At 40.6% G+C, this 62,278-nt stretch overlaps 1 protein-coding gene across 2 annotated transcripts; it reads left to right on the forward strand.

Annotated features, from left to right (window-relative positions):
• Positions 1-22,149: 22,149 nt before the first annotated feature.
• Positions 22,150-49,634, forward strand: LOC109913370 (ETS variant transcription factor 5). Of its 2 annotated transcripts, none has more exons than XM_020512868.2 (13): positions 22,150-22,339; positions 22,792-22,959; positions 23,147-23,234; positions 23,341-23,388; positions 23,530-23,583; positions 34,329-34,455; positions 36,115-36,387; positions 38,264-38,514; positions 41,037-41,105; positions 42,773-42,841; positions 44,206-44,375; positions 47,320-47,421; positions 47,849-49,634. In XM_020512868.2, exons 2-13 carry the CDS (start codon positions 22,912-22,914, stop codon positions 48,068-48,070), a joined length of 1,521 nt encoding a protein of 506 aa, XP_020368457.1. In that variant the 5' UTR covers positions 22,150-22,339; positions 22,792-22,911; the 3' UTR covers positions 48,071-49,634. The 2 variants fall into 2 exon arrangements, with proteins under 2 accessions (XP_020368457.1, XP_048455455.1); XM_048599498.1 differs by lacking the exon at positions 22,150-22,339 and adding an exon at positions 22,487-22,566.
• Positions 49,635-62,278: the final 12,644 nt, after the last annotated feature.

A 62,278-nucleotide genomic window follows, 5' to 3' on the forward strand; every position in this document is an offset into this window, starting at 1 on the left:
TTAGATTCCCCAACAACGGGAAATGCAGTCTCAAAATTGAATCTGCCAAGGCCCCTCAGAATATTATTTCTTTATTTCAGCAAGGTCACCTCTTACTCTTCTAAACTTCACTGAATGTAGATCTGTTTAGGAATGAAACCGAACAGACTACCTGACATTGACCTAGACATTGGAAATGACAACAGGAAACCCAGCCCTATCAACACTGCAAAGTCTTCTTTACCAGCATTTAAGGGTTAGCACCAAAATTGGGAGCACCGATTCATAGACTAGTCAAGCAACAGCCTGACATAGTCATAATCGTAGAATCATACCTTGCACACAACATCCCATAAGGATCATCTCATCCCTGAGCATACCGTCCCACTGGCAGGACAGACGCAGAAGTGGATACAATCAGGAGTGAGTGCAACTGAGAGTCCTCAACATTGGCTCCAGGCATCACATCAAATGTGGGTAAGGAAACCACTGAACTCCATCTCGGCTGAAGAATCAATGGTCCTCCTGTTGAGCAGAACTTGGAGGAAACATTGAGGGTGAAAAGGGTGCAGATGTACTCTGGGTGGGGGACTTCAATTTCCATCCTCAAGAGCGTCAGGCAGCTCCACTACTTTCTGAGCTGGTCAAGTCCTAAAGGATATAGCTGCCAGACAAGGTTGGATTTTCCTTAATGTGACCTGCCATTAATTTTTCATGTCCCCTCTTTGCTCTATTTCTTTTAAAGCAACCCCCTGAACAGACCACTCTATAACTCCTCTAGGGCATCCATTATTCCTTATCTATGTCTTATCCAATCATGTACTTCCACGCTTCTCTGCACTAGTTGATCCCATCCTTCACCTTTACAAGAACATGCATTCCCAATATTATCCTTTTTGAACGTCTCTTACTGCTCTGATATGGATTTTCCTGCAAGTAGCTGCTCAGTCCATTTTGGCCAAATCCTGTCTTCTCTTATTACAATTGCCTGTATATCAATTCAGAACCTTTCTCAGTCCGTCTTTGTACTTATCCATAATTACCTTAAAAAAACTTACTGAATCATGATCATTATCATCAAAATGCTCTATCACTGCTGCTTCTACCACTTGCCTGGCTTTGTTCCCTAAAAATTAGATCCAACACTGCCCCTTTCTTGTATAACGTTTTATAAGCAGCTTAAAAAGCTCTCCTGGACACATTTTAAGAATCCTGCCCCTGCTAAGTCTTTCACACTTGGTCTATTCCAATTATTATTGAGTTAGTTGATATCCTCTACTATTATTACTCTATGTTTACACTTCTGAGATTTGCCAACATATCTGTCTTTATGTCTCTTGCTGACTGGAAGTCTACAGTGTACTCACAGCAAAGTGATTGCCCTTTTTTTAAAAAAAAAGGTAACGTCAGCCTTCCTGCTCCTCTGATGCTGCTTGGCCTGCTGTGTTCATCCAGCTCTACACCTTGTTATCTCTACCCCATAAGGCCTTATTTGAGGAACCTTCAAAGATAATATCTCTCCTTACTGCAATAATTGATTCTTTGATCAATACTGCAATACCATCTCTGATTTTACACCTCACCCCTCCCAAGAAATCAACTAAAGATTTTGTACCGTGGAATATTTGCTGCTAGTCCTGTCCCTTGCTAAACCATTTTTTTTCATGATAACAACATTATCACATCCCACTGCATTAATCAACATGCTGATATGTCTCTCTACATTAGGAAATACTTGAAGCCTGAAGAAATCCAGTTTAGTTTTTCTCATCATTTGCTGTAAGCTGTTGCTTTTAACCAATAGCCAGGCATTACATAATTTGTGAATTAGTGGCTCTGTGCTTCCTGCAAGCAAGTGAAAAAGTACCTGGAGTACAGAGGTTGAAGAACAACAAGAATGGAAAGCAATGGGATCATCTCAGCAAACCTTGTAGATGGGGCAATTGAACTGTCAGTTTTCCCCTCCATCCATACCACCAATGTTTTTGTTGGCTGTCTGTGTTTGCATGTGTTCTAACAGGAGTTTTATAAGGGGGCTCGGGCTTTAATTAGTAAAGTTACATGTTGATAGTTCATACTTGTTTACCTACAGAGAAATCTGGGTGTTCAGGTCCATTGTACCCTGAAGGTGGCAAGGCAGGTCGATAGAGTGGTCAAGAAGGCATACGGCATGCCTTCATTCATCGGACGGGGTATTGAGTACAAGAGTTGGCAGGTCATGTTACAGTTGTATAGGACTTTGGTTCGACCACATTTGGAATATTGCTTACAGTTCTGGTCGCCACATTACCAAAAGGATGTGGATGCTTTGGAGAGGGTGCAGAGGAGGTTCACCAGGATGTTGCCTGGTATGGAGGGCGCTAGCTATGAAGAGAGGTTGAGTAGATTAGGATTATTTACATTAGAAAGACGGAGGTTGAGGGGGAACCTGATTGAGGTCTACAAAATCATGAGAGTATAGACAGGGTGGATAGCAAGAAGCTTTTTCCCAGAGTGGGGGACTCAATTACTAGGGGTCATGATTTCAAGGTGAGAGGAGAAAAGTTTAAGGGAGATATGTGTGGAAAGTTCTTTACACAGAGGGTGGTGGGTGCCTGGAACGCGTTGCCAGCGGAGATGGTAGGGGCAGGCACAATATCATCATTTAAGATGTATCTAGACAGTTACATGAATGGGCAGGGAGCAGAGGGATACAGATCCTTAGATAATAGGCGACAGGTTTAGATAGAGTATCTGGATCGGTGCAGGCTTGGAGGGCCAAAGGGCCTGTTCCTGTGCTGTAATTTTCTTTGTTCTATGTTCTTATAGCTAGAATCTATTTGTCATAAGTAGTAATTCTTGTGGGTACAGAAACCTGCTCTGTGCTTTCTGTTAACCTGATCTAAACAGGCAGGTAAATTCAGGAATTTTTCTGTACTTTGATAAAATCTTAAACTTTTGTGACAACTCCAGGAATAGTGGAGCTGGATTTCCAGTATGCTGCTCCATTGAGGTGTAACAATAGGACCTGAATTAGTTTATTTGATTTATAATTGGACAATAATATTGTAATTCTGCAGCAGACTAATTAACATCAATGTGTGAAGAAGCTGATGTGAAGCACATTCATTGAAATTAGTATTAATTGTATAAATTATGACATGGCCAGTTTTAAATAGATCAATGCACCACGTTTCCACGACACTAAGAGGTATCTCCATTAATAATTTCCAGACGGCATCTTTTCTTCTATTGCTCACATACCTGTGTCTCTCGGAAACTAAAACTGAATTTAGCTTTGTGTTTCATAGCAACATATGGATACAGCCTGCTTACCTCATGCAAGATCACTAAACTGCAAATCGCACAAAAATGCCCCAAAAATTGGAAACAAGGATTCTGTGATTTTCCTACAGATGCCACATTTGCACATATTATTAAAAAGGTAGATGAAGCAGGCAAATGATGGCATATGTAAAAATAAAGCAGCACAAAGCTTGGTTTTACACCCAGAATTAGAGGGCTGAATATTCTGGTAAAGTGTCAATTTTGGGAGGTTTCATGGAGAGTTTCTCTCCATCAGGCCTAATGAGTTATCTCACACAATTCACCTCATTATGTATGCTTTATCTCTAATAGCGCAACTCCCACACCATCTTTCACTTAGCAGCGATGGAAATGTTAATCACCACCAGAACCTACGGGCACTCCTGCCACCTTAAACTCCAGCTGTACAGCAGGCCAGTTGATGCAAGCCAGGAACTGCCATTCACACAGGTGCAGTCGGGCAGGAATCGCCCCAGAGATGCCTGACAGAGACAGGTTGGCAGTCCATTTGCTGACTGGGACCTGAAAGTCCTGCTGGAGGCATCCTCATTCCTCAGGATTGCCAGACGAGACCACAGCACCAGATTCTGCCAGCTTGGACCACAATTGGCACTTGGGTCAGCACAGTGTCTGAGGCCTGGAGGAATGCCCAGCAATGCATGGGGATAAACTCAATATACCACCTTGCTCCCCTATTAATATACCTATCCTTGGTCACCTACAGTGTTCCAACTCAGCACCTGATCCCAGTTTCTCCCCCATCAGCTTTAAAATCCACACAATGCTCAAAAAATTATCATGAATTGGCACTACCCAGTTGCCCTCTGCTGTACAGGAGAATAGCAAGCTACATTTAAATAAGGCAAGTATAGATATTAATAAGCTGCAAGTACATGCAAATATGATTATTGTCACTCACTAGTGGGATTTACATCTCGTCATTAAAACATTAGGTGCAAATCAGATAATTTTCCTCAACAATGAGAATTTTGCTTTTCCAATCCCATCAAATTCTCCCACCTGACTCACCACTTGGAGAATTCCACCTATGGAAGGGCGAATGCTAAACAGGCTCTAGGTGGACTACAGTTTTAGCATCCAAATTATAAAAATGTTATGAAGACAGTTGAAAACACTCAGCTTTGATTCAGTAGAATAATTTTAGAAACGAGAGTCATACAGTCATAGAAACATACAGCATGGAAACTGACCCTTTAGTCTAATTTGTCCATGATAACCAGATATCCTATATAAATCTACTCCCATTTGCCAGCATCTGGCCCATGATCCCTCTAAACCCTTCCTATTCATACATCCATCCAGATGCCTTTTACAATGTTGTAATCATACCAGCATCCACCACTTCTTCTGCCAGCTCGTTCTACATACGCAGCACCTCCTGCGTGAAAAAGTTACCTCTTAGGTCCCTTTTAAATCCTTCCCCTCCCACCTCAAACCTGCTCCCTCTAGTTTTGGACTCCCTCAACCACGGGAAAAGACTTTGCCTATTTACCTTATCCATGGTCCTCATGATTTTATGAACCTCTATAAGGTCACTCCCTCAGCCTCTGACGCTCTAGGGAAAATGGCCCCAGCCTATTCAGCGACTCCCTATACCTCAAACCCTCCAACCCTGGCAATATCCTCGTAAATCTTTTCTGAACCCTTTCTAGTTTCACAACATCCTTCCTATAGGAGGAAGACTAGAATTGCAGGCAACACTCCACAAGTGGCCAAACCAATGTCTTGCACAGACGCAATGTGACCTCCCAACTCTTATACTCACTAACCAATAAAGGCAAGCATACCAAACGCTGCCTTCACTACCCTAGCATGACGGTAATTTTGAGCAGTGTGGATTTAATGCAACTGAAGTTAACTGGTGTCCTAATGCAGATGTTAAAAAAAATGAAGTGTTAAAACAAAGATAAATATCGACAGATTGCTTCCCTTAGCCTGTGCGACAATAACAAAAAGGCAACCTTTTAAGGTAACAATGAAAGGAGCAAAATGGGAGTTGAGTTTAGGATAAATGTCTTTATGCAGCAAATGGTAAGAATATAGAACGTTCTGCCTCAAACTACTGATGAGGGAGCGTTATTTTTCTTTCCAAATGGGTAGCTGCTGGAAAAAGAACAAAATTAGTATATGTATGGAGAATAGGGTCGGATTAGACTATTTGGCTCATTTGGTAAAAGTCACTGGCAATAGATCAGGTAAACAAATGGCTTGTTTATGCGCAAAAAAAAGCTATGATTTTATAAATGAGCTAAGTGTTCTTGATAAGTCAGTCTGAAATCCAACTACATTTTGAGGTCGACACAAAGCTCTGCCAGAAATAAGAGGCAAATTGTAGCAATATTATCTTTGTTTTAGCAGGCCTGAGGGAAAGAGCTGTGAGATTGCATTTTAGAGACAGGATATGAAAACTAATAAAGCCTGTGCTTTGCAGCAATCAAACAGAAAAAAAAACACAGATAGATTCAAGAAATCACTGGGTTGGTGAACCCTAAAGAGTGAGTAGAGGGGAAAAAGTGTATGAGAGGGTCTTGAATTGCCATTTCCAAATCTCAGCTGTGCATTGGAGGAAGAGAGAACAAGAAAAAGAGACATTCAATCCACAGGGGTTTCACCTTGTGTGGCTAGCCTGCTAGGAACAACACAGCTTGTTTGTCTAAGTTATGTGGTCAATATATAAAACAAGCTAGGGGCTAACATATTGCTACAAGAAAATCATAATCATCAGTTATGGAGAAAAGTAATTGTGAACAATTGTGAAGGGTAGCCCAATAGAGATGTCAATGTCTTTACACTATCGCCCCTCTTCAGTCCCATACATCGGGCAGAATTTAAATGGGGTCTGCAACAATGGGAAACAAGGTTGCTGGGTTTAAATTAGGAGCCGAAACCTCCGGTTCACGACGTTGGGTTGAGTTTGAGAAATTCAGCGAACAGTGTGTTAGTGGAGGGGCAGCAATCATGTCATCTGGTGCTGAGAACCTATTTGCCATGGCAGTTACATAGCATGGATTTTCATTTAGATGGGAGCTTTGCCAAGTTAAGTTTCATTGTGTTGACATACGTTCATATGTTCATCTTGACATACATTAACACCCCAGTGTGCAGTAACACCTGTAGCATGTGCCAGCTGCCTGTGCAGCAAACCACATATTCAATACAATGGCCATGTCGGAAACAGTGAGGTGGGGGTGGGCTAATCTAAATCCAAATCAGCAGGCTGAGTAGACACTGTTGGTCAGTCACAGTCACAGTCCAGAAGCTTGGCCACACAATCAGTTGTCCGTGTAGGGTGCTCATGGTCAGGGGATCTGCCCAACTAGAGTCTGGGGTGTTGGCAATGGTCAATCCTGTCAAGGGATTCATGGATCCATCAGGGAGCTGCAAACACTGCAATTGGGGTCTGATCAGTCATACCTAGGGGCCACTTGACCAAGTTGGTCAGAAGTCTGCGGCATATACAAGCCTGAAGGTCCCTCTGTCAATCATTCAGGATAAGCAAGGAGTGTCTGTAGGGACTGTGCGGTGACTAGGCAGAGCCCAGTGCTAATGGTGTTCACTGTGAGCTACATTCCCCGACATCATTTGCCATGTTACAGATGGGAAGTGCTACCAGAAAACGGCTGGGTCAATGCCCAGAGTCAGTGTCAGTTTGATGGGTGAAAGTACAGGATCTATATTCACTGGATGACAGAACACTGGAGGAACAAACCCATGAAGCAGCCATTGCAAACCCCTCTACATTTAATTTGTAATCATTTCATCACCCTTTTGCTATTGCATGCCAAGTGAAGGTGCTTAGGGTCAGATACTGGTCAAATATGATTTGCAGCTTGCCACTGATGTTTGCAAACTGAACTTTGACATGTCAATGATGGCGAAGTTAGCAACACTGACATTACAAAAGGCCAAAGCAGAACATTATTCAGGCAACTTTCAAGGATGCTGTGGGAGTTGAACACTGTTACTTCTCTCATCTGTCATCTAAGTCTATACTGAATGCAGTGAGAGGTGACCAAAGGGCAGTGGAGAAAGAGAAGTGATGACTTACCAAGGGTGTTTAGATGGGATGCAGCTAAACTGTGTGACCTGTAATTACCAGGAGAGAATGGGGCTGTATGTGCGAGCGAGTGTCAGTCAGGCTGGCCACATGCTGTGGGCACCATGGTTTTCCAGCTGCTGTGCCATTGCTTGTGAGGGACAACATCGGATTGCCAACATTTGTCAGAGAACACAGTGGCCTTTTCCAGATCACATGAGCAGAAGGAGTATGTCTTTCAGTGGATATCAGCGTGCTAAGTTGTGGGAACAGGACATGATAAGATGGGGATAGAATCAGACAAGTGGGCTGCCTATGGAGTGGGGTTAGGAAGTAATGAAGCAAGTTTGGTAAGATACAGCAAGAGAAATTGCTAGGCCTCATGATGAAAAACTGAGAAACCCAATGCAACTCACTCTTAGACAAAAAGAAAAGGGAAGATATAGCTCTGAATAATTGAATACTACAAGTCCTGGATTCGAAATTTGGACCTTTTGTTTCTCAACTTAGAAGTGGCTTACACGAGGGGAGGTTGCTAAACTTTTAGATCTGAGAAGTTTTATCTGTATTAACTCAATGATGTGGGGGAAGAGGGGAAGGAGAAGTTGCATGGACTAGTATCAGCAATGACAGGACATGGTGGAAAAGTTTGGTGGCCTTCAAATGACACAACAGCTGGGTTAGCAAGAGGCTGGTTGTTGTGTCCTCATTCAGCAGGAGAGGAAAGGGCAGGCATGGAGGAGGTGTCTAGATGGATCCAAGCTCAGATCTATAGAGTGAGGTCTTGAGTCCAAAGGAGACATCTGTACCACACATGGCAGAGATTATAAAATTCCACCCAAAGAAGCAAACAAAAAGCTTAGTCAAAAAAAATTCCATCTGAAGTCAGAAGACAATGAAGGACATATCTGAACTGTACGGCAGGCTTTATTTTATTTTTCCACTTTAGATCCCCACTGAGTGAGAAAGTCATAGATTGATTTGCTCCCTAGTTCCTCGTAATCCCACTATTACATTAGTTGCCAAAGAACCTGATAAAACAGCTTTATACCTTCTTTGGATGTGGGGCTAGCAATAGCAAGGCCAGATCCTGTGCCTCATGTTTTTTTATTCACATTATCCTGCAGCTCTATTTTCCTATAAACATGTTGGATGCTGATTTGGGAATGTGAAAGCAAGCAATATTATACCAGGATCAGTCTGGCTTTTGGATCGGTCTCCAGCTGTCATGATCAGTCACGGACTACAGCTTATCACTTTCAGGTGTGAAATAGAGATAATGGCAAAACACAAAAAGTAGAGATAAATATCAAATAAAGGCTAGGTTTTGAAGTTGGCATATACCAGGGGAGATACATAACACCAGGTAAGTGTTTGAGATTTGCTGAGTCTTTTCTCCTGTCTATGATATCGTCGCCATTGAAACAGCTGACTGAAATTCACCACCCAGGCTCACAGCTGAATACCTGGCATTTGGATGAGGTATCAGAGAGAGATTAATGTTTATGGAACTGTAGCAAAATGTAAAAGGAATCAACACCTTCAGCAGAATAGAGACAAAAGCTAAGAAAACTCAAAAGGGAAGTATCCTGAAGGCTGCTTTATTTTAAGCTGCAAGTCCAACTGGCATTATTTTAAGAGCCACTGGTTGTAAATTGTTGAATGCTGTTAACTTTGTGCTGGCTGTACCAACGAAGGACAATTTGTAGAGAGATTGTGGTACTGTTTGCTGTTGATTTCCGTCTCATTGCCTCTGGCAAATTCAACATTTAATGGCATTATAAATGTGACTCTCCCGAACAATTAACATAATTGGTACAGCTCTTGTGCAATTTTACAATAATACTTTAATATAAACCTCCCCCAAACATCTCACATTGCAGTGTCAGTACGTGGCAAAATTAGGGAATGAGAATCAAATGAGCTGTGCCATGGTAATTGAGTTTATTCCCATGTACAAACAAAATCAAGAATAATAATATATCAGTGCTATTTGTACCATAACCTCTACTGGCATAAACAGTGAGGTCTTGGAATTCCATGAGATGAGATAAGTATAGTCAGATTAGCTCCAATGACCCAGAAATTGCACCCATTAATAATCTACAGAATTGGCCAGAATTCCATGGATCAGCTCGTTTGTACTCATTGGAGCATTGCCAAAGCAAATCCCTTGCAAAATGGGTGTGATATGCTGGCGGGTGTTCAAAAAGGATTGTGCAAGCTTCAAAAGAGCCAAGAATGGTTAAACATTAAAGTATTGTTCTGGGGATAACAAATAAAATTTGGCTCACTTTTTGGGTTTCAAAATGGGATGTGTCTTCAGGTGTCTGTCTCAACTTTCAGATCGAGGACTGTTGTTAAACCCACTGGGCTGTTGATTAGCGGGAGCAGAACTCCAGTGCTCAAGGAAATAGTAACAGCTGCCCAAGACTTCCATCTGTCAAGACAACTTCCAATGGTTTCTCTGCCTTCCCACCTCAGAGCATCTTGAGAGGCAAGCAAGAGCCCCACACTGTTGCCCAGGCACCAGGTCCAAAATTGCACTCAGGAGTGTCTTACTCCCAGGCTTAACCACTGTGTAAGGAGGGCCTCCATTGTCTGCTTTAAAAATCAAAAGGACCAGCCAGATCTCTCTCATGACACCGACCCTCAGTTTAGGAAGAGAGGCATATCGAGATACCATGGGAACGTGATGTCAAAAGATTGTCTTCTCTCATTTTAGAGTTCATAGTTACAGAACTGGATGCCTTTATTTCATGCCGACTTATTCAACCAACAACAACAGTTTGTATTTATTGCATTAGCGACTCTCATGGCATTTCTCAGAGGCAGGTTCTGATAAAAATAAATGGATGTTTTTGCACAATGTTGGTAAATATTCAGAATGAATACTTCCTCAAAAAGTATTTAAAAGGGAAAACATGAACAATGCACTCTCCCCGACCCAAAAAAAAAGTATTATGGTGTAATTCAAGACATATATAAGCAGACAGAAGTCCTAGATAAACAGAATGATTTTGAACCAAATAAGCTCTGAAGGTAAGGTGGTAATGGTTGCATCGACCGACAATACAATTGGACATTCAGAGAACACGGAGAGCTGAGTCTCTGACGGTCGAATAGGAAGGGTGTTCAGAATCAGCGAAGATTGAGAGAGACATCAACAGGAGGAGCAGCATGTTACAAATCAATGTGGTAGTGGACCATCAGCAAATGTACCTCAACAAGCACCATAATAGTAGGTGCACAGAATTTTCTGCCTATTAGGCTATGTGCAGCCGAGTTATGGATGAGCTCAAAAGGTCATTGATGGTAGAACAGGGGAGACCTGCCAAGAAAACATTGAAATAAACATTGAAATTCTGGGAATACTCAGCAGATTGGACAGCATCCGAGAGTCAGAAACAGAGTTAATGCTACAGTTTATGACCTTTCATGAGAAATGTTAGAAACTTAAAGGCTATCATGTGGGTGAAATGGAGGAGAGTGGGATAAAGAATAAAAGGGCAGGTCTGTGACAGGACAAAATATGGAAGACATTAATGGCAAAAGAGTCAGTGGGGTGAGCCAAGGGAGTGGAGGTGGGGCAGAGTGCGAGAAAGCGTAATGAGAAGCTGTGGGGTTCAGTGGACATATAATTAATTAGTCGATAGCCTTTCTCTAGAAATGTAGACAAGGAAGTCGAGAAGGAGAAATCTCAGATGAACCAGGTGAATGAGAGAACAGTGTTTGTTCTTAGATTGGAATGAATGAGTCTGCATTTTGCATGTTGGTACATTTCACCCAATTTTAAAACCATGTTTATTCATTTTCTGGATGCTGGCAAGTTCAACATTTATTACCCATGTTTGATTGTCCTTGAATGGACTTCTTCTGCTCAATTTAGAATTAGATTTTATTGTCATGTGTATTCAAGTATAGGAATATATGAGTACAGTGAAAAATGTACAAAGTAATAATAATACTCAGTAATAAGTCTATGATTCAATAGTGGGATTAAAATTGGGATACACAAGGGGACAGAATTAAAGGATCACAGATATCTCAGTGGATCGTGGGGATGGAAGAGATCTCAGGAGGCAGGCAGCAGTGAGAATGAGAATTTGAAAGTTGATGTGTTGCTTTTCTGAGAGCCAGTGTAGTTCAACAGTGATTATGCATGAACTGCACTTGGTCCAGCTAAGAAGTTTTTAATCAGTTCAACATTACAAAAGGTAGGGTTTAGGAATCAACCAGAGGTGCTTTGAAATAGACAAGCCCAGAGTTAAGAAACAAGCAGCAAATGAGCTGAAACAGGAGCAATGTTAAAGAGGAGGAAGTACCCAGTCTCAGTGATGGTATAAATATGATAGTGCAGAAATGTGGTCGGAAGCTCATCTCAGATTCAAAATTAGACCAACTAGATGCAAACAGTGCGATTCATCACCAAATAGTTGCCGACAATAGTTGGGGATAGAGTTTGCGTTGTGTGCTGAAAACGTTAGCTTTGGTCCAGTCTGATCTAATACTTGTGTGGAGGAAATCTCTACCTCATTCGATACTAAAATGTAGGACAAATAATCTGACAATTTAGACAATGGTAACCAGCAGTCATGGATTTCAAATAATTGGAAATAAAGATTATTTTTACAGAGAGTTAAGATGTGAAATACACCATCCGAAAGGGTGGAATCAGTTTCCAGAGATTTTTTTCCAAAATGTGAGCGAATGAGTATCAGAGAGTAATCATACAGGATTATAGGGATAAAGCCGGGTTACGGGTCTTGATATACAATCTCGTCCAGTCCAATGATGTTGCTTGCTGCACATGTGATGGCCTTTCAGAGAGATCAACTCAATAACGTTTATAATCAAGAACATGATCCACCTCCAAAAAGGTGAGGTGCAGGGATTTAGGAGGTAGAGAGACAAAGAGAGCAAGAGCAAGATGGTAATGGAGTATAACCCACCCTTAAAGGGGGAGACGCAGAGTTTAGGGAAAAATGTGATCATGGTCTAATAGAGACAGAACATTATCCATTTTCCCATTGGGGTCACATCCTCCCTTTGTTAGGGCCAGATCCCATTCTCCCTCGGTGATTCTTCTAACTTGATTGTACCTGGTCTTCTTGCCTCTGATTTCCTCAATGAACCCCTCAATCTCTTGCTCCCAACCCACCATTCATGCCCTCTCTTCCCCAAGCTCCCATCCTTGCTCACTGTGGATCTCATTTCTTCTCTCCATCTTCTTTCCCCCCTGCCTTTTGATCGAGCCCGTTGCCACCATTTCCACTCTCCCTTTGATGTCCTCTCTCTCCCCCATGAGCTCCACCTTCCCTCTCTGGTTAGGGGGATCTACAGCTTCAATGTAGGGTGTGCATGATGTGGGATGGGGTTAGCACAGCATGTCAAAGGTGAAAGGCAGATGGGATTCACTTCATCTCAGACCTTCTCTTTTGTTCTTACTTGCCTTTACTTGCTTAAGGTCTAGTTTTGACAAAAAGGTCATCAACCTGAAAGGGTAACTGAGATAACAAGGTGTAGAGCTGGATGAACACAGCAGGCCAAGCAGCATCAGAGGAGCAGGAAGGCTGACGTTTCGGGCCATGAATGAAGCGGGTGATTTGGTCAAAAAATAAACTATTGTATAATCGAAAGGATAAATAGTTTGTGTGCATACTATATAAATGGTGTTGAAAGAGAGATACAAAACATGATTTCGCATTTTGTAACACGGTTTAGTTAACAAGGATCTCTTTGGTTAACTATTTAGATTTGTTCAAATATCTGATTGCTACCCTTTCAATCTAGGAATCAAAAATTAATTACCACAACAATCAATCAAGCACTGAAATTGTTTGTACAAGGTAGTTTTGCCACAACTTACTTTCTTCCTTCCTTCCATCCAGTCAGTCCATACATTTAAAATAGCATTTAAAAGACCATTAACATAAACATTTGCATAATTGTAAGGGGGAAAAAATAAACCAAGTTAGAAATTTAACTTTTAAAACAATTGAAAAAACCTCACCTTCTACAAATACCTTCACCCAAGCCCTCTTGTGCTGACTGCCTTGGGTTGTTTTGCTTCAATCACAGCATGGATCTAGCACTTGAGAGCTCCAGTGTCTCATGACAAACTTACTGTGAGATACATACGCAGGGGATTTGTCATTTTTAAACTGATATAACATCCAGATCTTAAATAAATATTATAAATTGGCTGTAAGTGAAAAAGAAAATGTAAGAAACTGAGAGTGAAACAATATCTCAATTTAAAATTTACCCTTCTATGCTAAGTAGGTTTCGTAAAGTAATCAAATATTATAACTAACATGAGGCCTAAACCTTTGTATATCATTAATCCATGCAATATTTTTACAATCATTGATCCATTTTTTTGAAAATATGCTGTATCACAGTAATGGGAAAACAGCTAATGCAGTCCACCTGCAGTAATCATATGACTCCTGAGTTATTTACCATTAACATTCCTTAATTAATCCTTATTAACCCTGGGCAATCCAATGGGAAAACTTTTAGTCTTCAACGAGGTCAGTTTCATTGCTCCCAATGTCTCTGTAAAAGTTATGTGCAATTAAATAATTTAAAAAAACAAAGATCTCTGATTTACATCTAGGCCCAATCAGAATGGGGTAGCAACAGCAGTAGTGACCTTAGAAACTGGCCTAACCTCCCCCTGGATTTAAAAGAAAATTACTCACTGAAGTGAGGGTTTGTTCCCAATGTACTGTGTTTCTTAGAAAGTGTACATGGAGTAGTGTCTGTGTAGTGAGCACAACATTGGACTCAAAAGAACAGCATAGAGACTGACCCTTGGGCCCAATACATCTACACTGACTGGACATCCCAATCTGACCTAGTCCCATTTGCCAGCAATTGGCCCATATCCCTGTAAGTCTGTCCTATTCATGTACCCATCCAGATGTCTTTTTAAATGTAACTGTACCCACTTCCACCACTTCCTCTGGCATCTCGTTCCATACACGCACCATGCTCTGCATGAAAAAGTTACCACTCAGGTCATTTTTAAATCTTTCCCCTCTCACATTAAACCTATGCTGTTTAGTTTTGATCTTGGCTATTCACCCTATCCATACCCCTCATGATTTTATAAACCTCTATAAGGTCACCCCTCAGCCTCCAACGTTCCTGGGGAAAAAAGAACCATATTTAGCCTCTGCCTATAACTCAAACCCTCCAGTCCCAGCAACATCCTTGTAAATCTTTCCTGCACCCTCTCAAGTTTAATGACATCCTTCATATAGAAGGGTGACCAGAATTGCACACAATATTCTAAAAGTGGTTTCACCAATTTCCTGTACAGCTGTTGCTGGAAATTTGAAATAAAACCCAAGTAAAAAGAGGTAATATTCATCTATTCAGATAGCATCAATGGATAAGGTTAATACATCACATTGACAACCTTTCATAAGGTTACAAGATGTTTACAAAGCTGAAGGAGGCCATTTGACCTGTCATGTGCATACTAGCTCATTGCAATAGCAAATCAGTTGATGCACTTGCTCACATTTCCCCTACAGAATCCCTACAGTGTGGAAACAGGCCATTTGTCCCAACAAATCCACACTAACTCTCCAAAGAGTATCCCACCCAAACTCTCCTCCCCACCCTATCCTTGTCACCCTGCATTTCCCATGGCTAATCTGCCTAACCTAGGTAGGTTAGGTCCCTGGACACTATGGACAATTTAGCATGGTCAATCCACCAAATCTGCACATCTTTGGACTGTAGGAGGAAACCCATGCAGACATATGGAGAATGTGCAAACTCCACACAGACAGTTGACCAAGGCTGGAATTGGACTCAGGTCCCTGGCACTGTGAGGCAGCAGTGCTAACCACTGAGCCCCCTATGCTCGTGGCTTGAACAATTTTTTTCACTTGTCCAACAATAAGCTCAAGTTTGTTAAATATAATTTGCCATTAACATGCCTTAATTAATCTACACTTGTTCAAATGACTATTTAATTTGACCTCGACAATTCTTTTTTAAAGCTTCCCACCAATGAGGGTAAACTGACTGGCCTGTAGTTGCTGGGGTTCACTTTTTTTACCCCCAACAAGGGTGTAACATTTGAAATTCTCCAGTATTATGGTGCCACCCCTGTATCTAAAAAAAATTACAGTCAGTGCACCATAATATTCAGTTTTACATCCTCAGTATCATCCAAAGTATCATATCTGGTCCTGGTGACTTATCAAAAATAGATGTAACCAGTCTTTCTATTACTTTCTCTATGTCAATTTATAGCACAAACCACGTCTCAATAATCTCTTCTTTCAAATGACTTCAGCAGCATCCTTTCTGCTTGATAAAGACAGATACAACGTCAGGCCATCTGACTGCGGTGCAATTTTATTGTCTTGCTCTTAGCCGATTAACACTCCGTCAAGCAATAAACTGAAGATTCCCTTCAATGTTAGCTGCCAATCATTTCCCATACTTCCTTTTTGCCTCTCTTATTTTGTTTTTTTTTTCACTTCCACTCTGAATTTTCTATATTCAGCCTGATTCACATTGTATTATCAACCTGATGTTTGTAACACATTCTCTTTTTTCTGTTTCACCTTACACTCTACCTATTCTATCATTCAGGGGCTCTGGTTGTCCTACATTATCTACTTGTGGGACTGTATCATGACTGTGCTTTATCTCCTCTTTAAAGGCAGCCCATTGTTCCATTATATTTTTCCCTGTTATTCCTTGATTTGAATTTACTTGGGCCAAATCTATTTTCACTCTATTGGAGGTAGTCCTCCCCAATTTAATGATACTTATTTTAGATTGCTCCTTGTCCTTCTATTGGTAATTTAAACCTTTGATACTATGATCACTGCTTGATAATCCCCAAAACTTAATTCATTTAACCCATCATATTCCCCAGAAACAGATCCAGCAGCATCTTCTTCCTCATTGAGCCAGAAGCATACTAATCAAGAATTTTCTCCTGACCACACTGCAGAAGATTGTCTCCCTTGCTGCCCTTTGCAATTGTGCTGTTTGCTCAATATTAAGAGAACTAAAATTTCCTATCATATCTACTTAACAGGACTGCAGCAGTTCAAGAAGGACACATCCCATGAGTGAATAAAAAACAATAGATTTTGCACCTCTGTTGCTCCATACTTGTTGCTCCATATTTTTCCCAGCAGTTGGTGGTCCGTGGACAGCACCCGATCAAATGATGGTCCATGCATTGTTTTACAGCCCTAACCAAATACATTCTGTCCTTGACCTCTCTGGGACATTCATTCATTCCAAAATGGGCAATATTTTTCTTCATGAAGCAGTAACCCCTTTCCCTTTCTTTTCTTCCCTATCTTTCTGAAACACTTTTGTGTTTAAGAATATTGAGTACCCAGTCCTGACCTTTGTGGAGTCAGGACCATATCATTTCCACAACGTCACTTTACCTTATAGCAATCTACACCTGCAGCTCACCAACATTATTTGCAACACTCCATTTTCTTCTAAAAATCATCCACAGTAAACCAAATTTAAATGCATTTAAATGTCTGCTTTCCTTTTAGTCAAGTTCCCATCTGCCTCTACAAATCTTTTGTGCACCTCATGTTACATCCTAGTTCCCACCTGCTGCCAACATCATTAGCAAACCACCCTAACAGGAGATCCATTGGTTCCAGTTCTAATGAGCTATAATGCATCTAGCCTTTCTAAGTCTCACCAACACCCTGACCCCAGAACTCGTTGCTATGTCCAGCAACTGAAGCCTCTCCAGTACCAAAAAAAACCTGAAAAAACTGCAGATGCTGTAAAACAGAAATTGCTAGAAAAGCTCAGCAGGTCTGGAAGCATCTGTGGAGAGAAATCAGAGTTAATGTTTCAGGTGGAGTGACCCTTCCTTGAGGGTGGTGAGCTGCAGGTGTAGATTGCTACAAGGGAAAGTGATGTTTGGCAATAACGTGGCCCTGATTCCACAAAAGGTCAAGACTGGGTACTCAATATTCTTAGAGACCTGAAATGTTAACTCTGATTTCTCTCCACAGATGCTATCAGACCTGCTGAGGTTTTCCAGCAATTTCTGCTTTTGTCCTCTCCAGTACCATGTTTTCTCCCACACATCTGTTGTTATATTCTGTATATCCAAATTTGCTAATGCATAACACAGGCAGTAATCTTGAGATTACTGTCTTTGTGACCATGCTTCATGGGCCAGGATTTAAATGGTACCAGGAGGTAAGGTGGGAGGTGTGGTGTCTGGTACCATCACAGATTTAACAGAGTGGAGCTGGAGGAGCACAGCAGGCCAGGCAGCATCAGAGGAGCAGGAAAGTTGACGTTTCGGGTCGGGACCCTTCTTCACAGGATGCTTTTGGAGTGTTTTAATGGCAGCAGAACTGGATGCAGAATTACGTGTCTAATGAGAATTAAATGTCTAATGAGGGGTCATTTTATAATCCCATGAAGGGGGCTTCCTCACCACAGTCTGCTGGGCAAGGTCCATGGGCCAAAGGTGAGCAAGACCGATGACTGCCGACTGTTAGCATCATGTTTTTCTACAAACTTTTATTTTGTCAAGGTTACATCTTGCAGACTCCGGCTCTCCTGAATGTATCAGCAGTGACCCACTCTCCTGGTGGCACTGCTGAGGATTTAGAGCTACCGGCCATCAGTAGCCTGCCACGGCATAGGCTACACAGATAACAAATTGGGCGGCTGCCGGTGGTAAAATTGCTGAGAGGCACCGCTGCTGGTTAGCAAAGCTCAGGATCCATTCTTACACTTCCACTGGCATCCCTTTGTAAAATCAGCCCTTAGTGTCACTGTCAGCTTCCTAACTTCTGCCTGTAGGAACTTATTCCTCTCTGTACCCATGGTGTTGGAACCAATGTGTACCACATCCTCTGACAGCAGGCAATCAGTGACATGTAGGAACCTGCCAGAAGGGAGGCAACATATGATCTTGGAATCACGTCTGTGGGTGCAGACTAGCCTGTCAGTTCATCAGAAACATTTCCAACATTTTCAAGGCATTTCAGCACTGAGCTCATGTGGATGTCTCCTAAACTAGCGGAATCAGCAGCGAGTGCCTCTGGAGAATTCTTCTCACATTTATTGCTGATAGCTTGGAAGCAAAGGAGTTAAACTCACTTTTGAGTGGGGCATGGGAGGGTAGGGGAATGTCTTTACAAGTGTCAGCCTTTACAATTGATTAACTCCAAGCCATCACAATGATATCCCTTGTAACCTGAAGATACACAAAGAGATCAAAGTATCATCCTTCTCACTGACATTACATTATTAACGGTTTCCATCCTACTACCCAAAACAGTAGTGGCAGGGGTCTGCATTTTGTATTGGGGATAATTTACAATCCAGTGTCATGTGTGGCAGAGTCTCTGGTCAATTCTAATTCAGGATGTAGCCCCTGTTTGTGAGCCCTTGGCTCAGCTGTCTCACTCGTGAGCGAGAAGGTTGTGGATTCAAGTAATACCCCAGAGATCTGAGCTCATGTTCTGGGTTGTTGTTTCAATGCAGCACAGAGGGTTTGCTGTACCACTGGAGAGACTATCTTTCAGATGTGATATTAAGCTGAGAACTCAGTGACCTTCTCAGGTTATGTGGCACTATTTGAAGATATAACAACTACAGCGGCACAGATTTGGTATTAACTGTTGGCAAGTCATTTCTTAATCGCCTCTCGCCAATTGCAAAGGAAGTCCTTCCAAAGTCCCAGCACTATTCGGAACCCACCAGAGGAACAACCAATGTGATCCTCATAGCACGCCAACTTCAGAAAAGGTTCAAAGAGCAGGTAGCTCTTCCATATGTGGTTTCTCAACCTCACAAAAGCCTCCGACACAGTGAATTGTTTCCTTTATCCTTCGAAAGATGTAGTTGGCCAGCTAAGTTCACAAGAATCGTTTGTCTCCGACATGGCAGCACTATGCAGAGACCCCTTCCTTGTCAAAACAGGTGTTATACAGGCTGGCTTCATTCCATCACTACTATTCTCAATTTTTCTTGCAGCAATGTGGCAATTTACTACTAACAGGCTCGCCTTGGCATGAAAATAATTTAGCTGATGTACACACTTCAACCTCAACCAGATGAAGGCTACAACCAAGACAACAACAAATTCTTCAATGGAACTACAGCATGCTGATGATATACAAGCTCATTCTAAAGAAGAACTACAGCAGATCAGTGACATACGGACCACAGCCTGCTTGCCCTGAACACCAGGAAGATCAAAGTCCTCTAACCAACCCAAAATCAAATATATTAAATGCAATTGAGATTGAGATTCACGGTGCAGTGTTGGAAAATGCTCCTTATTTCTCATAGACTGGATGCTTTTGATCGCAAAAAGCTAACATTGGTGAAATGGTACACTGCTGAATTCAATTTGCATGCTCTGTTTATGGTCAATGATATCCTCAAGTTTTTGAGAATTGCGATACCAGACCTAACCCTAAACTCAAGATTTCTCAGGCAGTGGTTCTTTCCACTCTTCCCCGTATCTCTGAAGTTTGAACAACATATGAATGGCATATCAATGCTATAGAACAACAGCATTAATTCATCTTAACTAATCTTGCAAATCAAGTGGGAGAACAAAAGAAAAACATAGTTCTTCCAAGACACAGGTAATCCAAGTATGGAGGCCATGGTAGTCCTACACAAGCTTAGATAAATGAGACATCAGATTGTTCATCTCAAAACTGCCTTTATCAAATCCTCTACTCAGATCTACACCAAGGAGACCACTCACATAGGAGACTAAAGAAACAGTTCAAAAACAATGTCATTATCTCCACGAGTGTCTGCACTAGTAATACCAACACAAGCACAATCTAAATGGTGATGTATCATGAACATTTGTGCCAAGATTGTTCTAATCAATAATTGCAGTCACTGTGTGTAAAGAGAGAGAGGGCAGCTGCTGGAGTCAGCAATCTAGCCCAACCACTACCAGCTGACAAATGCCATTTAGGAACCCATGGTCATCTCACTTCCACCCAGCCATCCACAAGGAAGAATCATTTTTCATACCTGGAACTGCCAGAGATAGAGACTCAATGAAGAAAAGAATTGTCCCTCTTGTCCTGGCCAACATTTATCACTCAATCAGAATTGCTAAAATGCACGGTCATAATCTAATTGTCGCAAATGGTACTTGCCTTTGAGAAATTGGTTATCATGCTTCCTACGTTTACAAACATCTTCACTTCAAAAACAAGAAGCTGCATTTGTTATAACGCACTCTGCGTTGTTCTGACGCCTATACATCACTTTAGATAAATGCATTCTTTTCCCCACATTTGATAACCGTCAAGGACAGAAATTTGAAACGTTCAGCAGATCAGTCAACTTCTGCGAGGTGGCATTGGGGCGGAGGGTGCAAACAAGTTGAGACGATAAATCTATCAAGGGCCGTACCTGATGTTCGCTCTGCAGATGTGTTCTGATCTGCAGATTGTCCCCAGTATTTTCTGTTTATGTTTCAGGTCTGAGGCAATTGCCAGTGTTTCCCCGGACACCTCACCCCCTTTGTTTATTACAGTATGGGATCCAGTTGTTACAATGGAATTAAAACAGCATTAAACCACCATGTTCTGTACAGGAGCCACACAACCGGTTTACAATGGGATTATCCCACTAATTTGGTATTGAATTGTACTGAGAACGATATAATTTTACTAAGAGAGCTGCAACACATTAGACACAGCATGAGAGCGGGCAGATTAGAGCGGGTAGGTGTCTATTATTTTTGCTGATGATCCTTCCACAAGGGACCATACCGACAATGAAACGGGAAGGGAGAGTGGAGAGGAGTAGATGGCATTTTAGGGCGGGAATTAAATACATGGAAAGTGAGAATCCTCTTTCCTTGTGTCGATGACAACACGATAGAGTGTTTCTGAGATTTTGCTATTTCAAGTGTGTTGTTTCGTTCCTCCCAAATCCCTTTCACATCAGCTACAAGTGTGTGCGCCTGGGTACAATCCGAGACTTGACTGATCGTGTGAAATTAAAAACCCCTCCCTTCCCCAGTTCCTCAAAAAATAGGTCGTACACGCAAACTTCGTGGAAAGAATATCGCAGTACTTTCAAAAGGCATATTTGGGGCGTACAATTACTAAACGTAGATCTTTCTGTTTCGTATGTAATGAAAATGCATCTATTAAATCAGTGGACCGAAAAAATAAATACCTCATCTTATTTAAGAATCACAAGGATAGTTTACATTTTAAAGAATCGATTTATTTGTGCTGACATCTCAGCAAGGCAAAATACATTGAATGTTTCTCGATGCCCCCGAGCCCAGTGTAAGATCCCAGCTGCGCATTTTAAAACGTGTCACTCACACATCTTTGCTACTTGAGAAAGTAGATGTGTTGATTGATTCCACAGTGCAACGGGATCGGGCTTTGGCAATGCTTTCGTGTTGTTTCTGCATGCGGTCTTTAAATGCTGTTTGTGACCTTGCACAGGGCTAGGATGCAACGAGAGACTCTATTGTGATCTTTAGTCCTTCAATGGCGCAGTTACTCAGCCCTGACCAGATTTTCGTGAATGAAACCCGTCATCAGGCCAGTTATCAATCAGGGACACGCCCCGCCTTCTGATTGGCGGACACCGACCTATTTTTGTGAATGTCGAACAGACACGTTCGGAGTTTGACCAATAGCAGCCAAGAAATCTCCAATTCCGTTTGTCCATTGGCTGGTCGGCATTTTCAGCGTGGACCAACGGGTGGGGCCCGCAAAATGATTGACGGCTCTCTGGACCAATTGGCAGCAGCGTTGGGTTTGGTGCGCGAGCCCGAGTTGCCTCTGGGGAAAGAAGTCGCGTTCACTTCAACTGAGCGAAAAAAAACCCCATTCAACTTTTTTGTGAGCGGAGATTCAGGAGTGCAACTGTGGTGTTTCTTTAATTTCTAGAAAGTGCATTTTTTTCAAAAAGAAAAAATCATCCACTAACACAATACAAATCATTTCATAGGTAAGCAGATATGATAGCTTGATTAAGATTTTTTTTAAAAAAGGGAAAACGAAAAAAGGAAGGGAAAAGTAAGTGTTGCACCAAAAAAAACTAAACATAAATGCTAACGAGAGCTTGTGTTGCTAATGTTCGCCATTTTCTTCAACACGTCTTAATGTATCTGGAGCAGTGAGTTGTAGCCTGTCGATGTGATTTTGTGCAGATAAACGAACGGTTTTTTCACTGAGGTGTGCTCAGGGCGGTTGCCTTGAGTTTAAAGGCCGCCGAAAAAGCGAGTTGTTGGTTGTGTGGGAGGCTGTGGGTGGGTGGTTGGGTTGAGCTGTGTGTGTGTTTGTGTGTTTGTGTGTTTTTGTGAATGGGGCGCTCGGATCCCGTTACGCTCCTACCTGTGGCCAGCCAGCCAGCCAGCCAGCCAGCTTCTCCCATTCATAATTTTCTCTCCTGTCTCCCAGGAGGAGCTGCAGAGCAAAAGGAAACAAAACAACTACACAAAAAAAACGCCACTCAGTAGCGTTCCGCGAGTCCATGTTAATGGTTTGTAGCAGGACTTTTAAGAAAAGACCAGCTACAAAATGGACGGATTTTACGACCAGCAAGTTCCTTTTATGCACAATGTACCGGTGAGCAAATGAAATCTTCACTTTTTCTTTGTTTTGAAGAAAGATCTTTACAATCAGGATTAATTCCTTAAGTATCAAGAAAGTTGCACGGATTTGTGCTTTAGGAGATGTATACACTTTAATGCATTATTTTTGTGTGTTATTTCTTATACTCAATTTTCTACGTGAATTTAATTCTGTTTCTCAGAAAACACACGTGGAAGAGCTTCGCGGCAGACAAGTGAACGATAGAAAAAGGAAATTTGTGGAGACCGACCTTGCTCATGATTCAGAAGGTGAGTGGCTGCCGTTGAGTGTCTAGGTGTACTTGCAGTCGTCACTTTTCTGATCCCGCCGTTATGACCTGCCTCTTTCATTATTGGTAATGTTTCGTTTTTCCAGAACTTTTTCAAGATCTGAGCTTGTTACAAGAAACGTGGCTAGCAGAAGGTAAGTAAAGTGTGTTTCCAATCATCTTCAGCTGTATCGTCGCATGTTTTGTATTTTTCAGTTATGAATTGTTCATGTATAAATGCTTGACCTTGAGATACCAGTGGGATTTACTATTAAAAGATTTCTTTTCCCCTGCAGCCCAAGTTCCTGAAGAAGATGAACAATTTGTACCAGATTTCCAGTCGGTTAACTGTAAGTATTTTTTTTAATATAGGGAAAGTGTTGGTAATTTCGTTTCATGTGGTGGCCATCCTAATGCATATACTGTGCTGTAATAACCTCTCCCTTGCTAACTAGAAATGTTTTGGATTCAGCCCTTTTGTTGCAGTTTCTGCTAGAATTTCAATAATATTAGTTTTAAATATTCAGAAAGTGTATTAGTGTCTAACTTAGGCCCAGAAAGATTGTAGTACAAAGCAGTATTTGAAATTACAGTATGTAACTTCCTTAAGATCAGTAATTGTTATTTTTAGTTTTTAATTAAAATGTTAATATCTGTTATATCTTTATCCCTGCTGTGTTGATTCTGTTGAGATGCAAATTTTTCGGTGAGCTGGATGTAATCTTGGTTCAGATTTGCGCTGCAATTTAGAATCTTTTGGTCAAATGGTGATTACAGGATAGTGGAGCTTTCTAAAAGCTTTCATTTGATTTGATCACTTCCAAATGCTTTTCGCCACTAAAACCTTACAAATATATTTAAATATGGGGACTCATTAGAACTGCTTAGGTCTTTTTGAGAAAATGGTGTTTTGAATGTCTTCACCTCATGTTGAGGTATTCAGAGGAATATGCTCTCAGTATTTATTTGTTTGGTTATTTCCAGACTATCTAGACCAGTGGGCATTCCATTTTATAGCATGTTCGTGGAAGTAGATTTAAAATAGTGATAAATAAGTGAATCTTTGTGCCACCTGACTCCCTAGCAGATAACGAAAATTCATGGTAGAAGGATTTTGGTGTATATATCATTTGTTAAATTTAAGGAAGAGATAATGGTTTTCGTTTAGCTTTTTCAGAAAATAATCATACGAATATTTTGGTACCGATTCCTGTCTCTCAGTCCTGACATCTATCAATTTAGAAACTTTTAACTTGTCTTCCTTTTAGATTTCAGTTGACTAACACTGAGTGACTACAGATTTCACTGGGATCCACTATCTCAATCCTATGAACTGTTTCAGTGACTAATTTTATATAAATAGATTCAATGGAAAATGTGGATGTGATCTGTAGTTTGCCTTTGCGTCTTTCATTTTTGGCCCCTTGGGAAATTGTAGAGTCCTGTAACAATCATGTGACCACCTTGATATTTTGGGCATTGAGAAGAAGGTTTGGCACAAAGCCAGGACCCTTCAAGTCAGATTTGCCAGACCCAGCAGCATTTGATGTTGACTCTTTGTTGGTTTGCTGAGATGAATTGTCTGCAAAAGTCCAATTTAGTCTATCTTCACTTTTATCTTTTTAACCCTGGAAACACTAAACATTTTTGAACCAGATAGTTCTCTAACATTTCATTATTTATATTAGACACTGATCAAGAACGATGACTGAAACTTGACCATCTGATAGCAGTGTTAAATATTAGTTATTGTGATTTGTCTCTGGCTTTGAATAGCTTCCTATGTATGTTTTTGTTTCCTTTTATTGTGGTGAAGCTTACCACAATAGATCAGTCAAAGTCATTAATGAAAAGATGAAAGACTTGTATTTAACTGGTGCCTTTCATTACCATGGGATATCCCAATTTGACAGCCAGTAAAGTACTTTTAAAAAGTGTAGTCAGTGCCATAATGTGAAACATACAGCTAAGATTTTGTGAAGTAATATTATTTTTTTTCTTTCTACTACTTTTGGTTAACTATGCTTACAGATTGCAAATGCTTCCAAGTAAAATTGTTCTGCAACCATACTGTATCCTTGTTGACTTTGTCTTTTTTTTTATATGTATAACAAAAACTAATGGGCTTTCCCTTTTGTTTTATTTTACTCCAAAATATTAAATGTGAATGTATAAGTCAAGGGCATTTAGTCTTCTTGCTTTTAACCTGCGCCACTGGAGGAATTATGGCAGATGAAACTGCTTTATTTGGAAGTTTATTTTTTCATTTTCTGGTTGAGATATTAGGACCCACCTGTCCAGGTGGGACTTGAACTCAAATCTTCGGGCTCAGAGATGGAGATATTACCACAACACCACAAGAACCACATTTGGAAGATTTTCTTTGTGCAATATTGCAACCACATGGAGAGCTGTTAGTGAGCTGACTTCTCTGAGCATGATAGTTATTGGAACTGCATTGCAGAAGGAATTGTGGATTCAATTCCTATTGGAATTTCTGACCTCAGCCTTACCATTGGATATTGCTGATGATGACTTCTTTATAATTCCCAATGGCCAGTTGCAAAACCACAAGGATAAATATCAACAGGTGGCCTGACTGCTCTGTCAGGGAATACACAGTGGCATGAGGGCAGCTTGAGGTTGTGGGAATGTGACAATGTGGAGAATAAGAAAAGGTAGTGCTGGTGCATGTGGTCAATGCTTTTCTTATCTAAATGTGGATCCTAAAAATGATGTAATAAGCAAGTTCCTTTGCAGAAAATCAGTGCAATTTATAGCCCTTTTTAGTTTTGATTAGTGACTTTCACAGAGAACATTTGTTCCGTCAGTCTATTTTTAATTTGTCAAGTGAAGCTTGAACAGAGAAAATGCATGCCTGTGTGCATTTTTAGAAAATGACACCAATGCAAGCATCTTTTTAATTTTTCCCGACATACATTTCACTTAGTGTATCTTGCCTGTTCGCTTCTCCCCTGCTGAAATGTGCCTAACCAAAAACGTAATACTGTCACCGCAACTTTCTCAAAGTACAAACAACAGCAGATGCTTATTGGAATGAAATGGCATTCTTCAAAAATAAACTGCTGTTGAAGCAATTTATACCACTGAACAATGCTATATTAGAGAACAGTGATTTTTAACTTAATTTATAAAGTTGAAACTTGTGTTGTGCAGAATGCTCTTTGTGGATAAAGAGTGCATTTTGTTTCTCTCACTTCCATTCCCCAACACCTCAACATTTAATTTCCATTCACTAGGGAGTGCTTGCACATGCGATGATCATCAGTTCGGACCAAAGGTGGTAACCTCCAAAGCATGGTTTTGATTCTTCATATGGCAATCCAGTCTAATGGTTCTAATGAGAAATAGAAAGCCAACCTTGATTTCCAATTCTAATAAGAAACAAAGCAATTTTGCATTGTAAACAAATCTCTCTCGTACCAGCATAACAATATGCCTGCCCGCCCGCCCACCCACCCCACTCCCTCCCACACAATCTCCTCCGTATGCCATTCCTGATGTTCCGTGTCTGTGCTCGTATTCTAGATCCTATTCACCAGTGCAGATATGTTGTACATTAAAGATGCAGAATGGGTGATTTTTATGCAAAATGAGAACACACTTGGCATCAATTTCAAGAATACTTAGCCAGCTCCTGCCATTGTAAACAAAATTGCCATTCCGTAATGAAAGCATACAAATGAATTAAAGCAGCTCTTGCTGTATTCTCAAGAGTGCCAGGTTCAAATTCAGAAGGCTTTTTGATCAGGTGCTGCTGATCAACCTAAAGAGATCAAGGTTTTATTTGGTTGACAGATACCATGTTGTTTATTGGGTACAGTAATGAGGTTTGCAGATGTTTGCTGAAAGCTTTGTGATGGAAATCATAGAATCCCCACAGTGTGGGAACAGGCCCTTCGGCCCAACAAGTCCACACCGACCCTTGGAACATCCCACCCAGACCCATCCCCCTATAACCCACCTAAGTTACACATCCCTGAACACTACTGGCAATTTAGCATGGCCAAACCACCTAACCTGCACATCTTTGGACTATGGGAGGAAACCCGTGCAGACACGGAGAGAAAGAATGCAAGATGAGGTTTAAGCTTTAGCTGATTTCTATTCTACAAAATTGTTACTAAAACACACTTCCAAATGCATTTAAGTAGATAGCGCTGAATCTAACTAAAAGTGAGTTTTCTGAAGCTGTGCTCTATTGTAGTGTCCATGTGTCGTGTCAGACTGCAGACTCCAATCACTCCAGCCATGGGATTCACTTGGAGCAACATTTACAGATTCTTTGGTATAACAGTGCCAGGTTCAAACTTGATGCAAGCTGCTATAATTTGCTTTGTTATTCAATACCAACTCCATTTACAATGGCAGAAGCTGGTTAAGTGCTCTTGAAATTGATGCCAAGCACATTCTCATTGTTTACAGAAACTTCTTCATCCCTAATGCCTGTAGTGTAGTAGGATTGTACTGGTAAATGGGTTTGACCGGATGAGCCCAGATGTGGATTAGATATGAGTGATGGTACTGAAGAGTTTGTGGAGTAATGAGATAGGCGGGTATACTTTTATGCTGGCAGGAGAAGGATATTTTTTTCCCCCATGTATCCCAATTCTTATTGAATCCTTTGAGTTCCACACAGCACAAGTTTATCAATATACAAAAGAAGAATCTCCTAATGCTGTTTACACTCTCCACAGCTGCCCTGCATTACTGTTTGGATGGCCACTTGTTGATTGTGCTGATCCTTAATCTTAGTGAAGAGTTAAGGTTATTGCCTTGGAACTGTGTCAATATTTAAGCAGGAGAAGAAAAATGCTGCTCAACTTGTAACTTTCAGCATTGTTGTGGTTTGGGTGATAGCTATCTTTAATTCAGTACTTTATTGATAATTTGATATGGCTGGAGGCATAGCTTGGGAGATATAAATGGTCTTTTTTAGACCAATGTGATAGGATTAGCATGTTCTAATAGCACTTTCCTCAATATAACAAATTTAATATTATATGAGAAAATGACAGTAATAAGGTATGTTAATCTTGGAAATAAACTACTGTCAAACTATCATCAACAAACCCATTCTTCATGCTGTGCAGCAGTAATCCACTGTTAGTATCTTCATGCTCCATTAAGTTTTCAAAAGTAGGAACGATTATTGTTCTTTCCTGCCATCTAGAGAATGGCATTTTATAATTTTCTTTTCCCTTTTTTGGAGTTTCTTTTGGCTTCTTGAGCTCATTATCTACATTTCATTTGCAGCTCCCTGAAGAGTGCTCTACTTCGTCTATTGCCTTGCAAATCAGCAGAAAATAAAAAAGTCTGTTTATAGTGGGAAGAAGTGATAGTGGCAAAAAAAGAAATTGTACCTGGTCAGAACTTCACAAACCTTGCATTTAATGTGGTGTAGAAGTAGGATTTTCGTGAATGAAGTGTCATTTTATAGATTATGCTTTGGTTGCATTTGCTTGCTTTCATAAATCAATAGATTTCAAGTTGCGCACTGAAATTTCAGTTGCATAATTGCATATGAGTTCACTGGTTTCAGAAAAAGGAAAAAATGCTCATGGAGTCTTTTTTAAAAAAGAAGTGTGTATTCAACTAGAAACTGCAGGGAACTGCTGATCTGAGCTGGCATCTAATGTAGGCAATTGGAAGTTATGCTAACTTGTAATCCTGTACACCAGAAAATTAGTCTATTTTGCATAGACAAAGCTGCTGAAATAACTGTAAAATGTTTTTCTTTATCAGTAATTTGAAATTAATCTACTAGGAACTCTGACTTGCCTTTGACCATTTAGTTCTGGTTCCAACAGATTGTTTCTGCCCCTTCCTCAACCCATGTGCCGCTGAAAACCTCACCTGTGCTTTTGTTTTTAGTGTCAACTAATCAAATACACTCCTAACCATTCTCTAGTCTCTCTTCTCATCCCATAAATTTATCCAAAGCAGTATCCAGACTCATACCATTCATCATCCGTGGGTTTGCTGACCTACAATGGCTTGCAGTCCCCAAATGCTTCCATTTTAATACTTTTCATCCTAGTGCTCAACTCTCTCCATGGCCTTCAAGTCCTTATCTTTTGTAATCGCCTCCTTCAACCTACCATGAGCACCACTTCCACTCCTGTTAACCTGATCCTTTCCCTCATGCCATCACCATTGGTTGACTTCAGTCAGTGCCTTAAGGGGTTGGGGATGTACATGTATTCCCTGCATGTACATCCCCGTCTTGTGCGCGCTCTCCTTTTTTTTTGAGTTTGTCATTCCTCCCCCACCGCTAAAACCAAACTTATTCCCCATTTATTTGTCACCTTTCCTAGCACTACTGCCTTATCGTAATGCCCATTGTTTTTTCTTGTTATCTTCCTAAGTGCCTTGGAATGTTTACTATGTCATAACTGCACGTTGGTAAAATTTGCTAGATGTTTAACATTTTAGGGCAACATAAAGAATTGAGACTTTCTAAAGTTGAAGATTAGGGTTTAGGATGAGTGAATTTGAATGTTTCCATTGTTGGTTAAGAATTCATTGGTGCATTGTTTGCTCCTCATTGTAGTCAGTGCTAATTGAATGGTGGGTATTGAACTGAATGTGAAAACCTGCTTTGTGAAGTGTAAGCTAGTGATCTTTAATTTTCTAAAGTGTGATGTTTTAGTAGGTGTTAGAAAAGTACAGAGTACAATAATTGGCAGGCAATCTTTTGACTTTCCTCTGGTGCGATAGAGAAAAGTGCTGTCATCAATGACAGATCATCCTACAAACGTCAAATTCTACCCATGACTGCAAACTAAAGGTCCAAAGTTGACACAGTCTGCCATGACTAAAAGACAGCAAAGCGTAAAGCTACTGAGAAAATGCAGCAGTAGTTTAGCTTTTAAAGGCTACAGCAAGCACATAAAATATCTCGTCTATACGTCCCATTACCTGTACCCTATTTGTAGGTAGAAAACTATGCTCTTGATTAGTAAAATGCTTGGAAACGGGGCTAACTGGAAGCCAGTTCGATTTCAGCTTCAATATGACCTGAGTGAATCTAGTCTACTAACCACACATGTTGTAGTTTACCTCAAGTTACAGACATCAAAAGATTCTATATTTTAACAGCCACAGTTGTATATAGTTACAAGGTGGATTATCAGTTTTTTTTCCTCTGATAATTGTAAGTAGATTTTGTTTGCATAGTTGAATTCCTGCAGTTAGTCACCAGCTGTGTTTGTGAAGCTTATCGGCTTATTCATCTTTTGGGAAGTCGTCCCTTAGTGTCATCTGCTTAGTGAAAAGATAGATGGAAGCAATTAGCCCAGGACCATCACTTATAGGTCCTTCAGTGTAGTTTGTTCTCTGGATCTTGCTCAGAATATCCTTCGCTGTAATTAGTGTTTGGAACTGATCGTGTTTCAATGGTACTGTACCACAATTCAGCTATTGTTCAGGTGCACTGATGTTCACTAACACGTTGGCAGTTGAGCCCATTTTATGTTGTGCCACAAATTTTTTAGAAAAGGATATCTCCGATACCGAGTTCTCAAAGATAATGTGGCTGAGTGATCGACAACAACAGTATTGTTTTTTTTCCCCCTCCCTTCTATTCATGTGATCATGATGGCACAGGGCTGGTCCCAAGCTGCGATTCTTTGTGGATAAATGTAAGCATTGTGACAGTTTTTTTTTTACTGTTTTGTGGAAAGAAAGCCCTACATATAATGATGAAAACACGAACCTCCAATCTGCTTGTGTGAAACACAATATTAGAGTCATAGAGTTGTACAGCATGGAAACAAACCCTTCAGTCCAACTCTTCTACGCCGACCAGATAGCCGAAATTAATCTCGACCCATTTGGCCGATTATTCCTCTAAACCATTCCTATTCATTATACCCATCCAGATGCCTTTTTAAATGTTGTAATTGTACCAGCCGCTACCACTTATTCTTCTGGCAGATCGTTCCATACGCACACTACCCTCTGCATGAAAAAGTTGCCTGTTAGGTCCCTTTTAAATCCTTTCCCTCTCTCCTTGAACCTATGCCCTCTAGTTTTGGACTCCCCTACCTTGGGAAGAAGACCTTGGCTATTCACCCTATCCATGCCCCTCATGACCTTATACACCTTTTATAACACCCTCCAAAGTGCCAGAAAAAATAGGCCCAACCTCTTCAGCCTCTCCCCATAGCTCAAACCCTTCAACCCTGGCAACATCCTTGTAAATCTTTTCTGAACCTTTTCAAGTTTCATTACTTTGTGTAGTAAATCTGTAACTATTGGTATTTTATTCTGGAGTGACAGCTGTGCACAATTCTCATCCAGGAATATTGAGTAGTTGTGTAAAGCTATGGGAGTAATTTACATCCGTTCATTGAGTGGTGGCCTAGCAAAATGATAAGATTTTACATCGAAACAGAAATACAGGGTCCATTTTGGAAAGGTTGTATCAAAACGCCTATAGTGACAATTCTGTCTTCGGGAAGCGTTTTTACACGGGCTTGCATAAAGCACATTTGCTCCATCTCTCTCTCTCAATGTCTGTATTCTTAATCTTGGCGATTATTAAATTTTCTTCTGCATTTTGGTAATTAAATCTAGGGAATAAGTTGTCCGACTTGGTCTTCCGTGACCTGAGTGGTAGTCTTGAAGTTACACGTGATTTTAAAAAAAAAACTAACTTGCATTCCTTGAGGAGAGTTGGAATTTCTTTCCATGGAGTGAAATGCAAACTTGGAAAGATCATTAACCTACCCACAAGGTGCAAGGGTCAATGTCTGGCTTTTTTGAATGGCTGCCTTCTGTAAACCATTCAAACACTCTCTTTGGAAATGTTTCTTCACAGTAAACTTTGAGCTTTGGAGCATGCCGGTTAGATCTGCCTTTTCTAGTAATACTGATATACTACAGTACAATAAGAGAATTCATCCCCGCTGTAAACTGAACTCTAATGTCAAATACATTAAATGACTCAAGTGAAATGGTGACAGTTAATTTCACAACTTGAATTTGAATATTTAAAGATGTGCAATAAATTCATAAACTATCATTGTGGAGTATTATAAATTAAAACACATCATTTGTCTGTGAATCAATGTTGGTTTCCTCCCCCTTCCCAAGTTAAATAAGAGTTTGATTTACAGAAATCCATTTTTAATATTCCCAAGGCATTCTATACATTTTAAAAATAAGAGGACAACTAGGGAGATGGTAGGACCACTCCCGGGATAAGAGGGAACTTGTGCTTGGAGGCAGAGTATGTGGGCGAGACCCTAAATGAGTACTTTGTGTTGGTAATCACCCAGAAGAAGGAAACTAGAAGGAAATGAGATTAGTGTGGAGCATGCTAATATGATATGGCATTTTGAGATCAAGAAAGAAGTGGTGTTGGGTCTCTTGAAGAGCACTTGGGTGGATAAATTTCTGGGGCCTTGATCAAGATCTTTGTATCCTTGTCAGCCACTAGAGAGGTCCTGGAGGGCTGGTGAGTTGTTAATGTTGTTCCTCTGTTCAAGAAGGGAAATGAGGATAATCCTGGAAACTATAGACCAGTGAGTGTCTCATCAGTAGTTGAGAAGCTACTGGAGAGAATTATTAGGGATAGGATTTACACGCATTTTGAAGAGCATGGCCTAATTAGGTACAGTCAGCATTGCTTTCTGTGGGGCATGTCTTACTAATTGATTGAATTTTCTGAGCAGGTGACAAAGGTGATTGAGGGTAGAACAGTAGATGTTGTCTACATGGATTTTAGAAGGGGTTTTAACAAGGTCCCTCCATGTTAGACTCATCCAGAAGATTAAGATGCATGGGATCTATGGTGAGTTGGCTGCATGGATTCAGAATTGGCATGCCCATAGAAGGAAGAGGGTAGGGATGGAAGGGTGATTTGTTTTTTTTTATTTCTGGCTGGAGGTCTGTGATCTGTGGTATTCTGCACGAGTCCATAGGACCTGTGCTGTTTGTGATATATATAAATGACTTAGAGGAAAATTATAGATGGCGAATTAGTAAGTTTATAGACGAAACAAAAGTTGGAGTTGTGGGTAGTATAGAACGTTATCAAAGGATACGACAGGCTATAGAATCAGTTGCAGATATGGGCAGAGAAATGGCAGATGGAGTTTAATCCGGGCGAGTGTGAGATGCTGCATGTTGAGAGATCAAATGTTAAGGAAAAATATACAGTTAATCGCAGGGCTCTGAACGGAACTCTGATGTACACAGGAATCTTGGGGTTCAAGTACAAAGCTCCCACGCTAATGAAGGCATATGGCATGCTTGCCTTTATTGGTTGGGGTCTCGAGTACAAGAGGCAGCATGTCATGTTGCAGCTTTATAAGACTTTGGTTAGGCCACAGTTTGAGTACTACATTCAGTTCTCATCACCACATTACAGGAAGGATGTGGAGGCTTTGGAGATGGTGCAGAAGAGGTTTACGACGATGCTTGGATTGGAGGGTATGAGCTATAACGAGTGGCTGGAAAAACTCTGGTTGTTTTCTCTGGAGTAATAGAGGCCGAAGGAAGACTTGATTAGAAGTCAATAAAATGGAGATGCATAGTCAGGGTTGACAGTCTTTTTCCCAGAGGTGAAATGCCTAATACTAAGGGGTGTGTATTTAAGGTGAGAGGGGGAAAGTTCAAAGGAGATGAGGGGCAAGCTTTTTTGAGTGGTAGAAGTCTGGAACGTGCTGCCAGGGTTGGTGGTGGAAGTAGATACGATAGGGACATTTAAGGAGCTTTGAGATAAGCCAGTGAATATCCAAGGAATGGAGGGATATAGACCAAGGGCGGGCAGAAGAGATTAGTTTAATTTGGCGTCATGATTGGCGCAACATCATGGGCTGAAGGGCCTGTTCCTATGTTCTGTTTTCCAAATCCCACAATAACCATTCAATAACCCTGTCGCATGTAAATAAGGTGGATATGTTTACTGTCCAGTGTAGCAACACCCACCCGAAGAGAAAAGGATAATTGCGGATGTTCTTCAATATCCGGACTCTACTCAATTCATCTACATCATTGTCTATCTTAGTGTTGCATCTGTCAGTTTCCACAGCTAGAGTTACAATGTGAACTTATTTTATTTCAGTGGTATTTCACGGACCTCCTCCAGCAAAGATCAAGCGAGAATCTCACAGCCCGAATACGGATGTATCCTGCCGTCATAAGCAGAGTCTCAATTCTGGCTATGGAGAAAACTGCCTCTACAGTTATAGGTACTACAGTGGGTTATTCTTAGACTTGGAGAAATCTTCAACTCTGCTTCTTTTTTGTTTTGGCCTCCATGGCAACAATTATTTCATTGACTATGAAGAATTTTAGGAAGTTGAGGTCATCAAAGATGAGTTATACAATTACAATTTCTCGTATTTTTAAACAAAACACTCTTTTTTTTGTATCTCTTTTTAGTCATATCAGCCTTTACTACTTCCCTTGCTGTCATCTTGTGTCTTGGCATACTAAGTGCTTTTGGTGCTGCAGTAACTCTAGCCAAGTCCACCCTCTTTGCGCTACTCTTTCACTTAAGGTTTTATATTTGTATTTTTTCCCAATGGTGAGGGTTTTTTTTATTAGCAACTGATTAAAAATCATACCTATCTCACATGATTCAAGCTCAAACCTGCCAAACATTCTGCTTTTGAGGCAAGTACTCAGCTATCAAGTGAACATCCCAATGGCTGTCTATTCTGGTCCAATGTTTGTACAGTTTTTATTTCTTGTGGTTTTTATATGTTGCTTTGATAGCTACATATTTTAGTACAGAGTACAGTTGGTTGCACTTCAGTTCGGAGTTAAACTAGAAATCTTTAGGCAGACTAAGCATAAACTATTGTCCCATATAATGTAATGCTTACGTAAGATCATAAGACGTCGGGGCAGAAGTAGGCCATTCAGCCCATTGAGTATGCACAGCCATTCAATGCGATCACGGCTGATCTGATAATCCTCAACACCACTTTCCTGCCTTTTACCCCATAACCCATAATTCTTTTCCTGACTGAAAATCTGTTTATCCCCACTTTGAATATACTAGCATCACAAAATGCTGTGTTGTAAAATGGACTATAATGATTTTCAGCATGGGAAGAAACATATTGTAGAAAGATGATGGGCTGGTTGTATATACTAAATTACATAAATTAATCCAACCTACTTTATTTTGGATATAGGCCAATTTTGCAATGCAATCCTGTGCTCTGCAAGACACATCTTGCATGGAAAAATAATTAAGGATTGCTTGCTTGCTGAAAGCCATTAAAAGTGTTATAGAAATGTGTTTTTAGGGTGGTGAGGGACTGAGCTCTTTAAGAACCAGATGGGTTTCAGATTTAATCCTCAGTTTATTTTGGTTCTGTTTTCTCTTTTTTTTTCCAAGCTGCATGTGCGATGAGGATAGAATAATTTTCCCAAGTAGTCCTAGTTTCGAAAGGAGAGCTATTGCTGTGATTTGGTAGAAAGTGAACCTAATCAGGCCTGAAGTCGCTTCCTGTGTGATGCCCTTCACAATCCTAAGGCTTGATTGTAATTGCTGTTTAGGATCAGAAGCTAATGCTTTGTTTATGTGAAGAATGTGAGTCATGAAATGTTGGTAAAGCAATTCTGACTTGGGAAATGGGGCCCGATAGTGAATGTGCAGCGATCCCTTCCTTTTAATAAACTCTTACATTTGGGCTATCATCAAAGATGATGCAAGCATCTGTATGGGACACATGCACACTCTTGTATACAAAGAGCTGTTAATTGTAACAGATTTTATGGTAAAGAGTATTGTCTTTACACCTCCACTGTTCACCAATGCTAACCTGAAAGATGTGCCAAGTGAAAAGCTAGCAAAGTATCTAACGTTTTGTCCTTTCTTTTTTCTCTACTTGCAGTGCCTATGATAGGAAGCCCCCCGCTGGGTTCAAGCCATTAACTCCACCAGCGACCCCTGTGTCTCCAGTTCATCAGAATTCCCCTCTTTCACACCTTCCATCTGCAGCAGTGCCAGTTTCAGCCCATGGCCCTACGTCAGTTCCAGTTCAGGCTGCAGTTCCTGCATCAGCGCAGCAGCAGCAACAGCAAACCTTTGCAGTACCTCGACCTCCCCAACCCGCTCTTCAGATGTCACAGAACCTGACTGAATCCCAGTATGCACCAGAGCACAGGTATGGATATGATTGACTGTCCCCACTGAATTTTTATGGTGGGCTCGCTTTATTGTTTGTAGGCGCTAGATGAGGGAAGACTTCCAGGTTGTGCGGAAATGCACATTTGTGGCCCCAGTTCCTAAACACACTCTTTGACACCCTTGGATCTGTGCATGTTGTAAAACAAAATCGATTTCAAAAGGTTTGGTCGCTGGTCTGTGCTGTATTCTGTGATGTCTGCCAGGATTATCGGAGGAATGTCTTGGATAATTATGGCGTTTCCACAACAGCGCCGCCCCCCCCGATCCCAACCATCACTCAAACCAGGGAAAGGAGGAATTGGTCAAGATTTGCTGTGCTGACCATTGCTAAGCAAACCCTTGCTGGAAAACGTGTATACTGTGAGTTCAGAGTCTCATTCAGCTGTGATGGCCCCTGTGGTGGCATGGCTTGCCCAAGCTGACTTTCTGGGGAGTCTTAGCAGCTCAAGTGAGGGGAGGGCAAGCGACATCTGCGTGTGAGGCATTACATTCAATGGAGAGGCAAGAGCAAGCAATTGAGGGACTGGGTGGTGTGAAGAGAACGTTTTCATTGAAAAAGCTGAATTTTCGGTGCACTATGCACCACTTTAATCTTGCATTATGAATGAGTGAGGAAAATCTATTGCCCCAAGGTACTGCTTGTCCAATTATTAGATGTTCTACATCTTTAGCCTCTCAAAATAACAATTTGAATATTGTGCTTAAAATGCCACAATCGCTAACTGGATGAACTGTCAGCAAAAATAGAATCCAGCTGAATCCACAGGGTGCTCTCTTGGCTAAACAAAAGAGAAGGAATTTTATTCCTAAGGTCAGATCCTTTATATCCTTATGCACAAATGGGGTTTTACTGGAGTTATTTTGGGTGCATTGGCTGAATAAAAAGCCCATTAACATTATTGAGCTCTTGAAGGAGTGCAGAAAGAATATGGTATTTTGAGCAGTGGCAGCTCCCGAGATGGCACTTGCTTCCGTGGCAGCTTTTGCTTCCCACAACTCTTGGCTTTCATTGCTGCCAAGTGGCATGCACGGGATGCTGGCTCAGGACCATCTGGAAGTGTTTGTTCCGATAGAGACATACCAGTGGAGCTATGGATTTCAGCTTGGCAGACAGCTTGATACGAAGTGGAAATGGGACTAATCTGACTGCAGTCAGCTGTGAAGGATCATCTTACGTGGAAAGTGGTGCTGGAGATCTAGCTGATGTGTGGATCGCCTTTTTGAGGTGCTAAAGGATTCTCGAGTGGCATGGTTTGGCAATGTGCTGCCTTGCCCACCAAGATGGAAGTAGTTGAGACCAAATAGGCTTTTCTTTAACGTGAAAGTACTATTCAATGGAGATACAATAAACTCTGGATTGCTCAGAACAGAATAAATAGATGTTCGTTGAGATTCTAGTTAATACATGGCCTGTTAGCAATTTAAATGCTTCATTTCAAAATATATATTCAGTCCACTCCCATTATTTAATGGGACATGTATTATACAGTCTGCGTAACCAGGCACACACTATAGTTTAAAGACAGTTTGTACGTTTAGGCTTTCAAATTAAAGCCTTTGTTTATGAGTGCGTACACGTGATGTAGAAAACTCTTAGCTATTTGTAATGCTTCATAATCTGCCTCATGAGTCTAGTGTTCAAGCAACATGCATTTTTGCTAAATTACGACCTAACCGGTAATTTGAACAACAATCCATAATTGTGGAGAATAGAATGGTCAGATTTTTTTTAGAAGTTGCACAGAAGACCTTTATTTAACCTATGTCTATTTAAGCAGGTAGAAGGAGCCTTTATATTCCATTGTGCTATGTTTTGAGAGGTGACTGATGCTGACTTTGTTTTATTGCCAAAGGTTCCACCGGCAGATGTCCGAACCATGTCACCCGTACCCACCCCAGACAGGAATCCCCAGTGACAGTCGGCAAGTTTATCAGCGGCAGATGTCAGAACCGATGCCTTCACCATCTCCTCAGGGCTTCAAGCAGGAATACCATGACTCGCGTTACGAGCACATCGCTACAGGCGTCAGCGGTCCCAGCGGACAGAATTTCCAAGCCCCCCTCGGAATTAAACAGGAGCCGAGAGACTACTGCTATGACTCAGGTTGGTCCTCTAGCAGGGCCTGCTGCTGAGCCCTTTTTAGGTTGTGTTGATGTTTCAGTAGGTGTAAAATGCAATCCTTTCCTAACTGTCAAACGATGAGTTGTTGGCAGTATGAAGGGATTAATCTGGACCTTCTTCCTTCCCTTGGGTGTTCTGCATCACTTTTTATTATCTTTGCCATCAGCAAGCTGGGAGATTTGTTACCACGGTGATAGGTCTTAGCTGGTATTTCACACACTTACTTCATGGACGTTGCTTGACAGAAGTAGCTGGTCACATTCTGCAAAGTGACCTTCCGTTAATGTCAACCTTGGGACGGACAAGACCACAAAACCCAAATTTTGAAATAATTCCCTGCTGGTACTAAATGGAAGTGTGTTAGGGGCAAGATCCTTTCTATTCTACATCCTCCTTTTGGTTTATTTTTAAAAGAAAAGAGCTTTAACCATTTGATATTTAAAGGATCAAACTGTTTTATGTAGTTTGCAAAATGGTTTCCTCAAGGGTGTTATTAATTTGATGCTCTGTGATGTGACTGAATTCTCCTAATCAGCTTATGCCTAAAAATACCATAACCTATAAGAGGCTGTGAGCAGTGATCTACAGTAAAACTGAGCAGATGCTAAAGATTTAAAGCTAAAGGACAACATCTAATGGCATCCAAGGATTTAGGAGAACAATTTTTTTTAATGTAGGTCATGGTTTCTTTCTGTTTTTGTTTGTTTCCTATTTCGCATTGATTACACACGTTATTGATGTGTTGTCAATTTTTTTTTTAAATGGGAGAGGCTGGTTTATTTCCAGAGAAATCTAATTTACCTGGAGAACAACCAAGAAACAATTGCTTCCACTGCATATTATGCAGCCAGTTCCGTGGAACTGACCAGCTTTGATTCATATGGCTAACCTAAGCTTCACGTCTCGGCTGGGGGTGGGTCAAATGAGAGCTTTTATTTTTAAAAGCTAGACTCCTGTCCCTCCTGCAAGAAAAATCCTCTATTCCAAAGACAATTTGCACTGATGCCAGTTAGCTAAAATGGTTTTCACAGAATCTGCAGTAATTGTCTGGTTTTCCTGTTATTTTTCCTAAATGGTCAAGCATGTTGCCGAATGTATAGCGCTGAAACAAAGCTTACCATGTGGATTCACAGCCAAGTAATGACTAACTTTATTACATTTTCCCAGAAGAGTGAGCAATATAATAAAATGCTCAGATCTTGCAGTACTTCTCCTCCAATTTCAAGCTTCTACATTTAAAATGTAAAATGCTTCAGCTATAGAATACAATATGAAAAGCTAATATCAACAATATCTGAGTTTGACAGTTTGCTTTGCTTGTCTGCTGCTGTTCTATCAGAGTAATTGAGATTATAAAAAATGTTTATCACGGACATCAGTATGTGGCTGAACAAAAATATTATTTGACAAGCAGTGGAAAGAGCAATTTTTTTTTCTTCCTTCCAATATGTTTTTGATCAAGCCATCTGGCTTTTTCTGTGTCTGGATATTTCCTTCCATTTCCATTAGCTTGACTGTGTTCTCTCAACATCTGACTGTCAAACCTGAAATCATACATGAACTACCAACTCCACTTAATGTTAGAGCTGCACCTTGAGTTAGTTTTAATCAAATACTTGACTTATTACGCTCTACCAAGGAATTTTTTTAATAGCAAACTTTCCACTTCTTTTTGACTTCCACTTTGATTTTTACATTGGACTGACTGAAGAACTTGGATTATAGGAGATTCAAGGGAGGTTTTTCTCCCGTAACTAAGTTTCCATTTTCACTTATCTGATTTGCTTCCCTCTTCCCCTGTAAGTTCCAGTTGGATATTTCAGGCCATTGCCTGGGTGGCATTCTTTGTATGGTTGCAGTGTCTTTGATCTGTGTGTTCGCGGAAGTGGAGTTGCTTCATCACATGGAACCCACCTAAGTACACTTGATGGCAAGAGTTTCTATTCAGCAATATACTTCACTTGCTCTGTGGGGTATTTAATGCACCCCAACGACCTGCACTGCTTTTAAGGTCAGCTAACCCCGCTCATGGCAAATAGATCACAATGGTCTCGGATTCAATGCGAATCTGGTCTGTGAGTGAACACACTTGAGGTGGACTGTATCCCCCTGTATGGCTTTATGTTCAGTTCTCCCATCTGTTTGCAGTTGAGCAAGACAACAAAGTAGGGACAAATATTTGCAATTTCAGGACCTAAGCATGGGCTTTATTTTAAAACCCCATTCCCTTCCCATGAAGCTGAGCGACACTTAGAGCATGTTTTCCTGCTCCAAGTGGTGGCAGCTTGTTTTAAGATTTAAATTTTCAGTTGTCTTGGAGTGTGAATTATTAAGCACTCCTGTTTGGCTTGCTTTGCTTGCTGCTATGCCCAGCGATGTTCATGTGACCTTTTCAGGGGGTTGCAGTTCTTATGTTATGTTGTCACTTAAATAAAACTGTTTTGTTAGTTCTATTTTCCACCTATAACATCCTTTTTATTTTAAATTCTAAATCTTCCATACAGAAGTGCCTAATTGCCAATCCTCTTACATGACGGGAGGAAACTATTACGCTGGTCCCAATAATCCAGAAGGTAAGTCGCACCATTTTTATATTTGCGCGTGGTTTATTATGATAAAGCATGTGTTGAAGGGTATGGAACCTCAATTGCATCCAGCTATAGTTTGTTTCAGAATAGTCGGATTTTATTGGTTGAGGTACGGGGCAGATATTCAGAATCCGTATTTTGGTTCTGTGCAAAACAATTACAGGCAGAAGATTATGTAGACAAATGGTCTGAATACAGTTTTATTGGGTGTATAATTGGGATTATAATAATATATGCTGGCTGCTAGCAAATGCACAAAAAGCACCATTCCTTACTGTAATATTAGGAGAGGTGAGATATTGGACAGATGCAGAAATGGTGTGGTGCACAAGGAGCACCCATTTTAACTGCACCGGTTCTCCTAACAAGCATTATGACATAGAGATGGCAGGAGAATGGCACTGTGGCATAGCCCTGCACATTGTTTCTATTCCAGTTAACATTCAGTACCCTCTTGAATGTTTCAATCGAACCTACAAATTTGAACAAAGATTTTTTTTAAAACAGGTTGCATATTCCAGACTAAGCAGCTAATTATTGATCCATACACGTGTTTCAAAATTCCTTGCTGCTGTTCCCACTCCACATCTATCCTTTTGCCACCTGTGTGACGAGAACACTATTCAAAGCATTTTGTCACACTTCGGGAAGCAGCTAGGAGGAATTTACCAGCCCTAAATTTGAGTTGTTCCTTTGCAAAGTGTTTAAAAAGTGGAAGTGTTATTTTTAACAATGTAACATCAAGAGAATAGTTCACACATCTACTTATCTGATTTGAAAAATGCAGGTTTAAAAAGTAAATCTATTTTGGAACTCTAGTTCAACTGAACCATTACCATGCTCACCTATTGAAATCTTGAGCAACTATGGGTTTTAGCTGCTTGTTCTTGTTGCTTTTTGTTATGTTTTCTGGATAACAGAGTTATCTGCTGTGGCTAATACAGCTGCTGCAGCTGCACCTCATAACCTCTGAACAGTCTTGGTAATCTGTTTAGGAAAATGCTGGCTTAGACCCAACCTCAACCCCAGAACTTAGATGATACAACTTGATGACATATACTTTTTTTTAAAAAAAAAAATCAGGTGTTGTCCTACTTAAAGCTGAAAGGCAGCCAGGGTTTTTAGCTTGCAATGTCTGCCTTTGTTTTACTTTTCACCAGAAGTTTTTTTTTATTTAAACAACTACCCTCTGCTTAGCATCTTTTGCTCTTTTTTTTTCTGTCTGCTCATTCTTTTCTCCCATTCCCATGTTCTCTGAAAGCAAAATCATGAATCAACAAAATTCTTCCAATTGGGAGGAGAGGTTTTGTATTTCCATTGGTTACTGAGTGTACGCTACAAAAATGTAGCCATGTCACCATGATTTATCTTTAGGCTGTCCAATTGAGAACGCTAAGCAACATTGAAAGTTTATTCAAGGTTGGTAGATGGTCAAAAATAACCAAAAGAAAGTGTAACACAACAGGAGGCCAGTTAGATTATGATCTCCATGGCTTGATGCCAAATCAGAGTAAGTAGAACAAGGGACAGAGGAGATGTAAAATTAATTGCTCAAATTTTATTTAAAGACTTTTCTGACTGACTGTGTGCGAATGTTGGCAAGCACATGTAGATGAGGCAACTGAAAATGTCTGTCTTTACATCCTTCCCAGGTTTCCCTTATGAGAAAGATCCACGACTGTACTATGATGATACATGTGTGGTGCCAGATAGGATTGACCGTAAGTAATGTTAACTTGCAGTTCCATTCTGTTTTGGCTTTGGTTTGACAGTTTGGTCTCAAACTGAACCAGGGAAATCAAGTTTGATCCTAATATCAGTTAAATTAGTTTATCACAACTCTGTGATTAGTTTTTATTTTATTCACGTGGGATGTGGGCATCATTGGCTGGGCTAGCATTTATTGCCTATCCCCAGTTGCCTTTGATAAGGTGATGATGAGCTGCTGCCTAGAACCACAGCAGCCTGTGTACCATATGTAAACCCACAACGCCGTTGGGGCGGTTGGGATTTCCAGGATTTTGACCTGGTGAACGGAAGAACGCAAATATATTACCAGAATTAGTTGGTTAATGGAATTATGACAATTGGTAGTACCAGTAAGGGTTCTAATCACCATTCAGTGACCCTTGTTGGAAGGGGAGAAGGCAGGAGAATGGGAATGAGAAACATATCAGCCATGAATGGTGGAGCAGGCATGATGGGCCAAATGGCTGCCTTCTCTTCCTATGTCTTAAGTAGTTTGTACGGTAGGAACTGGATTGGATGCACTTTTACGTACTGGTCCTGCCCCAATAAACCACCACCATCATCGACTCTTTTTGCTTGATGCAAGGTTTTTTTAAAAAAGCAAGGCCACTTGGGATATTACAAAAGGCAAATCATCTGTGCGAATATTTTCATCCAGCAAGAACCATGGCTTCTGCAGGAGGGAAATATTCAGAATAGGGTCAACGCAAAACTTATTCCAAATAGAAGTCCATTTTTAACATACTTGTTCAATGTTATTAATGTTGATGTATTGATTGCTAAAGTGTTCTGATGACGAGATTGCGGTTGAATCAACTGGGTTTGGTGGCTCATGTTCTCACGCCAACAATATTATGTATTCCATATTAAACAAAAAATATGATAGATGAATCAGGACCTTGTACTCTAATCCTTTTATGGTAGCTGAGGAACGAGGCTTGTGTGTGTTCTGTGTATTTTTGAAAGTCATAAAATCGATCTCTTCCGTTTTGCATATGGTGTGTGCCAACTGGAGAGATCGAGCCAGTAAGGCCCAATGCAGTCCTTATTTTTGTACCCCCATGCCCACTCCCCACCTTACGTTTGTTCAATCCCTTCAATGGAATTTTTGTTGGTTTCTAAAGGAACTGGCCACATGGAAAAAGTCACTGCATACATTTTTCATACCAATGTAAAATCTACAAAGCACTCTCCTGTCCTCCTCTGTTGAGTGGAGGCATGTTAAGTGAAAAGTTTATTTTGGATATAAGTGTAGGGCTTACTGCTGAGAAAACAGTGTCTGTTGGGAAGGCAAGGAGTATGGAACTAGCTTCTGATTTGTTTTTTTTTCTAACAGATAAAGTCAAACAGGAATCCCCTGTGTACCGGGAAAACTTGCCATACCAACGTCGAGGCTCCTTACAACTGTGGCAGTTCCTTGTGACCCTCCTGGATGATCCATCTAATTCTCATTTTATCGCATGGACAGGTCGAGGCATGGAGTTCAAGTTGATTGAACCTGAAGAGGTATGTGTTACATCAGACTTCTTGTCTATATTTGGATTGATTCCTGTGCTGCTCTGAATCTGGGCTGTTATACATCTTTTGGTTCCTACCCTTCTACATGGTTGTGTCTCAGCTCTGAGCTGGTGCTAATGACAGTGGATTCTGGCATTGTTCCCCCAGACTTCGCTGGCACAAGGTGAAATGTGCACAAAGATATCACCCTAAACCGTTGTTAGCTTTTTATATTGAACAGATGTTATGACAAGGGTAAAAGGACCAACCAGATCTACTTTGAAGGAAATGGAAATTGGAATGGCTTACTCAACTTTGCATTTGTTTAGTTCAGCTCAGTAGAATCAATTTTAAGACGAACTGAATATTTTCTGTTACTGATAACTCTGCTTTATCACAGCATATCTTAACACTGAATGTTACAAGAAACAGTAACTATTTTAAGGAACACAATCTTTTTAAAATGAATAACACTGTAATCTTTATAACCTTGTATCAGATTTAACGTATCACTGGGGTGCAAGAAGATAAAACTGCAACTGGTCCACATTTATTTCAGATTTACCTAGAATAGCTAAGGCTTCAGTTCAGTGGTGGTCTGGAACACAGCACATTTCTGAAGTTCAAACAATTTCAAAAGTATTGACTGAAGCTCCATTTCCATGGGGACTGGGCCATTTTCTTGTTTTTGCATATTAGGATTTCCATTGTGCCCCAGGGTTTTAGTAGAGCCATTCATCTACACTGCCAGGGTGTGGTCACAAGTCTTCATTCATAACGAGCAGTAACTATGTGCAGCCTTGTCTCCAGTAACTAATATCTTTTGCTTGCCTGGAGCTACTGTCTGTTGTTTAAATTATATGTGTGTGGGATGAGATGAAGGCATCAACTGTCTTAATTTGCTGGTGTCCTTCAGCTACACGGTCCAAAAAGGCGATGTTTCCCGCAAATTACTTGAAGAAATTCCAGTGTGATCGCAATCTGTTCAGAAAATATTTGCTCTTGAGAGTATTGTATAGCCCATGGATATAGATAGGTGACTGCCTTGGGTTTGCTGAGATCACTGAAAGGAAACCATGGAATGGACCGGTCACAGGCTCCCACTGGGGTTAGGGAAGGTTTTAGTTGAAACCGCATAGTACTTTTCAGACTTGTATGGACAGCTATGTTCTGGATGGAATTATGCTCATATGGAATTACTGGAAACTATTGCTGCCTGAAAATGGATCCAGATCTGAGTGAAACTTGGAGATTGGCTGCATCCTCCTTTTTTTGTAACACAATATTTCAAATCCATTCCCTCTTGTATCATCCAAACAGATTTTGTATGAAAATCTCTAAAAACAACAATTAACTATCATTTGTACCAAGTTCCTGCATTTATATAAATATGATGCACAAAGCTGCCTAAGCTGTTTCTTTAGGTACCAAATGTAGGAAATATTTCAAGAAAAGAAAATTTAAGTTCATCTGCAGTTATGTATTCATTCATTTCTACTTGCAAATTTGTGTCCTTTAGGAATAATTTACTGTTTTCAGAGACAGAAAGAACCTCCAGTATCACAGTCAACAGAATAAACAGGCAGAACAGGACTCGAGATACCAAGTCTAGATTTAGGGAGGAAGGGGAGAAATTACAGCTCATTCTGGGGTTCTCCTGATTCAGAACACCTTGTATTATAGTGTTTATGCCTCACCCATTCCTTCCTAATGCAGACTAATGCATGATATTAACTACAAAATTGCATAAATGCTTATCTAGAGTATTCATCAAAGTAGGTTTTTTTTTGCATAGTCTATTCTACATTTATTTCCCTCTTTCGATGGTGGATTTTGAGAATGAATACAGAAAAGTCCATTAAAATCAGCAAGTTATGTCCGTGTACTGCAGCTTGCTGCATCAGCAAGAACATTTGGGGAAAGTAAGAGGGGACTGTAAAAGTGACCTTTTATTAGAATAATAGGGAATGGATAAACTGCACTTCAAGAACTGGATTATGCTGCTATGGCAACAGTGAAATTTGTATCAAGTGAATATTTTGATGTGAGGGTTATGCATATTTGAGAGGTGCACATTTTAACAAATTGCAACTTTGTTTAAAAAAAATTGCAGTGGCTTTCCGCCTGGTTGTGGCTGTGAAAAGCAACTGGCCAACCAAGTGAAGTTTGATTTGAATCAAAAGCTTCCTTCACTGGTTTGTGCGTTAGTGGTCAAGATAACAGTACAACTCATTTTTCAGAGTACAGGCAGTTTTTTTTAAGCCTGTAATTGAAGTAGTTGGGCATGAAAGATGCTGTATTGGTCATTCAGCTCATCTACTACGAATGCTTGATACATACACCTTTTTCAGCTAGTCACTTGAAGATGTGCAAGAAAGTGATTTAAAGATTGCATTGTGTTGCAATAAATGCTGGCCAGCAAGTTGAAGTTCAGGAAGACCACTAGACTAGTTAGCCACCTTTGCTTTTGAGAGTATTTATAGCTCTAATTTTTATTCTGAATGAGCTTTGTTCTTTTATCTCTGTTCAACCATATTCTACAAATACATATTTGCAGTTCCCAGTACTTTGGTTGAATTACTGGATTGGTTGCCCTTGGGAGCAGAAGTACTGTCATTTTTGTGCTTTTTTAAAAAAGATGCACTGGTGATAAGGAATAAACACTTTCTAAAATCTCGTTAAAATCATGCTTGCCACATCAGCAGCTCCATTAGTAAACAGCTGAAGCACTATACTGTTACAGTGGTGACCTATGGGTCTTTTATTGATTTTCTGAATTCGGGCTCCTGCATTTACTGAAATACTGCTAATGGGATATAGATCAATAGTGCAACCGCAGAGTCTGTGGTCACTTTATCTTTGTATCCATTTAAGAGCTCATTTGAGTGGTCTCCATATCTATGAATATATAAACACAGCTTTCGTTTCCTTCTCTTTGTCCTTCCTGCTGCAGGTTGCTCGGCGCTGGGGTATCCAGAAAAACCGCCCAGCGATGAACTATGACAAACTGAGCCGCTCGCTTCGCTATTACTATGAAAAGGGCATCATGCAAAAGGTGGGGAAAAGATCCAGATTTAAGAGAAAATAAATTTGAGGGTGTTTATAGTGTCAGGACCCTCTAACCTTCAATGGCCTTAAACTGGAATCATTTGTGCGAAAACTGTCCAAGATGCACAGCTTTTTAAGTATTTCATTCATGTTTCAACTTAACATGTTGAAGTGAAATTTGTTTTTTTGTTTCCAAGTACAAAATGTTGTATCAGCCTTCCAAAACGGTAAGGGTTCAAATATTGATTTGTATAGCTGTAAATTGTGTTCACCGCGTATCCTATAACCATCTCTTGCCTCTTGGTTAATGGCTCTAACATTTGTATTGAGTCTTGACTCCTTTCCTGCATTGGGTATTGTATTTAAAATCAGTTTTCCAGTCTGGAATATTGCTACTGATGGACAATTATGTACTCTTTGCTTCTGCTCTTTAGGTCGCTGGGGAGCGGTATGTGTACAAGTTTGTATGTGACCCCGAGGCACTTTTCTCCATGGCCTTCCCAGACAATCAACGCCCCTTCCTGAAGACTGAAATCGACTGTCATATTAACAAGGAGGATACTGTTCCCCTCACGCATTTCGATGATAATGCAGCTTACTTGTTGGAAATGGATCACTGCAACAACCTCCAGTATCCAGAGGGCTTTGCATATTGACTTGAATCGAGCAGCCCAATGTGACTGAATGCATCATTGTCCAGCTGAAAAGAGCATCTTATGTGGTACTGTTGCACTCAGCTGTTAGGAATCCAGCTCTTCAGAACGTTCAAGAGCCTAAAAGTTGTACAGTAGCCTCTCACTACTGAAGAAGCTGCCATCTGCTTCACTGACGACGCACTAACAAGCGTGACTTAATACGGCTAAGTCCTCCACGTTGATAGTTATGGGGTGGGGGGAAGCCAAAACTGTGTGTTCTGGTGTGGCATTTGCGATTGTTCAGCGTGGCATTCACAGAGCTTGGATAGACCATGTGACTGTAGCGTTTGTTATGACAATCTGCTTTCCGTTGAACAGTTCTTTCAGCTGCCTTTCTGATGTTAAAGGGCTTCAACTTGCACAATCCCACAGTCGTATCATGGGTCAGATTCAAAGAAAACAGTATGCGCTGTTGCCTGTAGATCTGTGCCCTGGATTGAATACGAACTGGCGCTGTATTAGGTAGCTAAAGAGAAGAGTCCTGTCTACCTGAGGCTCCAATACAGAACAGCTTGTAGTTTATTTTGTTCTTTTTTAAAAAATGCTTAAATGTTTTACCTGTTTAAACTCTGAAGTTATTTGACACCTCCTACACTATTTTTCCTCTGGCTCCTTTTCTAAACTACACTTGTGTATGTAGCAATTTTTAAAATGGTTTTAATTCAGTTCTTCTCAAATGGATGAAGAGCTTTATTCAGGTTTACCACTGCCATTTGATTTTTTTCCTCCCACTTCTGCCCCATCCCAGTTCTGATGCTTAATCTTTCTACAATAGAAAAGGCTGGAATCAATTCTTTGCTCGATCCATCTCTAGGGAAGCCATTGCATTCAGTACCTTTGTGTACAAATTGTTTCCGTAATGAGGTTATGCTTGTAATATTTTGAGGTGGGAGTATGTGGGGTTGGGTAAAAGGAAGCCATCAACAGGTATTTTTCAAAATTTCAGAAGTGTATTAAATTTTGAAGCTTTTTTGTCTTTGTATTTAAGGCAAAACCTTTTTGTTAATGGCATGGCACTCTGAAGTATAGAGTTCCAATATTTTGGTGATAATGTTACAGCTTTAATCAAGGGGGTTAGGGCTTTTACTGTGTAACACAGTTAATCCTGCTGCAGGTTTTAGATGCCTGCTTAAGCTTTGCACCGTTAACTTTCCACAATTTAATGTTTGAAAATCTAAATATAGGTATGACTGTTTCTGCACACAGTATCTTGCGATGGTACATTGCAATTGTATAATTACAGCATATCCTCACTCTTTCAGTTCTTTATATTTTATGTATAAAGTCCCCAGGGTTTATATTATTGGAAACAAAATTATTTTTACACCAGATCTCAATTGTTTTTATTTTAGGGGTTCATTTTTTTTCTTGCTTCTACTCTTAAATCGTATGCTGCAAAGACCAATTTAATGGATGCATTAATTGTGGAAACCTTGCAGCATTTCTTTTCAAATTGTGTTGTGCATTTAAAGGAAACCCTGCCTTGTACACCAAATAAATGTTTCATCTCGATTGTGTACAATAAAGTTTTTTGTTTCTTTGCCTTGCACTCTTTTTTTTTTTTTTTCTTTTTTAACTTTGCTTTTTGTCAAATAAGAGGGTGAGGATTTGGTGGCTTGTTGCTGTTTCAGATTTGAAGAGGAAGAAACTGCAGTTCCAGGCCAGGTTTGTTTTTTTAAACTCTAGCTTCTACCAGTGAAATCTAATTACTTGAGTATACATGGAGTATTGCTACAAATTTTGGAGGAAACCAGTTCAGAAATGAGGAATCTGAGAGGAGAAATGCAGGTCTGTTAAGATGTGTTTGGAGTAGATGTGCATAAATGCATGGAGTGTAGCAACTGAAGCCTGTAAGACACATACACAGGCTACCATATAGGAATATATACTGGCACAAAGATGTCAGAAGATTGGGAACTTGGAAATGTTACTAGTGTTTAGTTCCAAACAGCATGCATGCTTCTTTTTGGTGAGGATTTTCAGTCACTCGCTTGGATAGGACATTACAATGGGTACGGGAAGCATGCACTGAACTTGTGCAGATAGGAAGACCACAATGGCAATCAGTGTGTAATGCTTTGATGCTAGTATTGCCATTTTGCAATTCATTGTTGCAGCTAATCACTGTCATAAAACTTACACAACTGAACATATATGCAATAACAGGAAGTACTCCCCATCCTACTCCTCCACCAGTGCTATTTATAAGGGGTTATTCTCTTTACTTTCTAGAAAGTTTATTTATTTTGCTACTGGCTCTTCCTTAGTATGCACAAATATTGGATGACCTATTATTTGAAGTTGCTGAAGTCTACAGTCTTCTGGCAAGTAAAGAAGGACTTAATCCTGACTTTAAGATGTGTGTGGTAGTTTTCACCCTGTTGGATGAAGTCGAGCGGAGGAGGCATGCTGCTAAAGAGCAAACAATGTTTTGTTTGCCAATTAAAACCAGGAGTATTTCTGTGCGAATTGACAACCTCAGCCCTTGCCAACCTGTGCACATTTTTTGCATTTGGATAGGTAGCGTGTCCATACAGGAAAAAGTGCCCCTTTTTTTTGGGTCTGTGGATGTAAATTCTGCAGACTTTGGTTGGGAAAATTAATGATATCTTTGTGCATTTGGCAGTTGCTTGAAGGACAAAAGTAAGTACCTGCAAAGCTTCAGTTGGTTCCTACTACTTTAAATAACTGATCAATCCAGTAAAATTTTCTTCTAGCTCCCTGATGAACGGATTAAGTGATTCACTTGAATGCTCCTATTCACAATGGTCATATGTATACAAGCTAGTATATAATTCTTAGAATTTCCTTGTGGGTTCTCCAATGGAAGATTGGCAGAACTCCATGAAAAATGGTGTAAAAAGCTAAAAATGGCTGTTTGTATAATTTCTTCATAGTTTGTAGCAAAATTGTGGTATGGGTTTGGCAGGAAAGTCCTCCCTACCCCTCTCAGCATGTGGGCATGTTCCCAAATGCAATCTGCTGCACCAACTGCTCTCAGTTGGGCTGGTACCATTCATTTCCACGTACTTGGTTGAAGGAAGGGAATCATTAGACCGCAGATGTTAACCACTATCTCCTTTGCTGAATTGTGTGTGGAAATTAGTGAAACTGTACCAGGCTTTCCCTGCAATACCGTCTAAAGATGGCCAGACTACTCTTTACTTACTCGGTAGGTTTACACAAGTCTAACTATAAGATGGCTGAGCCTGTGCGTGTGTTCCCTGTCAAGATAATCAGCACCTTTTTGAGAAGAGCAAAATAACGTTGTTTCGATAGTTCCTGACTTGTTTCTATCGATCTGTGACAAAGAGAGACAACTAGTCACACGCAGCCCCCAGTTTGCTCTAATTTCCTGGTCCACCATTGAGAATCTAGATGGTGCAAATTCCCAACATGCTCCGGAAGTCATCAATGAAAGATATCTCACCTCGTTGTCACAGAATATTACACTCGGTTGGAGATGGACTTGTTCAGGAGGAACAAGTGGTAATCCTAACCTGTGGCCACCAGGGTTACAGTTGCCTTGAAGTTTAAGCTGTTGGCTGACTTTAAGGAACAGCTGGAAATCTATATGACAACTCCCAGTCATTGACCTATAAATGAGTCTGGACTGTTATTGCTAAGTTTCTCAAGGGCACTGCTCTTCATGTTATTCCCCTGTGATGATGAGCCCCAAACAGTTTGAGCAGTGGGATTTTCTACCCTTGCTTACCCATAGGTACAGGGATCCATTGACTTCACCTACAATGGTGAAGAGGTGCTCTCAAAGCAAGCTACAGCCCATTGCTGTCTAATCCTGGTAATCTGCACCAAATATCCTCCAGAAGTGCCATGATTCTTGTATACAAGTGATACAACAGACTCCTGCCAACGTCCTCGGCTGCTGAAAGAAGAGGAATGACCCTCCCAACACAGCTCATGACACCATGAAATCCTCAATGAAGATTCAACCCTGCTCACTTTTTCCACCAGGGCCATAGTTTGAACAGACAATAGACCTCTTTGTGGTCAGGTTTCATTTCCAGATCAGCTTCAATGGAGCCATGTAGTGTGGCCCAGAAAGGATGTGTTGTATCACGTGATATGGTGAACCTGTCCCAACTGCAGACTAAATACAGATAATTCGAGGGATGAGGATCAGATTGTTGACCAGGATGGCTGTTCAAGAGATCATGACAGAATAGGACATCCCACAGTTCAAGAAACCAGAGAGAAGCTAATTGCAACAGACTTCCAGAATGAATCAATGGACTTAGTTTAGAGACTGTTGTTAGTTTGTCAAGCAGCTCCTGCTTAGGATAGGATTATAGAATCCCCTCTGTGTGGAAGTAGGCCATTCAGCCCAACAAGTCCACACTGACTTTCTGAAGAAGATCCTCCTCAGACCCAGATGTGAGTCATGTGGACCTTATTTTTGTACCAATTGTATTGGTGTCTTTTGACCTTGTGTGTTTCTGAATAAATGGTTCATTATCCTTGTGCTCGTAGGTTTGATATTTCCAGGTGCTCCTACTTTAAAATAATCCAAACATCTTGCATGACTGTTCGTACATTTAGTTACGTTTTCCCTAACATCACATGATGCTATCAGAAAATCATGCCTTATAAATATGGCTACCATTGCCATTGGGAATAAAATGATTCATTGTGAACTCAAAATATTAACTGTTTCTCTCCCCACACAGGAGTCCAGTCAGATTCCCTGAGTTTCTCCAGCACTTTGTTTTATATCATATGAGTTTCATGCAGTGCAGTCCCTCATGATGGCCACCAGCTTGACATCTTCTGACCCTTCCATCATCAGTAACCTTTCTGTTTCAAAATGCGATGAGGCTACTAAGTTACCTTGAAATGCTTAAATATCATCCAGGACAATGGTGAACCTGTGTAAAGCAGTTTGTTGTGCAGCTTCTCTCAGCAGTCCTGTAGATTATGAGAGAGAGTAGATGTGTGAACTGTCCATTTTACACCTCCCAGCCTTGAATGGCAGTATGTTCCCTTGAAAAAATGTGTGGGTGGAATGAACTGTCGCTGTTTCTGTATCCTCGCTCACAAGGTTTGTGTAAATCTGAAATGATATGTGCAGGCCAAGGCCTATCTCATTCTCTGCATGGAGTATTTAGCTTCAATGTTGTCCATATTAAAGTGTAATGCCTTGGCTGCAATCCTCAATGTCACAATTCAAGGACTCCTGATTTTGGTGATTCTCTATAGTCAAGGAGACGGTTGCTTGTGAAAGATGAGCAATGCATGCCATTACATTTCCTTTCACCTGTGAATGTCTGGAGATGCTTGTCTCACAAATTTGTATTGCAGCAGATATTTTAAACAATGCAAGTGCGTAATACTTACAAAGGTGAAAGACTGTTTGCAGTGATGTTGCACCCATGACACGTATGTGCCCTCAATACTTTTTCTTCTTCACCTTCCTAAGTGCAGACCCGACTTCCACAGTTTCTGCCACATGATTCATTGAGAATGAAGTGAAAAGCAGAAGAGTGCATGAGGAAAATTCACCCCAACCCCTGGTGAACCTGACCGCAAAACTGACTCATCACTACACTTTAACTGTAAATGGGAAAATTCGTTCCATTCATTCATCAACATCCATTTGACATCTATTTCAATGACCTGGAAGTGGTAATGATTAACTTTTGACCCTAGGCATGTCTTAAAGCGACGAAGAAGAGCATTAAGATTTGCCGTCCAATATTTATTAATAAATGATGCATATTATGTATAGTCTGATTTTGTAGAGCAAAAGTCACTATAAAATAGATGGCAATTTGTTGTAACAATCTGCCTGTTGCAAAGATTATTAAAATGCTGAATGGAAAGAGCAAATTAAGTTTGTTTAATCTGCTGTTAACCAGATGCCATTCATTGCCTTGTTTAGAATCTCAAATGACATTACCCAGGCCAGAACTGAAATCATGTACCTTAGAAGTGCTATCCTCCATCCCTGATTTGTTTTTAAATTACACTTACATTTACCTAAAGTTATATTCTGTCAGATTGGGCAATGTTAAAATTTCATGTATTATATAAATAGTAAAGACAAATGCTTCCAGAATCTATTGAATACATTTGAAACAGGGGATTAAAAAAGGAATTTAGCGCAGTCGAGTGGTGTTTAAACAAAGCAAATCATTTTGAAGTGTTTTAGCTTTGAAGCAAAATCACAAGTTTGCTTCTTTCACTCACTGCCAGACTCTCTAATTGCTTATAAAAAATGTCAAAGAGTATCTCAAGGCTGTCTACAGGAGTTGGAAGATCAGGTACTATGTTAAATTCATTGAAATTGTCATTTTCCTTACTAATTTAGTTATCCACTGAGATGATTGCATTGAAAAATTCAAAATTATCAAGGCACTGGATGGAATGAGACATGAGGGGCTTTGATGCCAAAACAAGGAGGGCACAATTTAAGGATAAGGAGCCAATAATTTGGGAATCAGGAGATTAGGAAATTCTTCTTCAGAACTTGGCACATTTTGTTGCAACTTTTCATTTTATACTCATCAGGACATTTTGCAAGAATACAAATGCAAGGGATATTTACACAAGCATTTACACCACATGGTAGTGTTGCAAAGCCTCAAGGCCAACATGGACGTATATTTTAGTGAACATTGCAAAGGGACTAGAATAGTCATCCTTAACAAAGATGATATTAACAAAATGCAGGCAATTGTTAATGACTGGTCCAAATTTGTTATTCTTTGGACCTGTCGCACAACACCTGAACAGACAGCTATATGTGCAAACAGCAATTTCTGACCAGTTTTACAGGCAAACTGCTACGCCATTTTTGATGGAGTTCTCCATTAACACTGTGAAGGATTCCTTCTCATTTGTAAATACTGCACAGGGCCTCCATATCAATAGCAATGATGTTGCTAGCCTATTCGCCAATACATCACTTGAAGAAGCTATAGATATCTGCACTGCAGCATTAATATCATGGCAATCCACATCTCAACCATAGAGCCCTGTATCTTTAAGACGATTACACGGCATCAAGGCATGTGACATTCTGGTATAAAGCTACACGCCTCATCTTCAGTCAGTCTAGGTAATGGAGTCAGTGCAGCGTCGTCACTCAGTCAACTGTTCGTACTGATAAATACATGATCACTAAATACAAAGCAACTTTAAGATTTTGGATAGCTATCTTAAATATATGTGCTAATCCTCTTGGCAATGGTTTACCTTCTCAGCTCTCATGTTTAGGATTCAGATCCACACAGTTCTCTCCTCCTACACTCATTCAACCATATGTGCACAATTATTAGAAAGAAGGGAGAAAATGATACAATGTACGCAATCAATCAATCAGCATGCATAAAGTTATCCCAGCTTGTAACAGACAAAGCATGAGTTTGAAATGTTTGAAACACATGGGTTTGTGGAAGAAGATTATGTCTTTATGTCCAGCTTAGACCATGTGATATTGTAATGACCAATGGTCTAGTCTGTGGCAATAGGCAACATATCTGAACTGCAAGTCTTCAACCACCCGCAGGATGACAACATGGATACTTTAGAAATTGTGCGATATACAACTTAATGTCTATCACAAATGATACTACGCATCTGTGATAGCACACCATTGAGTGAAGCAAGTGATAACCGTATAAGGACCAGATCTGGCCATGTTGTATGTCCACCAAAATTATTATCTAAATGTATATATCTATCCGCAGTCTTGTGTATGTTTGTTAAGAAAAAAGTGTTTCCCTTCAAAGAATGGGAAGGGGGATGTAGTAATTTGGCACTGATTCCAGATCAGACAGGTGACATGTAACCGTCTGATATAAAGGGATCCTCCTCAACTTTAGTTACTGTGTCATGGAACCATATAAAGTCTTCAATTAGTCAGCTATAGGGACATAATATACAATAATCATAGGCCATGTATGTAAGCCTGTGATATAGTAGCTGTGCATATGTTAATGTTGTTAATAAAATTCAAGATGTCTGTCTCAGTGAGAATCCAAGTCTAGGTGACTCTGTTATGGTGGGCTAACATAGAAAACTAAATAATTACCCTTTGCTCCAACTTGCATATCATCTATCTCCAGTCTCATGTAACACAATTTGCATATTTAAATGAATTTTGACAATGATCATAAAGAACATAATAGCCAGCAATAATACAAGAACTTAAAGTGGATATAATTTCTTGAAGATTTAATGACATGCATTTGCCTTTATATTTGGAGGTAAAAATCTCCTTTATATTTCATTCCCTAGCTGCTGTAATGCAGGTGTCATTTACCAGACAGGTTACAAGTGACACATTGGCTAATACAAAGTCCATAAATGGATGTACCAGCTGAGCAGTTATAAATGGACATCACTCCCACTTAGCAACCCTCATGTTCCCATTTGTTACAGATGCATCTTTCTCTGGGTTGAACCAAATTCAAAATAAGCGCGTACTTTTAACCTTGTTTTATTTGTTCCAAAGTCCAGGACTGACCCAGATGCAATCATAAGAAGATTAAATCTATAAGCTCTGAAGAGCAAGTGATGAATAGACTGTAACTGTACACTGAAACACTTAGAACAACTTGCATTTCAAAGAACACAGGTGACCTATGTGTCAGATTTGTCTTGCTTAGCATCTTATCATTCAAGCACTCTATAGATGATTTATAAACCATCTTCAGCAATTCCAAAATATCTTACAACGTCCTAAGATTATTGCGTTATAGTTAAGATAAGGTTATATTCACTTTCAGGCACCTAGCTCTGCTAGCATAAGCCAGAGCTGTTAGACAACACTCCAACATAGCATTTATTGATATGTAGGTTTGCTTGTGCTTGGACTCTTCCAGCTACAGCATCCACAGGCAATAATTAATCTGGCCCATGGACACTAGCCATTAACTTATTTATTACATTGTAAGGCTAACACAGATTTAACACTGTGTCACACCCCTGCTACAATTTGTCTGTATTATGTTAGACCATAAGACGTAGGAGCAGAAATAGGCTATTTGGCCCATTGAGTCTGCTCCACCATTCAATAAGATCTGACTGTTCTGACAATCCTCAGCTTCACTTTCTTGCTTTTTCCCCATAACCCTGGAAGCTCTTCATGATTAATAATCTGCCCATAATCAGCCTTGGATATACTTAATGATGTAGCCTTTATAGCCTGCTGTGGTGAATAATTCAAAAGATTTGTTTGAGTTATGTATTATTTTTAGATCAATTTTCTTTCAGAATTAACTTAATTTTTGTTACAGTTACAAATAGGGAATCATAGCTTTCCAATGAAATGAATCACCACCATCATTTGAAATTATCCAATGAGATCTCAATGTCCTTAACTGTTGGCAGCACTGTTATAATCATAGAGCATCTGGATAAAACATGCAATCCACGTTGGTCTGAAGTCAAAGATGAAATCCAAAAGATGATTGGTGTAAAAAACCAACTACCTATGTCCCACATTCTCCTGTACATTTTAGTGTTACACAGCTAAGCCATCACTGGTTTTCCTAAAGAAGAGAACTATAGTGGCTCATCAGCACCTCAGAGGAGGTAAATAAAGCTGTATTTCCATGTCTTTCCATATTGTTGTTAGAGAAACAACATGTCGTAAGTTTCAAAAAGTGTGAGCCCAAAGTTATACCTAGGGATGAAAAATAACAAGTACAATAATTGGTAGTAGAATGATAGAAACATAGAAAACAGGAGCAAGGGTAAGTCATTCAGCCCTTTGAGCTTGTTCTGCTATTCAACATGATTATGGCTGATGATTCAAATTGTTACCTTGTTCCCACTTTTTCCCCATGCTCTTTGACCTCTTTAACTCTTATGAACTATATTCAAATTTCTTCTTGAAAATATTCAATGTTTTGGCTTCAATCACTTGCTTGCCAGAGAGTTACAGGCTCACTCTGGGTGAAAAAAATTTGTCCTCATTCTCAACTATTCAGTTTTATCATAGCCCTCCTATTTGATCAAGTTATGATTTCTTTGGAGACTGCTTTGTGGAGACTCCTCTACATCGGGGAAACCAAGCAGAGGCTTGGAGACCACTTTGTGGAACACCTACGCTTGGTTCATGACAAACGACTGCACCTCCCAGTCGCGAACCACTTCAACTCCCCCTCAGACGACATGTCCATCCTGGACCTCCTCCAGTGCCTCAACGATGCTACCCGAAGGTTGCAGGAACAGCACCTCATATTTCGCTTGGGAAGCCTGCAGCCCAATGGTCTCAATGTGGACTTCACAAGCTTCAAAATCTCCCCGACCCCGACCTCATCCCAAAACCAGCCCAGCTTGTCCCCGTCTCCTTGACCTGTCCATCTTTTCTCCCACCTATCCACTCCTCCCACCTCACTGACGAACCCCCACCCCCACCTCCTACCTACCAGCCTCATCCCCGCCTCCTTGACCTGTCTGTCTTCCCTTGACTGGCCAAGCCCCATCCTAACTCCCCACCTACACTCACCTTTACTGTCTCCATCCCTGCCTCCTTGACCTGTCCGTCTCCTCTCTGGATCTGGATTTCCAGAAGGCATTTGACAAGGTGCCACACCAAAGGCTGCTACATAAGATAAAGTTGCACGGTGTTACAGGTAATGTATTGGCATGGATAGAGGATTGGTTGACCAGTAGAAAGCAAAGAGTAGGGGTAAATTGGTATTTTTCTGGTTGGCGGTCAGTGGCTAGTGGTGTGCCTCAGGGATCAGTGTTGGGACCTCAATTGTTTACAATTTACATAGATGATTTGGAGTTGGGGACTAAGTGTGCTGTGTCAAAATTTGCAGATGACACTAAGGTGAGTGGTAGAGCAAAGTGTGCAGAAGACACTGAAAGTCTGCAGAGGGATATAGATAGTCTAAGTGAGTGGGCAAAGGTCTGGCAGATGGAGTACAATGTTGATAAGTGTGAGGTCATCCATTTTGGTAGGAATAACAGCAAAATGGACTATGTTTTAAATGGTAAAAAATTGCAGCACACTGCTGTGCAGAGAGACTTGGGTGTCCTTGTGCATGAATCGCTGAAGGTGGGATTGCAGGTGCAGCAGGTAATTAAAAAGAGTATATTCAAATGGAATTTTGTCTGCCATTACTCGAGGGATGGAGTTTAAAAACAGGGAGGCTACGCTGCAGCTGTATAGGGTCCTGGTGAGGCCAGACCTGGAGTACTGTGTGCAGTTTTGGTCTCCTTATTTGAGAAGAGATATACTAACACTAGAGGGGGTGCAGGGGAGATTCACTCGGTTGATTCCAGAGTTGAGAGGGTTGGATTATGAGGAGAGACTGAGTAGACTTGGATTATACTCATTGGAATTCAGAAGAATGAGGGGAGATCTTATAGAAACATGTAAGATTATGAAGGGAATAGATAAGGTGGAGGCAGGGAGATTGTTTCCGCTAGCAGGTGAAACTAGGACTAGAGGGCATCGCCTCAAATTAGAGGGAAGCAGATGTAGGACTGAGGTCAGGAGGAACTTCTTCACCCAAAGGGTTGTGAATCTGTGGAATTCCCTGCCCAGTGAAGCGGTTGAAGCTACCTCACTGAATGTTTTTAAGGCAAGGCTAGATAAATTTTTAAACAGTAAAGGGATTAAGGGTTATGGTGAGTGGGTGGGTAAGTGGAGCTGAGTCTCAAAATGATCAGCCATGATCTTATTAAATGGCGGGGCAGGCTTGAAGGGCCAGATGGCCTCCTCCTGCTCCTAGTTCTTATGTTTTTATATTCTCTCCACCTATCTGCTCCTTTTTCCACCTCACACCCTTCTCTATTTATTTCAGAGACCCCTTCCCCCCCCCCCCACCCCATTTCTGAAGAAGGGTCCAGGCCCAAAACGTCAGCTTTCCTGCTCCTCTGATGCTGCCTGACCTGCTGTGTTCATCCAACTCTACACCTTGTATTCTCTTAACTATAAAGTGTCATTATCCATCATTGATTGCAAGATGCAAAATGTGAATGGAATATATCTACACTGATACGACTGAAGTCATTTTTTACAGAACCTATCACAAATTTTGCTCTCTATTCAAAGATTCTATTCCTCTCCCAAGCCACAGTCTGGTGTTAAAATGTAGTGTTTATAGTGCCTGCAGCCAATTTGACTGAGCTTCTTTTTCCAATCCTGTCTCCTCTTCATCACAAAGGCTACCTGTTATATTGCCTATCTGCTGCTGAAATCTTCATGCACGCTTTTATTGTTTTCATTTATGATATGAAATCCAAAAGATGAATGATGTAAAAAACCAACTACCTAAATCCCACAGTCTCCTGTACAGCACAGTGGCTCAGTGGTTAGCACTGCTGCCTCATAGCACCAAGGAACCTAGGTTCAATTCCAGCCTTGGGTGGACTGTGTGTGGAGTTTGCACATTCTCCCCATGTCTGTGTGCTTTTTCTCTGGGTATTCTGGTTTCCTCCCACAGGCCAAAGATGAGAAGGTTAGGTGGATTGGCAATGCTAAGTCATCTGTAGCATCCAGGGGGATGGATTAGCCATGGCAAATGTGAGGTTACGGGGATAGGATATGGAGCGGGGGCTGGGTGGGATGCTCTTTGGATGGTTGGTTTGGACTTGATGGGCTGAATGGCTTCTTTCCACATTGTTCTCCAGCCCAGTCTCCCATTTTCATAATCTTCAGCTCATCCAGAATTCTGTCTCCTACCTGACTTGTACACACCCCATACATACTACACTCCCACGTTTGCTGATCCACGATGGAAAGCCATGGGTGAGGAGGTGCAGTTGAGAAAAGGCGCCATCTTTTTCTGAGATAAACTGTAAGAAGGCAGGGGGATTAGCTAGCTATGTGATCAATGGTCAACAGCCTAACCCCAAGGACTTGGGTGCAAGAAGTTCAACTTCCTCACATAAGTGGTCATGGTTATTCTTCAAATGGTATATTCCATTGACCGCATCATAATGCTAAAAGAACAATCATTCTGGGGATCTGTTAGTTCAGTTGGTAGGACAGCTGGTTTGTGATGCCAACAGGATGGATTCAATTGCTTCAACAGCTTAAGTTACTGTGAAAGTCCCACCATCTCAACCTCTACCCTTGTCTGACCCTCCTATCAAATGTACCACCTCACCATCAACTGTCTCTCTCTCTCTCTCTAATGAGAGAGTGTACTTAAGGTCCTCTAGGACCATGGATACTTTACTCACCCCATCAATCACATGCAAACAAATTTCAATCAATCATGCCTAGTACAAAACATTTATGGTTTGGTTTAACCTTCAGACACGTTGTAGTGCTGAAAAACATAGCCCCAACATCTCACAGCTTGAACACACTGCCAGCTATTCAATCACAACAGTAACTTCACAAAAACAGCGTGCACTACACTCACTTGTTTTAGATAGGTGAACAATCACTAAAACAATGGCTGCAGTTTGATTTGACTTGGATCCCAACTTGAAAAGGAGCTCCCTGTACTTGCTGATCTCCACCAGAAACCTTATGTAATTAGTGACCAAACAGGGGATTTACAGGGAGGCAAGAGACAGGGCTGAGTTGTTACATGAATACTTTGTATTTGTCTTTACCCACAAGGCATATACTGCCCAGAACATGGTGACAGAAAAGGAAATTCAGTTACTAGAAAGAAAAAGTGGATGAGGGTAAAGCGGTTGATGTGGTGTATTTGGATTTCAGTAAAGCGTTTGATAAGGTTCCCCATGGTAGGCTATTGCAGAAAATACGGAGGCATGGGATTGAGGGTGATTTAGCGGTTTGGATCAGAAATTGGCTAGCTATAAGAAGACAGAGGGTGGTGGTTGATGGGAAATGTTCATCCTGGAGTTCAGTTACTAGTGGTGTACCTCGAGGATCTGTTTTGGGGCCACTGCTGTTTGTCATTTTTATAAATGACCTGGATGAGGGCATAGAAGGATGGGTTAGTAACTTTGCGGATGACACCAAAGTCGGTGGAGTTGTGGATAGTGCGGAAGGATGTTGCAGGTTACAGAGGGACATAGATAAGCTGCAGAGCTGGGCTGAGAGGTGGCAAATGGAGTTTAATGTGGAAAAGTGTGAGGTGATTCACTTTGGAAGGAGTAACAGGAATACAGAGTACTGGGCTAATGGTAAGATTCTTGGTAGTGTGGATGAGCAGAAAGATCTCGGTGTCCATGTGCATAGATCACTGAAAGTTGCCACCCAGG

This window comes from Rhincodon typus, chromosome 7, assembly GCF_021869965.1.
Source record: "Rhincodon typus isolate 14 chromosome 7, sRhiTyp1.1, whole genome shotgun sequence".
In the NCBI taxonomy this organism is placed as follows: Eukaryota; Metazoa; Chordata; class Chondrichthyes; order Orectolobiformes; family Rhincodontidae; genus Rhincodon; species Rhincodon typus.

Coding starts and splice junctions, on each gene's coding strand:
- LOC109913370 (XM_020512868.2), top strand. CDS start 22,912: ATGGACGGATTTTACGACCAGCAAGTTCCTTTTATGCACAATGTACCG. Junction 23,389..23,529: donor AGAAACGTGGCTAGCAGAAG/GTAAGTAAAGTG, acceptor TTTCCCCTGCAG/CCCAAGTTCCTGAAGAAGAT. Junction 42,842..44,205: donor GGTGCCAGATAGGATTGACC/GTAAGTAATGTT, acceptor TTTTTCTAACAG/ATAAAGTCAAACAGGAATCC.